At 38.6% G+C, this 65814-nt stretch overlaps 6 protein-coding genes across 15 annotated transcripts; 2 read left to right on the forward strand and 4 right to left on the reverse strand.

Moving 5' to 3' along the window:
- Positions 1 to 633: 633 nt before the first annotated feature.
- Positions 634 to 9190, reverse strand: hexa (hexosaminidase A (alpha polypeptide)). Its single transcript, XM_040025808.1, has 14 exons — positions 8868 to 9190; positions 8235 to 8339; positions 8046 to 8111; positions 7581 to 7627; positions 7355 to 7465; positions 7161 to 7262; positions 6796 to 6928; positions 6299 to 6479; positions 6072 to 6158; positions 5916 to 5988; positions 1848 to 2028; positions 1523 to 1613; positions 1308 to 1415; positions 634 to 1195 (listed from the first exon to the last, which is right to left on the reverse strand). The coding sequence occupies exons 1-14, from the start codon at positions 9127 to 9129 to the stop codon at positions 1132 to 1134; spliced, it is 1611 nt and encodes a 536-aa protein (XP_039881742.1). The 5' UTR covers positions 9130 to 9190; the 3' UTR covers positions 634 to 1131.
- Positions 9191 to 10132: 942 nt separating this feature from the next.
- arih1 (ariadne ubiquitin-conjugating enzyme E2 binding protein homolog 1 (Drosophila)) lies at positions 10133 to 23341 on the forward strand. Of its 2 annotated transcripts, none has more exons than XM_040025809.1 (14): positions 10133 to 10571; positions 15081 to 15148; positions 15260 to 15407; positions 16507 to 16599; positions 17443 to 17498; positions 18590 to 18656; positions 18860 to 18966; positions 19060 to 19102; positions 19235 to 19306; positions 19621 to 19751; positions 20098 to 20155; positions 20583 to 20843; positions 21232 to 21344; positions 21428 to 23341. In XM_040025809.1, exons 1-14 carry the CDS (start codon positions 10284 to 10286, stop codon positions 21510 to 21512), a joined length of 1590 nt encoding a protein of 529 aa, XP_039881743.1. In that variant the 5' UTR covers positions 10133 to 10283; the 3' UTR covers positions 21513 to 23341. The 2 variants fall into 2 exon arrangements, with proteins under 2 accessions (XP_039881743.1, XP_039881744.1); XM_040025810.1 differs by lacking the exon at positions 10133 to 10571 and adding an exon at positions 10586 to 12762.
- A 2913-nt stretch (positions 23342 to 26254) lies between these two features.
- On the reverse strand, positions 26255 to 45658 carry cunh15orf39 (chromosome unknown C15orf39 homolog). 6 transcript variants are annotated; one of them, XM_040025815.1, is made up of 4 exons: positions 45654 to 45658; positions 33430 to 33436; positions 29790 to 32543; positions 26255 to 27569 (listed from the first exon to the last, which is right to left on the reverse strand). In XM_040025815.1, exons 3-4 carry the CDS (start codon positions 32488 to 32490, stop codon positions 26479 to 26481), a joined length of 3792 nt encoding a protein of 1263 aa, XP_039881749.1. In that variant the 5' UTR covers positions 32491 to 32543; positions 33430 to 33436; positions 45654 to 45658; the 3' UTR covers positions 26255 to 26478. The 6 variants fall into 6 exon arrangements, with proteins under 6 accessions (XP_039881749.1, XP_039881747.1, XP_039881746.1 ...); XM_040025817.1 differs by lacking the exons at positions 33430 to 33436; positions 45654 to 45658 and adding exons at positions 29159 to 29193; positions 36157 to 36576 and having other exon boundaries at positions 27452 to 27569; positions 29790 to 33066; XM_040025813.1 differs by lacking the exons at positions 33430 to 33436; positions 45654 to 45658 and adding an exon at positions 36591 to 36706 and having other exon boundaries at positions 29790 to 33066.
- On the reverse strand, positions 40854 to 48579 carry ppcdc (phosphopantothenoylcysteine decarboxylase). 2 transcript variants are annotated; one of them, XM_040025822.1, is made up of 5 exons: positions 48375 to 48572; positions 46228 to 46323; positions 45755 to 45883; positions 45491 to 45659; positions 40854 to 42699 (listed from the first exon to the last, which is right to left on the reverse strand). In XM_040025822.1, exons 1-5 carry the CDS (start codon positions 48498 to 48500, stop codon positions 42611 to 42613), a joined length of 609 nt encoding a protein of 202 aa, XP_039881756.1. In that variant the 5' UTR covers positions 48501 to 48572; the 3' UTR covers positions 40854 to 42610. The 2 variants fall into 2 exon arrangements, with proteins under 2 accessions (XP_039881756.1, XP_039881757.1); XM_040025823.1 differs by lacking the exon at positions 45755 to 45883 and having other exon boundaries at positions 48375 to 48579.
- A 68-nt stretch (positions 48580 to 48647) lies between these two features.
- hacd3 (3-hydroxyacyl-CoA dehydratase 3) lies at positions 48648 to 52232 on the forward strand. Of its 2 annotated transcripts, none has more exons than XM_040025820.1 (11): positions 48648 to 48860; positions 49643 to 49685; positions 49783 to 49856; positions 49994 to 50158; positions 50291 to 50336; positions 50439 to 50549; positions 50641 to 50768; positions 50853 to 50965; positions 51240 to 51346; positions 51447 to 51578; positions 51680 to 52232. In XM_040025820.1, the coding sequence occupies exons 1-11, from the start codon at positions 48783 to 48785 to the stop codon at positions 51754 to 51756; spliced, it is 1074 nt and encodes a 357-aa protein (XP_039881754.1). In that variant the 5' UTR covers positions 48648 to 48782; the 3' UTR covers positions 51757 to 52232. The 2 variants fall into 2 exon arrangements, with proteins under 2 accessions (XP_039881754.1, XP_039881755.1); XM_040025821.1 differs by having other exon boundaries at positions 50291 to 50331; positions 50437 to 50549.
- Positions 51793 to 59052, reverse strand: ints14 (integrator complex subunit 14). Of its 2 annotated transcripts, XM_040025819.1 has the most exons (12): positions 58978 to 59038; positions 58415 to 58734; positions 58197 to 58304; positions 57886 to 58041; positions 56783 to 56901; positions 56537 to 56679; positions 55826 to 55918; positions 55155 to 55299; positions 54911 to 55044; positions 54418 to 54536; positions 52931 to 52996; positions 51793 to 52833 (listed from the first exon to the last, which is right to left on the reverse strand). In XM_040025819.1, the coding sequence occupies exons 2-12, from the start codon at positions 58634 to 58636 to the stop codon at positions 52600 to 52602; spliced, it is 1539 nt and encodes a 512-aa protein (XP_039881753.1). In that variant the 5' UTR covers positions 58637 to 58734; positions 58978 to 59038; the 3' UTR covers positions 51793 to 52599. The 2 variants fall into 2 exon arrangements, with proteins under 2 accessions (XP_039881753.1, XP_039881752.1); XM_040025818.1 differs by having other exon boundaries at positions 58415 to 59052.
- Positions 59053 to 65814: the final 6762 nt, after the last annotated feature.

Genomic DNA, 65814 nt, shown 5'->3' on the forward strand with positions numbered 1-65814 from the left:
CCTTTGTGTCTCCCACCTCTGTACCTTTGTGCTTACATATCTGTGGTTTCTGGCCCAACAGCCTCCCAAGAGTCTATTCATCACTGCACACTTCTTTTCACTCTGCTCTCTTCACTTCCAATCAACCTTTACAGACAGACGGCCACCCATCTGGATAAGACGGCCACCCATTTGGAATAAGCACTTAGTCACCGTTAGGTGGCTAAGTGTTTATTCCAGGATGGTCGGCAAACCTAGGAAAAGGGTTGCTGTTTTAATAATTCCTCCAAATAAACCCGAGATTATTTTCATTGGCTAGTAAACGGTGGTGGTTTTTCTGTTTATTTTTTAAATAAACAGTGATATTATGTGCAGGGGTCTGTGTCCAATATCAGCAAGTTTTGGAGGAAACTCTTCCTTCCACAGCATTTTGTCTTCTTTTGTTTGGGTTGCTTCCTGAGGGTGGTGTGCAGTTAGTTTCATTTGTAACATTAATCTAGTTATAAAATAGGGTTCTAAGTTTAAATCAGTTGCCTAGGATGAGACGATCGTGTGTTCTATACCTGAGACAAACTGTTGTCTCTGGTATTATTCTAATAATAATTAAAAAACCATCTTGATGCTCAATCATCCAGGTATAGAAATCCCACAAAGTTGATTCTGTTCACCTGGACGTAGCGTTTTTCAGACAAAACGTTTCTCCCACTGAAAATGCTACATCCAGATGGATTTTAATTTTGATAAAAGTCTACACAGCAATGTGACTTTATCATAATTGTATTACATTTGAATGGAAAAGACAGCAAGCTACATCATACTGGCGTGTGCCTTTTAAACTCAAACACAACTGATTTGTATATTTTGTAATCATCTCATATAATGTAGGTAAACTTTCACATTTATTAAATATGATCACTACATGAGATAAATGTATCAAATCAAATGTAAAATTAAAAAACAGCAGTTGCAATACAAAGAGGAAAATCCCTGAGAAAACACAAGTGTAAATTGGACTTAAAAGCAGAGAAAAATTTCTTTTTGAAGAATTTACACCTCTTGAAATTCCATTCCATTTTTTAAAAAATTACTTCCAGTTACACCTCAGAAGTTAATCGATTCAAATGCTCAAAAATGCCACACGGTCCATTATAATCAAACACCTTGGTACTCGTGTTTGCAGTGTCCAACAAAAAGAGGCTCTGCCTGGATACCCCGCCTGCAAACGAAGTGAAACAGAAGCATCGGTGTATATTAAGCAGACCTCATAAAAAAAGAGTGCGGTGATGTGTTGAGGTATGCCATGTGCGTTATCAGAAAAGCTAAAGTACCTCAGGAGTTCGCAACGAAAGTCCTGCAATCGAGGAAATGCCTTGTCCACGTCAGAGGTCTGCTTCTCATCGCTCCACAGTCTCTCTGCGGCAGCACTTGCCCTTGGCCTGTGATTTTGGATTCATCCGGTCATTATTTTGATTAATCTCATGGGCTGCACATTCTACTTAGGTTCTCTAGTTTGATCATTTCAGGGATCTTTTCAATCTCTTACCAAAGACGTGGGGTCAGATTAGTAGCATCTACATATTCCCCCCACATGCAAACTTCACCCCCTATCACCAGCTTCTTCTGTTCCTCGGTACCTGTGAAAAAGATGTGGATTTTTTTTCTTGAATAACATGTTATACTTTAGAATTGGCTATTTACAGTTCAATGTTATCACACCACTTCAAGTCAAACTTGTCAAGTCAGAGTTTTAATGGGTCTTACTAATAAGAAATCTTTACTGATAGCTCCCACCACCAGAGAAGCACCATGGACAGCACATAAGTGAGCAAGGTTGTATTATTTTGTTATATTACTTGGCCAACACACACCAGAAAAGTTCAGAGGCTGCACGGTATAGTAGTTGCGCCAGTCCTGGCCATAGGAAATGTGGTTGATGTACCAAGGTGCAGCGAGCAGGACCCTGTAGCCAGCTTTGGTGATAGCGCTGAGTTCTGCCGCATAAGAAGCGGGGAGGCCCTTCCAGATGTGCAGCACTGTGTCCTTAGGAATCTGAGAAGGGTAACAACAACAACTGTCTTGCTCCTTGTGTGTTATATTGCCCAAGTTTTTTTTTGTATGTTGAATCCAGTTGATTAGTATGTTTGTATTAAATACTTTATCATTCAGAAAAGTCACATATTAAAAAAAAGCCACAGTTCAAAGAATTTCTAATCCTCAGAGCACAAGCCAGAGCACAAAGTTACTCATCTAGTGCACATTCATGTCTGGAAAAATGCCCAGTCTGGACAATCCCCATGTAGCCAACATTTGGCAGCCAGGGTTGAACTTTCCTTGAGCCATTATTCCTAAGCATGGGCACAAGATGAAAGTGAAAGACGTTGGCAAGAATTTTCTTTTCTTTCTGGGAAAGCATCAAGCTCAACTTCTGCAGAATCCCAAAACTGCCTCTGATGACAAAGCATACAGTCTAGGCTGTTAAACTAATTATCTCACCAGCATATTATCCTCACATTACTACTAACAAACGGTGCTCAATACAGCCTCTGTCTACGGAGAATTGTTAAACTGAACTGCTGCATTTATTCTTTTTAACATGTTATCTCCCTTGACATTATTTGAAAAACCTCAACAACATCTGTATAATGTTTTTACAATTTCCCATCTTTCTCAGTACTTGCAAAGATACATTTATCTTTGCTTTTATACCCTAAAATTAAGACAAAGTCTGTTAACTTGCTCATCCTGTCCCTTAAAGAGTTTTTTCATATATTTATATAATGACAATAAAGAAAACTGTGCTGAATTGAGTGACCATTATGACCATGGCCCCTTAGAAAATTATAAAAAAAAACGTTTGTGAGGAATTTAGGTGTGATTTTTTATAGTAATTTAACATTCGATAAACAGATAAATAATGTGATCAAGACCAGCTTCTTTCACCTCCGCTTACTTGCAAAGGTGAAGCCATTTCTCTGCTTCAGAGACTTTGAGTAAGCAACTTATTGGCCGACTACAGCTGGTTCAAAATGCCGCGGCAAGGCTACTGACTGGCAAGCAGAAGCGAGAGCACATATCCCCTATACTCACCTCGCTACACTGGATGCCAGTAAGTTTTCGAATTGATTTTAAGATCTTGACACTTGTTTTTAAAACATTGCACGAACTAGCTCCTATATATCTTTCTGATCTTTTAAATTGCTATACTCCAGTGAGATCTTTGAGGTCTGCGGACCAAATGCTTCTAGTTGTCCCTAGGTCTAGATTAAAACACAGAGGAGATCGGGCTTTTGCTGTGACTGCTCCGAAACTGTGGAATAAACTGCCTTTACATATCAGGACCTCTCCAACACTGGATACTTTTAAAACTCATTTAAAGACCCATTTTTACTCTTTGGCTTTTAATTCTGTATGAGTCTGTCATTCTTTTATTCTTATTATTGTCTTATCTTTTATTTTACTTTCCTTTTAAATGTTATCTGATTATTTTATTGTACAATACTTTGGTCAACAGTTGTTGTTTTTAAAAGTGCTATATAAATAAAATTGATTTGATTTGAATTCGAATTTCCAGCAGTTTTGTGTATAAAAACAATGGTTTTTAAATGGCTTGGAGAACCAAACATAAACAGTATCTGTAATTTTCTTCTGCTAAGCTTGTCTGATGGAAGCAGCTGTGGAATCTCTAATGGGCTACCAGCAGATTAGGTCAGGAGCAAGCATGTGGTTATGCTTTCAAGACCTTTTTTTAAAAAATAAAAAAAATCTGGAATATTTAGTAAGACACCATTATGCATATGCTTAACTCTTTGATTATCTCCCAGATAAACAAAGAGTCAATTGCTGGGTTTTTGCTTTGGCAAAGCAGCTGGCAGTAGCAGGACTTTTATATGTGTGTTCAGCAGTAAGCAGCATCACAACAATCACATCTCTCTGTAGCTGTGTCCAAGTTCTTTACACACCAAGTTATATTATTATTATTTGTTCATACCTGAAAAAAAATGATTTCAGGTACAGTCTTGGGACACAGAACAGCCTTAGTAACACTGATGTATAAACTGGTATAAACACTTTGTACACCATGTAAATAGTCCCCAAATTGTAGCTATCCATAGATATATATTTTACGTAAAACCACGTTTTATCTGTTGATTAATATCAGACAAACAAACACACACACACAGCAGCTTGAAAATCTTTAACTCTGCACAGCACACAGTTTTCATATTCTGACCCTTGAAGGCGAGGGGCCACACAGTGTAGTAGCGGGCCCAGTTGTGTGTAGGTCCGGGCTGGTCCAGATACCATGGAGAGGCTAGAATTACCCTGAGCCCTGCTTTAACCACCCTGCGTACTTCACACAGGTAACAGCCCTCTCTCCATACCTCCACCACTGATAGAGAAGTGTGCTGTAACACAAGGCTTTGGGCTCTCAGACAGATAAACAGAAAGCATGATATACATAGACTGTATATAAATAATGGACACAGCTAGGTGTCTTTACTGTTGCACTCTTGCTGTTTTAACGAGTATCACGTTGGGCATCAGTAAGGCTTAAAACTGGCAACTGAAACTAAACACAAGCTTTCTTTTTGCACTCAAGTGACTCGCCCCCTTCAAGACACTAGAAAGAATGCCGATTTCAGGCACTGTGCATTGGCTGTGTTTTTTCAGACCTCTCACGTCCATTGTTTGCATACAGTCCATGGTGAAAGATCAGATCAGAACAGAACAGATGGATGTTGTCAACAAACTGTTTTAAACTGCTGGTTAGTTGGCTCAAACCACTAAACCTGCAGAGTGTAAAATTACATTTGTATCAAATGTATCTGAAGAACTTCTTAATAGAGGATTTTATTTTTTCCACAATTAGCCAGTTCTGTTTTAATGTGACAATTTCCATCCTGTACTCATCTGCAGAGCTAATAGCAACTGAGCCAACAGTGTCACAACAAGTACAAAAATAACTGGTGCATTTTTATAGAATATGCATGGATCCTGTAGATACTTGAACACACTCTAAAATATCTATAATTAATAATCCAAGAACAAAACTGTAAAGACAAAGGACTATGCAAAAATGTTGAGCCACTCCTCATTCCTTCATATTTTGCTTCCAAGGAGCAATACTTTGTTGTAATTTTTCAGGGGTTGTCTTGTACAATAGTTCTCCAGGCTGTTTTTTCTTTGGGCATTGGCTGCTTTAGCACTCGATTTCAGTCCAATCCTTGTACCCAAAGATTTCTTTTAGGCCATTTAACACTTACCAATGAATTATTCATGCATAGAAACACACCCAAGGGATGAACCAGCAAAGAATTTTACATTGTATCTTTAGACACTTTGTCATTAGCAGCAAGATTAGCAAGAATTTTGATCCAGCATGCAATACCATCTGTAAAGCGTCTGATTGGCAACAGCTTCATTTTTTAGCTTGACAATGACCACAAACACTGCCAATGCGGGACAACAAAAATGAAGAGCTTTGAATGTCCTTCAAATCTGGAGAACTATTCCTGAAGACTACTTAAAGAAATTACCAGAAAGCTTGCCTAAGTGCAGGAACATTTATATACAGAACTGCACTTATTTCTTATCTTCTTAGCAGAATATAAATAAATTATGGGTGGCTTTTGCACAGTACTGCCCTGGTAAAATATTATAAAATTCATTGAAATTCACTTTTTTTTTTAATTTCAAATTTGTACTTGTTAAATTTGTGTGAATGTGTGTGTGAATGGGTGAATGACTGAATGTAGTGTGAAGCACTTTGGGGTCCTTAGGGACTAGAAAAGCGCCATACAAATGCAGGCCGTTTACCGTTTACCGTTTAAAATCAACATCATGCACTTCCAACCACATCCTCTAAAAACCACAAACGCAGGAAATGTAAATTTTTTATATCATGAAATATAAGTGTTTCGGTTGGGCGTACTTACTCGTTCATGATAGTCAAAAACATCCTGCCACACAATGGATGTTCTGTTGAGAGCTACAGTGATGTTCACAATGCTAAAAAAAGATAAGCACATGAATGCATCAGTTGGTGTATTTTACAGAACCTTCTACATTGTATTTTCCCTTTTACAACCTACTTCTCCATGTAGTAAGCTTCCAGTTTGGTGAAGTCTGCTCCAAATCCCATTTTCAGCATGAATGCTCGGACATCAGGGTTGGATTTCCTACAGAAAAAATAATGTGTTCAATGTTTATGTAAAATTTTCATAAACTCTCTTTTATTTAATTATCAAAAATCAGAAAAACTTATTTGAAATTGTTAACAATCAGCCGACGTGTAAATGATAGTTACATTTTAACCTACCAGCAGGAAAAGTTAACCTCATCTCCTCCTAAGTGGATATAGGAATCAGGAAACACCGAAGACACTTCCTTAAATAGTGTTGCCATGAACTTGTAAGTGGAGGGCAATATTGGATTAACAGGACCAAAAGTACCAGAAGGGCTGCTCCCACTGTAGCAGGGAGTCAACAGGTCAGACTGCCCTGAGAAATAATTGTAAATAATTAATTTGACTCAGTCATATCCTTCAAATACATTTTTTTTGCATTTTCTATCGAGAGCAGACAATTTGTTCCACTGATGTAACCACATAAGCAGTAAGTCAGCCTTCACTACATATTATATTGCCATTTATAGTCTTGACTTGCAGATTTGGCAGAAATTATTCCTACTGAGCCTTAACTAGACATCATGCCAAGTACTTTTTCTTCTATAGATCAAAATGCTGAAATCATTTGGACTAAACTGTTTATTGTTAATGTCACTTACTGGATGTTGGGAGTTTAACTGAATTTTTACCTTTTCCCCAAGACTGAGTGTGGCCTGGTGAATCAAACTCAGGAAGGACTCTTATTCCCCGCATTCTGGCAAATGAGATCACCCTTCTTACATCTGACTGCGTGTAGATGTGAGTCATCGGATGGAAAGCCCCCTGAATAAGAGCCAGAAGTCGCTGTTCAGAGTGGATGCTATTTTTCAGCCATTTCCTATCTCATGAGTCTATATGCATTAAACCTACTTAGATTTCTGGGATAAAATAGCCAAGAACACCTTAGAAAATTAGGATATTTTTTGCAAGGCAAATTGTAATGAATGTGCATAGTTACAGTGAAGATCATATGATAGGACTTACGTAAGTGCCTCAAGGAAGAATATCAACAAACCTTAGCAGACAGGTCCGGAAAGGTGCGGCTCTGATAAGGGAAGGAGGGGTCATCGACAATGTGCCAATGAAACACATTGAACTTACTGAAGGCCATCGCATCCTAACAGAAAACATGTATGTCAATACAGCTTATAATAAATACAGTGACTCAAACAGAAGGCTGAAGTTTCGATTGTGTCATCTGATTATTACCAGGGTTTTTAAAATGGCCTGCAGTGGTAAATAATGACGTGAAGTGTCCAATAAAATCCCTCTGAACTGAAAGCGGGGGAAGTCTTTAATCTCAGTCTTGTTCACATAATACTAAATTAAAAACAAACAGAAAAAAGGGAAAAATATTAATTATGCACATATTTGAAACGTGATTACTCCAGAGGCCTTGTTGTTAGTTTGTGCATTTGGAAAAACTGGGACTTACTGAGCCAAAATCCTCTTGATAAACCAACTGACTGAAGGTTTCCAGACCTGTGCTTAAACAGAGGGTGTACAGTACATAATCAGCAATTTGTTATACATGATAGATGAGGTTGACAAAATGTTGGAATTTCCCTACTTTATAAATCCACATGCAGTAGGCCTACTTGAAATTCTACTGAGTAAAACTATAAAGAAGGTGTCTGTGTGTGTGCCACATGAAGTGTTGCATCAGTTGAGTCACATGAGTTAAAAAAAACTGGAAATACATAGCACAACCTGACAGGCTACTTACTGAATATGTAGTAGGACAAGAAATCTGCTACACCTCATCAAACATTGACATACTTTGCCAGCTTAAGAATCAGAATCAGAACACTTTATTAATCCCGAAGGAAATTAGGGATGGTTAACATGTTTGTTTAATTACCAATGCTCTTCAGATATATTTTACATATGCTATAATCACCTCTTAGAGCACCCCACACAGTTTCTGCCTTCAGAGATGCTTGTCCAGCAGAGACGCTCAGAGTGTCTGGAACACAAACAGGAGAAATTATGATATTTTGTCAATCTCTATATAGTATTATGGTGGTTAAATTCATTACAAAACAGTGTTACTTGCTCTAATCAATGGGCATCAGCGGGTTGTACTTACATTGCTCAGAAGAGTCTTCATCTGGGTAGCTGTCGCAATCATCGCGGCCGACACTTACTTGGACAGTAAATGGTTTATCCACACTGAATCGCAGAAAACCGTAACCTGGTGGTGATAAATATTAAACCATTACCACAGTATTTGCAGAAGTGAACTTGCACTTTAAGCACATTACACACTGATTTTTGTTCCCTAGGAGCTGTGGTTCTTGTGTTTGTTTCTGAAAAGACAAAAACGAAGCTGTGCTACTCTCGTCCATTGTTATTGTGAGGTTATTTTCAGTTGGTATGCCCGTGCTGGCTGACTGATGACCTGTTGTCTGTACAATGACCATTGATCTGTTTTAAAAGCCAGCATGACAAACAACATTGAAGCCACGTGAGCACTTTGCTCTGTTTATTGTGCGTTTACAATCATGTTTTAAACGTGTTATAATGCCAAACCATCTACTAATAGTGTCCAGATTAGACTTTCACAAAAAGTTAGTTTTTATAGGCTATTTCATATCCTTAGTGATTTTCGAATATATATCTAAACAGTCTGAATGAACAACTACAACGTTCAAGTTCAGCAAGACTTTAAATCTTACTTCGTTTTTGCATTTTAAGAATTTCACCTCACTATAAAACCTACCAGATGAGTAGTCTGGAAAAACAAGAGAAAAGTATCTCTTAAATGCTTCATCCAGAACAGAGCAGCCCTCCTGTGCAGCTGATTGACTTCCGTAAGTAAAGTAGAAAGCCTGGGGATTCAGAGGGTATCGCTCCGGTGAGGAGGTAATAGATTGCGGTAAAGGCCATACTCCCTCAACTGAGTGCAGCCCAAGCTGGAGGAAAATAAAAAACACCAAATTACAGTTGGGAAAAGTGTATCGTCCAGACGTTACTACAGACATGACTTCCCTCGCTCTTCACTAGCGCGAACTGCACCGTCAAAACGATACCTGTCATGTGCTTAGATGAATGCAATCACATGACTGCGGCAGCGAGTTAATAAGTCAAGTTCGTCTTCCGGAAAATATAAGTAAACATTATTTTTATTTAAACATTATTTCATTTGGTAAGACCTGGACCAAGGTCGCTGTAGTTTAAATAAATTTTAAATTTACAGGAAATGCTTTCAGTTTTAGTTGATATATGTATATATATATATATATATATGTATATATATATATATATATATAAGACTGGTTTAAGGCAGCATGTACAGTGGGACGTACTAATACTCACACAACTGACTTAACAAAGTGTTTGCAAATGTGTCATGCAATGTGCTGCCTGAACCGCAGAATCTGACCCGGATATATATAAGCATCCCTTTAAAATATAAGTAAGTTATTTTAAGTCATTGTATACTTTTATTAAGAAGTACTCTACTACTCGAATTAATTTTAGCGATTCATTTATTCAATTCAATTCAATTGTATTTATATAGCCAAATCAATTTATTAAATGAAATGTATTAAATGAAAAGTAAAGGGAAATGACCGAACTCACTCACGAAACTCATTCAACAGGTAATTCAACAGAATGTTAAAAATGATGATAATAAAAAAAAAAATACAGATTTTTTTTTAAAGACCGAACTATTATAACTTTGTTTTGGTATATAAAACACACACAAACACACACACACACGCAATCACTGCTTAAAATTATAAACAACTCACGTTATATCTTTTTTCTGTTACTAGCCTTCATTTATGAGAACGAAAGTATTTTCCGTTTGCATTTGATGTGACTCTTCAATTATAAATGAAAATTTTCCAAATTCGTACTTATTTGAATTAGTTGTTGTTGTTTTTTTTTTTATAAACACTTAGGTTAAAGAAAAAGTTTGTTATATTAAATGTTTTTACATCCGTTCTTGCCCTGCTTGTCTGACGTAAGGCAGTCGTCAGTTGGTGACGCTGTGTCTCTTTGTTGGCTTAGCAGCAGCGGCGACGTTTTGTTGTTATTTTCGCCGCAGCTGAAAAACGGGCTCGGATCAACGTTTCATACGCTATAGACCTTAAGGTGTGCTTGTCACTTGCTGATAACCGCGCTAGGAATGGACTCAGACGAGGGTTATAACTATGAATACGACGAAGACGAGGAGGAATGTAGCGAGGACAGCAATGAAGAGGAACCCGACGACGACACCCTGGAGCTCGGGGAGGTGGAGTTGGTCGATCCCGTGGTGGCCGGCGGGGAGCGAGATGAGTGCGGTGAGACTGGCGGAGGAGGCCACGGCCCGGGCGAGGAAGAGGAGGAAGACTACCGTTTCGAAGTTTTGACTGCCGAGCAGATCCTCCAGCATATGGTCGAGTGTATTAGGGAGGTCAACGAGGTCATCCAGGTAGGTATTTTGGTATGACAGCATCAGGAAAGATCGGGGTCCTAGCGTAAAAACAGGCCGTGGATATTAGCTAAACCATTAGCCTTCCAGTAGTATACTTGTTATAGTTGACAGTTTGAGAACAATGATGAGATTTATAGAAAACTAAACTTACATATATATAAGATAATTGCAATATGGAACTTGGTAGTTAAAATGAAGACATGAAAATTTTTCTTATATATGTGAAGGTAAAAAATTTCCATTAGGACTTTTCATCCAGGAAGTAGTCCCATCCCTAAGTTGGCAGCAACGCTTGCTAAGCTAATGTTAGCTCGCTGGCTACATAGCATCTTACAGCAAAAGCTCTAGACCAGGATGGTGTTAAGTGCCAGCTCCTGCTAGACGACAGATAGTGTGCGTTGAGATGTTAACTGAAACTTGGGTTTTCAGAAATTTTGCATTTCTAAAGCTAAACCTTGCGTTTAGTGTTATTTTAACGTTGGACCCAAAGGCTTGGCCAGCGATAAGTTAGCAAGTGGGATGCTAGCTTAGTTACGCTTATGTAAAAGAACGGGTTATGATAATTTCATTTTTTACCAATAACATAAAAAGTTAAATTTTGCGATAGCTTTCAATGAAATTTATGAAGAAACGGGGGGAAGCTCTTCGCTTTAAGCTAGCGTTAACCTGGGCCTCCATTTCCTTTCACAGAGCTTCACTTGAGCTCAGAATAAAATGGAAAATGATCCTGATAACTCAGCATCCAGTTTGGTATCTGAGAAAATGCGTTGGAGGTTTATGTTGATTTCTATATAAACAAGCCTAAAAACTAAAATTGGCCAATAATGATACATATTATTTTTCTACCCTACGGCCGCATGGCAGTTTCTTTTCTACAGCAAAAACGAGTAACACGGTGATTTTTATCCCCGTTAAATATTGTTTATGTTTAATTATTAAATTTTCAGGGTTTTGCAGCACCAACAAATGCCTTTAAAGTTAATCCATACATAGACCTTCTGATATGACGTTTTCGATGTAGAATATGCTTCAAAAAGCCAGTACTTTATTAACATGCATTGGCTTCATAGTGGTCAAGTTTACATCAACTTTAGTCATCGGTACTGAGAAGTACTACTAATCTTTTGACCAACCCATTCATATCAACGTGGTTAGATAAATCAGAAGAACAATTTGCAGTGGAACCACAAAGAATAACAGCTAAAGGAAGTGTAAAATTGAATCAGTGCCCTTCTCAAAGATACCATCATCATTGTTGTATGTTTTGCATATCTGTTTTAGGGTGTGTTAGTGTTAGCTAGGTGTACATAATACAGTCAGAACATACTAAATATGTTGTCAGTCCTTTCCAATGTTATGATTTTTGTTATCTCAAGGTGTATCCTGACTTTATTATTCCGCCAAGGTGAGCACCAAAGTAGAGATATACAAGCAGGGCTGTTTTTCTGGGCCAATGAACAGTCCATTACAGGGTTAGGTGGGATTTGGTACAAACCTGGACCACTTTCTTTGAAATTGTAAAATGGGCATTGGGCTAGGGAGACAATACACTAATTTTTGTTCACTTCTTTATATTTGACAAGTGAGATGCCACATATGTGCAACATATACATGTGGTCTCCTAAATCTCACAGATATTTTCCAAACAACTAATTATTATGTGTTATATGGGTAGTTTGAGGGTATAGCTTTCCCCATTTCTAAAGAGCAGTTTGTAACTTGGGTTAAACACTAATTTAGTACCTTACAGTAATTTCACATTATCACTAAAGACATAGTCGAAAATTAAGTATTATTGTGTCTTAGAATACAGAGTTATTCTAATCCCTGAACTATAGTAAATGGAGTATAATAAGAAATATTTGTATTAACAGGTACATGGAGAGAGGTTCCTCATCATCCCTAGTGCTTTCCCTAAACTGTACAGCCTTGGCACTGGACATAGTCCATTTTATGCTACTGTTACACCATCATCCACATTTTCAGATAGTTTGTGAGATACCTGTTACACATTTAGAATACAACAAACAAACTATGTGTATACTACCTGTTTCTGAACCTGACACGCTTTATAATTCCAAAGTATTTTCAGAATGATGGTGTAAGCCAGTGGTTTTCCTGGTTCTGAAAGGCCTTTGTGGGGAGTGACATGGCCAAAAGCATGACTGGTCCATTTACCGACAAGGGTGTGAGTTAGCATTACTTTATTTGGAAGAAATGTAAAGTGTTTCTGAACAGCTCCTAAAAATGATATAGTTCTTGGGTGGGTAAGAACACATTTAGCAACATAATTCCATCAGATATGGAGGTGATTTTGCTTTGGCTCTGACTAGAGCTTCTTTCTGGTGGGTGAATCCTTGCATCCTTTCTTTACCCAACTTAAACCACTTTCCTATCAATGTGTAGGCTTCAGTAGCCTAGAAATTGTATTTTTATTTTATTTCCCCCCAGGCAAAAGATCTACAAAAACAGTACTTTTATAGGTGTTTATACATCTATGGCTCTCTAACTGCAATTTGGACGGAAAGTCCTTATATTAAGCCACAAATGGGACTGGGTATATATGATCAAGCATGATGATTAAATCCATTTTGTAGGGTATTTATTCGTTTGAGTCATCAGAAATCACAATTGTCACATCAGTGGGATGTAAGTGCCACGTTTGTCTTCATCCAGTGTAATATGCATACAGAGTTCTAAAGACTAAAACTTTTTGTTTATTTAAAAAATAAAAACTGTCTCAGTTGTGTCATCTTTAACAGCTACTGTGGTTATAAGAAAGGAATACGTGCCTGAGTGTGCTTCATTGAATAGCTGTAATGAATACAAACTTTTCTAAATATATTGTCTATTATTATGGCCTTAGATTGTGATGATTTAATTTTGTGATAACTTGTAAAGCTGTAGTTGCTTTGTGTTGTATTTAGTGTAATGGGCAGCTGTTTTTATGTCCATTCACTGATGTACATGGGTGAACAGCAAGATTAAATATGAGAACTTGCTAGGGCTGCTCAATTAATCGAATTTTAATCACGATTACGATCTGGGCTTTCAACGATCATTAAAAATGACTGAGCCGATTATTAGCCCCTCCCTCATTTATCCGCGACACCTTAAAGGTCGGTCCGTGAAAATATTGCCGGGCATAAACCGGTCCGTGGCGCAAAAAAGGTTGGAGACCGCTGATTAAGAGGACCCGAGGGAAGCTCGGAAAGCTAAGCAGAAGTTATTTGGAAAAGAGAGGTAAAAAAAAACTTCAGTGGTGTTGCACACTATTTTATATTATTTTTTAAAGTCATTGTTAACCCTTTAAAGCCGGTCAGAGCAGCACGCTCCGTTTTGTGTAACTATTTTTAAATCCCTGTAGAACCGGAACTGTGTAAGCTAGCGCAATAAACCGGAGGAGTTGTACTTACATCTGATGCCATCAGCTTGTCCTTGGTCACGGTTTCCTTCCACATAAAGCTTTGCAAAAACTGCATAAAAAGCGCTTGCAGCAACAAAAACACAATATTCCAGAAACACCCTTTGCCGATCCGATCAGCTGTTCGTAACACTTCCCACAGTTAAACAGATGTCAGCGCGAACTGTCACATGTCCGCCATTTCCTGCCCGAAACCGGAAGTGACGTCATTTTCGCGGAAATTGTAGTTTTTTTTACTTGTAGGCCTTAAAAGCCTATACTGGTCATGTTTGACTTTTCTGAATAGTTTCTGGGATGCTTAGAACTCGAATTGCACTGCTGGAAATAGTTTATTTTGATGCACCTGCTGTTTTCTTTGCAAATTTGCATCATAGGATTGTTTTTTCGTTTTTCCTGCAGTGTATATAAAAATTGATGTATCTCCAAAATAAAACTATGAAGACACTCAAAATAAATTTCCTGTTGTTGTAAACTATTTTTTGCAACTTTTATGTATTTAAAGTTTTGAGGGATAAACCTCTTAAATTTCTCAAAGTAGAAATATATGTAAAAAAAACCAAAAACGATTTTCAATTTTTTTTTGTAGTTTATTGCACTTTTTTGCAATTAATGTAGTTACTACGGACTTAATGCATACATATTATTAAAATATGAGCTATAACAGTTGTATAGCAACTTGAAATGCTCCCACAAATGGCACTACAACATGTAAAAAATATAATATAAGCTCTGGCGGACTTGGTTCTATAGTAGGTCTTAAAGGTTAAATAAATATCGTCAAATAATCGAGATCTCAATTTCAGTGAAAATAATCGTGATTATCATTTTTGCCATAATCGAGCAGCCCTAGAACTTGCTTATGTTTTCTAACCCTATTTCTAATGTGCAAAATAGTTTAATGTCCTGCCATAGAATATATTACCTTTACCTTCCTAATTCAATACTTATCTTTAATCAGGCTTTAAAAGCTGAAAAGGCCTGAAAGCCATTACAACCGTTGGATCCTCTAGCTCATTGAAACTAGTAGAAGTTGCAAGTAAAAATCAAAAATGTTTCTCACAAACTATTTCTTGTTCCTTTAGAATCCTGCAACAATAACACGCATTCTTCTCAGTCACTTCAACTGGGATAAAGAAAAGCTCATGGAAAGGTAAGAAATTCTGAATTACATTCTTGGCCATTTTTAACTTCCTGACAAGTGCCAACCAAAAGGTTCATAGCAGAGCGTATCTAAAAGCTTATTTTATTTCAATCTATTCAGGTATTTTGATGGTAATCTGGACAAGCTTTTCTCTGAGTGTCATGTCATTAACCCGAGTAAGAAGCCCCGAATACGTCCTCCAATCAACACTAGATCATCGGCACAGGACATGCCATGTCAGATCTGCTATCTGAACTTCCCCAACTCTGTGAGTCACATAATGGCACTAACATGGAGCTCCACTATCTTAATGTGTTGTCAGGCAATTTAATGCACACTTTAACTTTTGTAATGCAAGTGGAGAAACAACAGGAGAGCATCATCAGAGGCAGGGACATTGTAATCCTGTTTTGTTACAAATGGGGAAACCTGTTTTATTTTTTATATTTTAAAGACTAGTTAAAAGCTTTGCTAAAAGTCATTTAACATAACAAAAGGTGGTTACAACAGCTAAGAAAATAAATTGATGGATTTCGGTTTCTTATACATGTTATAAGATCTTTATAAACAGATACAAACTTATCCCCCCCATACAATAGCATTTTTTTTTTTTTCAGCCACATTTATTCAGTAATAGCTCCTCCCCATGAACAACCTTGGATTTGGTGACTCTGTCATCAGGCCAGAGTGACATTAAAAATACAAGGGGGGAAAAACAAATTACATTTTTACATCTCTCTGATCAAAGCTATACATAAGGACTCAGTAGCTGTTTTATAAAAACTGTCCTCCAATAACAATATTAATAAAAGAATTGTTCTTTGAATATAAAGCTGTTCAATAACATAAATGTCACTTGTCTATTACATTTCTTTTGTTGAATGGATTCTAAAAAAATTCCCAACAACATATTGTATGCCAAATTTATTTTATACCAGTTATGCCAGGCACTGCTTTATTTAATGCAGTGCACATTGCAGTCTTCTCAAAACAGAGGTGGTTGGTGTTTTAAAAAATTGGTAAAGGAACCTCCTGGGTGGAAAGGGTTTAATGTTAAGGTGAAAATGGATCTGTAAATAAAAGGCACACATCATCATGTTTAGTTCTTCAGTTAAGATGATGTGATGTCAGAACTATGGATTACCATAACTGTCTGAATTTAGAATATTATCATTTGGAGCACACATTTCAGTGTTATTTTAATCAGGTTGTTAAAACAGTGTAAAATCCAGGTGATGTTTTTCTTAGAATGGTTTTCACTGGCCTCTGAAGGCTTTTCCTACCTGGTTACTAATTTTTTCATACCTTGTGTGTTTCATTCCAAATTATAAACTATCTGCTTTTTGTTGATACTGTTTGTTTAACAGTATTTTACAGGCCTGGAGTGTGGACACAAGTTCTGCATGCAGTGTTGGGGAGATTATCTGACGACCAAAATAATTGAAGAAGGAATGGGACAGGTATCTACTTCAAAATTTTAAGATTTATTTAGAATAGAACTTGTGACTTTTATGCAACAAGTGGCAATGTCCGTTTTCTCTTAATCAACAGTAAGAGGGCACCAAGAGTCCTCAGCAGTTCTCGTCTACCTTCTCGCTTACCAGCCTATGTGCAGACACAGATACTAGTAGCCACTATCCAACCAGTATAATTTACAGATCAACTCATTTGATATTAGGATTGGATATCAGTGTAATCCTAACTCAAAAAGCTGAACTGTGTATCCATGACAGTGGGATAGTGTGTTCAGTTCAACGCTGTTGTTCTCTGTTTGTTACACCATGCGTCAGCACCTCTGCTTGGAAGTATTTCATGTCTGCAACATCAACATTTCTTTCTTTGTATCTTTGCAATAATTTGAATTGTTCATGTTAGTTTAAGAATTTCAGACGCTCCCATGATGAGTCGTTTGGTCTTCTTGCTCTTTTGCAAATTTTCAGTACTTTGAAAAATTGTGACGAGTTCTACGTTAGCTATTCTATTCAGTCATTGACACGCATCCATACACTCCTTTTAATTTATACATTTAGCGCATTTAACTTGCAGATAGACCTTCAAAGAATGACACAGTGGCTGTAATTTTGGGGGTTTCATTGTCTTCACTTGACATTTAGACAGAGTTTGTGTTCTTGTAACTGTCACAGGGCAAGCCTAAAGAAGTTAAATCAGAAAGGGCAGCTGCTCTTCCTCTTCTTTACCACTGTGATCCACCAAAAACAATTGCAGAGGGTGCTATTTGATACCGCCTTTACTATTTCAAAAGGTGGTTCTCTAATTATCTACCTTCTGTGTTTCCTTTACAGACCATTTCTTGCCCTGCTCATAGCTGTGACATTTTGGTTGATGACAACACAGTCATGTGAGTATCTGTGCATATATTTTTTATGTTGTTACATATTGGGCATTGTTCAATGAATAGCATAAGAAGTAAAATATATGCCAGAAGAATTTAAAATAAATAAAAGACGGGAAACAACATTACTGGTCATAGACTGCATATAGAGGTGAAACGTAATCGCCATAACATCATCGAAGTCCCATTGTGAAGCTGAGTGTATTCACCATCATTATCTTAGCTTTTTGAAACCAGATGTCACCAGGGTTGGTTAAGGGGCATTGTATGCTCATGCTGTAGCGGTTTGTTAGTCATATGGGAAAGCGTATCCTTCTTTGTTGCCCTTGTGGACACTAATTAAGACCATAATTAACAAAAAAATATATATATATTTTTGATATAATTTGAAATTGTCATTAGAACTCATGAAAAAAAGGATTTACTGTGGTCAGAGCAAGGGAGTGTTTCCCATAGTCCTCTTCATGCAATCAGAGAACTTCCCCTTTTCACAGCTACTGTAGTCCTTTTTTTTTTTCATGTAATACATTCTGTTTAATTTTGCAGTTGTAGCCAGAAGCTTGTAAAAGTTATAAATACACACATTTCAGTCATATAGTTAAATCCATATAGACATCCTTTATTGATTCCTTTTTATTTTTAACATATTGGTATGAATAGAAACCATATGTTAAAAGGATTTCTTCCCGTTTTGCCTTGTAAAAGAAACCTATCAGTACAAGACTTTGAAGTTGACCCTTTTTGTGCTTTGTTCACGTTCAGTGTAAAGTCCAAAGAAATATACCTGAATAAGCACGGACGCTAATCTCTTGTACCAGCTCTTAAGCTGACAGTAATTGTCTTAACCTACATTCTGATATTACCAGCTACCAAGAGACCTTACTGTATTTTCAGTAATCAGTTTAGGCCATGCATTCAAATAGAGTTTGCATATGAACTTGTACTTTTCTATTTCGGAATGTTGCTTCATAATGAAATAATATTCACATGTCAGCTTACAGTAATACTTAGCATATTTTCTTGAGCAACGCTATCTTTTGATGATCTCACCCATGTTTTGTAATGATGGCTAATATATTATTTGACTGCTTCCACAGGCGCCTCATAACAGATTCAAAAGTGAAGTTGAAGTACCAGCATTTAATTACAAATAGTTTTGTAGAGGTAAGAGATCTTTTTTTCTTCTTCTTGACAGTATTTCGAGATTGAATATCAAACTTTGATCCGTAATGTGAGCTGCTGGGTTGTCTCTTAATTGCCCCTTGGGGATACATAAAGTCTTGTGAATCTGAATATGTGTACTACTTTGAAAAGCAAAAATCTTATTTCTGCCCTCTGAGTCAAATTTGTCTCATTACTCATTTTAGTGCAATCGACTGTTAAAGTGGTGCCCTGCACCAGACTGCCATCATGTTGTCAAAGTCCAGTACCCAGATGCCAAGCCAGTGAGGTGCAAGTGTGGACGCCAGTTCTGGTAAGAGAGAATTTTTTATTATTTTAAAACCTTTTTTGTAAATTTATTTGCAGTTTTTGAATAATGTGTTTGATATTGCTCCCTTTGTTTCAGCTTCAACTGTGGAGAAAATTGGCATGATCCTGTGAAGTGTAAGGTGTGCGAAATGGAGATTATTTTCTTACCTTAGAGAAAAATTATGCTTTGGATTCAGCTTCTACTTAAGAAAAATATTAAGATTAGCATTCAATACATGAATCCATTTCCTTCTATTTTAACGTGTTTGCAGTGGCTGAGAAAATGGATTAAAAAATGTGATGATGACAGTGAAACTTCAAACTGGATTGCAGCAAATACCAAGGTGTGGATTCTGAGGGTTTTTTTCTCTCATGTTATGTATTAAGTTTAAATAGGATTACACAATGTTGAAGTCCCTATATTTTTGTCACGTATTTGTGTGCTCATAACCTGTCATAAAGTGTGCACACCTTACAGACCTGACAGTTGTTGACAATTAATGTTTACAATCATCAGTGCATATCTATGAATTATAGTTTTACAGGGCCTTGCCCATTGTTGCTTCATTTGTTTCTGCAGCCTTTTTCTCAGTCTATAGCATGAATCATTTCCTTGAATTACTGTTTTTAAATAAAATTAATGTAATTTCATTCACAGGAATGTCCAAAATGCCACGTGACCATTGAGAAAGATGGTGGCTGCAATCATATGGTTTGTCGAAACCAGAACTGCAAAGCTGAGTTCTGCTGGGTCTGTCTGGGTCCATGGGAACCACACGGCTCAGCCTGGTGAGAATCACTAGCTCACATGCTTGTTATGTAGAGTCTTTTGTTTTAGTGTCTGCTGGAAATGTCAGAACAGGGGATGACTTTTTCCACTTTTTTTTTTTTTTTTGTTGTTGCTGTTGTTTTTCGCTACACTTAAATGACAGCTCAGGTTTCTTACTTCCTCCATCATCACTTGTTTGGGTTTTTTCTTTAATGGCCCTAAAAGATGTAGAGATTAAAATTCTGATTTTCTGTGTTAGAGTACCATATGAATGTGAATTTGACCACCTTAAACACACATAGTATAGCTTATCAGAGAGAAGAACATTACTCTTTTCATCTCAGTTATATATTTTTAATATTTCAGGTACAACTGCAACCGCTACAATGAAGATGATGCCAAGGCAGCCAGAGATGCTCAAGAGGTAATCAGTTATATTGAAGCTTCAAAATTTTTGTACGTTATTCTATTTGCCAGATGTATAAACTCAAGTAGCCTCATCTGTTGTACCAAGCATGGTTTATGCTCCAGTTAACGCTTACATCTAAAAATGAATTACATTTATTCTTGAAGGGGAAAAACCATGATTAAATAAATAACATGACATTTCTATAGTTTACAATAACTGCAACTAAAATATATCTGTATACTGGATATCGTTTTATAAAGAATTGTACAGCAAGCTGATAATTACATGATGATTCAGACCTGACAAACAGTTGAGACATTTCAGTATATGTCTCTGATATTCCAGTGCCCAGCGAGAAAGTAGAGTGACAGTCTATTATAAGTAAAGATGAGCGTGCTCACAATAAAGGAAGTCCATGCTGTGTGTGTATGTGTGTGTGCAGCGCTCCAGGGCAGCCTTGCAGAGGTACCTGTTCTACTGCAACCGCTACATGAACCACATGCAGAGTCTGCGCTTTGAGCACAAGCTCTATGCTCAGGTCAAGCAGAAGATGGAGGAAATGCAGCAGCACAACATGTCCTGGATTGAGGTGCAGTTTCTGAAGAAGGCTGTGGATGTGCTGTGCCAGTGCCGCTCCACACTCATGTTCACTTATGTCTTCGCCTTCTACCTCAAGAAGAACAACCAGTCCATTATTTTTGAGGTAGGGCAGTTTTTGGCTCAGATACACTAGTGTGATTGTACCTTTTTTTTTTTATATGAGATATTTACTATCGTGCTGGAAAATTTTGGTAGCATTATTTGCAACGGGCATGAATGAATCCAACATGGCATACGAACGAAACTGGACACCTCACCAACCCCAGATGTAACACCTTTTAGCTTTCGACTTTTGTGGAAGCTGTGTTCGTCTCTCCCCCTCTTTCATTCACACAGTTTTGATCTTCAGGGATGAACTAAGTGCTGAAGAGCTGTTTTTTGTTTTTTAATTACTTTATTAGAAATTCTCATAGATTAGACATTTGTTCCTTTAACTCTATTGTATAGTGGAACGTTGCTTATCTGATTATAATGCAATTATCACTCATCAGAACAACCAGGCAGACCTGGAAAATGCCACCGAGGTGCTGTCAGGCTACCTAGAGAGGGACATCTCCCAGGATTCCTTGCAGGACATCAAGCAAAAAGTACAAGACAAGTACAGGTCAGTGAAGGAAGAACTGTACTGGTGCATGCCATGGCTGACTTTGTGTGTTTTGGAGCTTAAAATTTGTCCTGTGTCTGTAGATACTGTGAGAGCAGGCGAAGAGTGCTGCTACAGCACGTGCATGAAGGCTATGAGAAGGACCTGTGGGAGTACATTGAGGATTGAGAACACGTCCCAATGCAACGGACTCTTGAGTATCTTGACAAACTAGAGCGCTGATGCAATTTAACAGGGCAGCACAGGCCTTCTGCCGCCTCTCCTTTGGCAAACCAACCACTTTTGCATCATTTTTTTTCTGGATTTGTTTAACAAAATCTTCAAAGTAAATTATATTTAAATAAAGGGTAGAGTAATAAAAAAAAGTGTACTACAGTATTGTTAGCAACAGAGTGGAGGGTTGAACAAGCAGAAGATCCATATTAAACAAATACATCCTTTTGGCTTGTATTGTAATACCTCCCCTGAACTTGTTTTCCTCATGTTGTTTTTTGTTTTTTTTTTTTTTTTTTGCTTGTGAATCTTTTACTCTGTTTTGATTTTGACTTTTGTTTTCCCATCAGTGTGAAAATGTTTTCAACACAGCTTTAATTGTCCTGGCCATGTCTGCAATATGTGGTAAAGATCCTTGTCTGAGTGGCTGAATGTTGATAGGCTGATTGCAAAGGGGCAAAGACATTTCAGGGGGGGGAAAAAGGAAGAAAAAAAACATAAAAAGAACAAAATAGCGAGTCTGTATTTTTCAATTTGTAAATAGTCCATATGCATGGAAGTTCAAGAGCAAGAGTGGCACGTGTTTGCATAATTTTCAAATATTTATTCTTTACCGTGCTTTTGCCATGTAGGTTGAGTCTGTCTACTCTCCACAGACTGTTGATGTTTGGAGGTCTTTGGCAATAAGATATTCGTCCTGTCATCTGCAGTCCCTTCAGAGCAGTCATAAGTTATACCTAACCAGTAACTCAACATGGAGACTGACAGAATTGGCTTTAGTTTCCAGGTAATCACATAAAGGACTCAGTGAAAGTGCACAGAGGAGCAGGATAAAGTTTTACAGGTCAGAGGTGAGGTAGAATGCACCGGCCCAGTGTCTCTCTATGCTAACCTTTTGTTGTACCCCCCTAGTTGTTTTTAGAGGTGTTTAACATTTAAGAACATTACTAATTATTTGCAAGAGCCAAACTGAGTGACATTCACTCCTTTTTTCTTTTTTTTTTCTTTTCTTTTTTTTTCCCCCTCTTTCCTGACGTGGCTTGAGGTAGCCCTTCTTAAAGCTCAGCTTGCACCTTGAGAATTGAAAGAGGGTAATGGAATGTACTGACAGCGCGGCGTTGCACTGCTGCTAATTGGGCTCGATCACTGTCAAACAGGGTCAGGCATCTGCATCACTCTTGCAGGGAATATTGGAATGGAGGTGGTAGTGGCATCATCTCCATTCAGGAGCTCTCTTGCCTTGCAGTGAGACTGAACATTGCTTTAATTGAGCTACACAGATGGACATGTGATCCTTAAGGAGCTGAGGGAGATGGGACAAACTTCTAAAGGTTGTAGGAGTGTTTTGTAAAGCTGTTATGCTTTTTCATTAAAGACTGCATTTTTTGTTGTGTTTTTTTTTTTTTTTTTTTTTTTTTTTTTTTCCCGCACGTGTGTTGAGGTTTTGGCATTGAAATGTCAGTTCCCCTCAAGATTTTGCATTGCTCTATGCGGTGGTTGCTCTGGTTGTCAAGCTCTCTGCTTGTAAATGCTTGTTCATCTGTTCTCTGAAATATGGCAGTCTTCAGAAAGACTGACTGGAGGGGACGCGATTATACAGGCAGTGATACGAGTCTGAAGATGACACCAAAGTGTCAGCCATCACTGAAACACATCCTTTGCCCCAGTTTCAGATCTTTGGGGAATTCTTTCCCAAATGCTTCTTATGTGTTCAAACGCATTATTTTATCCTAGCAAATTATAAACTGTATTGTTTATTTGAATAAATGTCATGACAAATCTAATTTTTTGGAGTACTGTGTGAGTCATTAGAGTAGGTTTTCTCTCATCTTAATTACCTTAACATCCATGAGTCACTAATTCCCCCCCCCCCCCCCCCCCTTTTTTTTTTTTTTTTTTTTTTTTTTTTTTTTTTTAAGCAGTGTTGTGTTCTGCAGACCTTGCCAGAGTGTCTTCCAAAATGACATGGAATTAATTTGATAACTTTTAAATAATAATTTAAACTTTTTTTAGTTTATTCAGAGTGTTATATAGCAATCAGGTGGTTTTGTTTTGTTTTTATGTCATTTTAATTCTCTCAATCCAAATCCCAAACTTATGATGACACAAGGTGAATGGATAAAAGATGGGCTGTTTTCTCCAAGCTGTCTTGCAGTAACACCAGCTGTAGCTTTGCTCATTAGGCTAATGTGCTCTCCAGGGTTTTCATTGTGTCTGCTAGTAGTTCATGAACATCTCAGCTTAACGGATGGAGTAACAGAAGCAGCTACTCACATTAAATTGACATCCAAAAGACTTTTAATAGTTTTATAAATATCTTCAATTTGCACTATTAAAGATGTCTTGGTAGTGTAAAAAATGTTTGGGGGTGGAGTTAGTTGTTTTACATGAAAATATTAAAGTGCAAAATGTTACAAACATATTTTTTTTTTTTTTTTTTTTTTTTTTTTGGGTGTTTGTTTTTTTTTTTTTGGGGGGGGATTATTTTTGCAGCACCACTCATTTAACTGTCTGAGGTGTTTTGAAAGTGTGTCATTATGAAGACTTCCACTGTTGTACTGTCACTGGTATAAACCAAGTCCATCCCTGGAATTGCATTTTTAAAATAAAGAGCATTTTTGACAGTATAGTGTGAATGTAAGAGTTACGTTTTCAGCCACATGATGGGGACAAAGACCAGTTCTGACAAACATGATTACTAATTGTGAGTTTCAACGTCGAATGCACGGTGTTAAAATGGAAGGTGTGACACAGAACACATTATTTTTGACAGCTTATCCATATTTAGCACCAAACAATAACATTTGTCTCAAGGTGCTTTGTACAAGTTAAAGATCCAACAGTAAGATATAGGAACCTTAACAATCAAACACCCCCTTTGAGCAAGCACTTGGAGATAGTGGGAAGGAAAAACTCCCTTTTAACAGGAAGAAACTCTGGGCAAAATCAGGTTTGGGGAAAAAGCAGTCATCTGACACAACTGGTTGGGGGTGAGGGGAGGAAGAGAGGACCCAAAATTCATAACTAGTGATTAAATGAAAATGGTGTATAAGGACAGAGTTAAGAAGAAATGCTCAGTGTGTCATGGGAAGCCCCCAGCAACTTTAAGCCTATTGCAAAGTAACTAAGCGTTGAAATTGTTTTTAGCAAAAAGGGAAGTTTTAAGCCTAATCATAAAAGCAGAGAGGGTGTCTGTCACCTGAATCTGAATTGGGAGCTGATTCGACAGAAGAGGAGTTTGAAAACTTAAGGCTCTGCCTCCCATTCTACTCTGGAATATTTTAGGAACCACAAGTAAACCAGCAGTCTGAGAGCAAAATGCTCTGTTGGCATGATATAGTACTATGAGTTCTTTAAGATAAGATGCTGCTTGACCTTGTATGTGAGGAGGATTTTAAATTCAATTCTGGATTTACCGGTCGAGCCAATGAAGAGAAGCCAATATGGCAGAAATATGCACGCTCTCACTGCAGCATTTTGGATGAACTGAAGGCTTTTCATTGAGTTTTTAGGAGAGCCTGATAATAATGAATTATAATAGTCCAGCCTAGAAGTAATAAATACACAAACTAGCTTTTCAGCATCACTCTGGGTGTATGGTTGATTAATAAGCTGATGTGGAAGATTGCTTCCGCTCGTTCTCCTTGGCCTGTTCTTTGAGGATTCTAACAGTATGACTCAACCTAACATAATCATCCTGCTTTAATCAGGTTTCAATTCATTCGTTTAGGAACACATTATAGTTTTACAAGAAGTCTAAACATTGTTTTTTTCCCTTCTCTTGAATATTTAGAGTTGAGAAGTGACAAAACACGATGGTGAGACAAATGTTTTAATTCAGTCTGCAGAAGTAGGAAAATCATACAAAATGAAACCACGATTTGAGGTTCAGTCACAAGTTTCACACTGACTGTATACAGCACACTCGGCTTGTGTTTTTAAAACCTGAGCAGTTTCAACACAAAAACTACAAAGGGTTGAAAAATTAAAGGAGCTTCCTCTACTGAAGGGACTGGACCAAGCTTCTCAAAGTTATTCAGTGTTTTGACTTTAGTGCTTTCACTCATTTGGTATTTTCCTGATGGTAGTTGAGGGAACATCCAAGAGCGCATCCATAGGTGTCCAGCTGGTTACGTCAACCATAGTATATATTATTTACATCATTCTCATCAGCCACTCAGTGAAACCCTTGTTCCCTGTGTACAGGGGCACTGTCATCTTGAAAGAGACCATTTCCATCTGAACAGAAATGGGTAAAGGTGGCGGCTCAGAGCAACTTTGCATTGATTTGCAGTGTAAATTTGCGTCACTATAAGGGTCAAAGTTTTTCCATTTAATTCATCACCGGTCTTTACATTACTTACATTAAGGCAACCACCATCATCAGGGTCAAGATCAGTTTTCTGCATTAATGCTATATGTGACTGGCACTGCATTACGGTACAGTACGGTGCTTGAAAGTAATGCTCATTCAAACTACGCCAAGCCACTAATTTCCCTCTGCTGCACTGTTTCAAAAGAAAGGTCAGGATGACTTAAAAAAAAAATACTCCACTGATGCTCGCAGTTTATAAAAGTAAAGGGGCACAGTGAGGCAGTGATTTCTTTCATGTCATCAAAATTTAATTTATTAAAATAAAGTTACCGCATAAATGATAAGAATGTAAAAAAAAAGAAAGAAAAAAAAGAGCTAAACACTGAACATAGCCCATCACTAAAGAAAGCACAACTTTGTGCTTACATAACAGGCAATTTTTAGGTGACTTCATTATTTTATATAAAAGAAGAAGTAGAAAAAAAAAAAAGAATCCAGTTCACCTTCATTCTCGAGGAACCTTCGTAAGTGAGTTAAGAAAAAAAAATGCTCAGCTGTCGTTGCGCTCACAGAGGTGTCATAGCATTGTGTGTACGTGCCTGGAAACTAGTCTTCAATTTTGAGCCAGCCTTTTTTATAGTCTATGAGAAGCTCGAGGTAGTACTTCCACTCTGGCTCGCTGTCATACCTGACCTCAAATATGGTCTTAAGGGGGTTGGGGTGAGCCTCGTGGATGCGCAGCACCTCCCCTCTGTACCACACCTCTGATTTGTCAACTTCCTCGTACAGATGGCGGATCCTCTTTCCCACCAACTCGGGGTAACAGAACCTCATGGCCCTCTGAGCCCTCTGCACAGCTGAACGCAGGACCCATCGCCTCCTGTGTTCGGCGCTGTGACAGGCAGACAAGTAGGGACAGTATTTGATCTTCAAAAGTGATCTATGTTTTCTTTTAGAAGAGCTGCCAAGGGGTCTTAACGCATGAGAGAAGCTTCCTGTTCTCTCCCACCTGTGCTTTGTTTTGGGTGTCCTCCTGTGAACGTCAGCCTCACCAATCACACTCTCCCCGTCATCAGTCTGTGAGATGGAAGCATCAGCAGATGTCTCCGACTCTGACACTGCTTGGTATCGAGTTTTTTTTCTCTTTAGATCTTCACTAAGTATCTTCCTCAGTTTAACAATGACTCCTGAACAATTCTTAGAGTTTTCCTTAGATTTGACTGATGGTGAGGACTGACCAACGTGCCACCTGCTGGAAGATCCCTCAGTTTCTGCGTCGCTCGGGAATGGGGATAGCTCGTCCAGTGTTAAAGGACACATCCATGAAATATATGGATTCTGCTCTGAAACCATATAATCAGTCCCTTTATTATCACTCTCCTGGGGCTCATGGGCACTGCAGTTTTTCTTTGCAGTTGTGTTGACAGTGCTTTCAGCTACAACCTTGTCCGTATCCCCTCTCTCTTCCTCATCTGACAACCTGTTTTCTAGAAACGTACGCCTCGAACTGCTCTTTACTCTTCTTTTAGTTTTATTCCTGTTCAATTGTGTTTCCTCATCCTCTGAACATCTCTGTGGTTGCAACTCTGAGTGCGAGGCTGCGGAGGCAGTGGTGTCAGAAAATACAGGAATTCTCCCGCTGTTAGACGCTTCACAGCTTCCATCTTGTTCCTTGTGATCGGAGTCCATATCTAATCCTGCAACACAGGGAAAATGGCAAAAGGAGAGCTCAAAACAAATACTGAAATATCGCAGATAAATATAGGATTCTGCTTCCTCACAAAGTGGGAAGATTAGAGGCAAAGGAATTTATGCAGTGATCAGGGAAACAGTTACAAGTGATCAGCAAGTCAGAAACAGACTTTCAGGATTTCTGACAAGGAAATATAAAATACTTGGTTTCCTAAAGAGCTTATTTCACACCTAAACCTAAGGATTTCGGCTTTTGCACATCATGATCCTCCACCACGAAACACCCTTACAGCAAAGATGGCTATGAGAAGAGAAGGCTATGGGAATAAACACAAAGGCTGGGAAAAAGTCAGCTGCTGCGAGGGGTGCTATCAGTCACGGATAAAACAGCAGTGAGGCAAGAGGAGGGCAACAGAAATGTTCAGACACTAGAGTCAAGTGCTCCAAAACCATGTGAACCTATGTCAGCAGTGAACAGCAGTTCAATTAGGCCAAGTTCAGTAGGCTCAGGAAGCAAATACAATCGAAGCTGTTGACAGACAAAATAAAAGGCAACAATAATTTTTTTTTTTTAAAAAGGACAACTCTATTGATATTCTATGATCTTTGTATTTTCAACTAACTACATAAAAACTCAAAATATTTAATTCAAATAAAGTTGATTAACTTAGTTAATGTATGTAACATTTTTTTCCCCACCTATAATGAGAGAGCACTGTTATTATTTAGTATGTGCAACATTTCATGAATACTTGAGTGTGATGACGATGAAGTTTGAAAGTATACACTAATCAGCCACAGCATTAAAACGACTGGGAAAGGGATTTAAGTTTGTATTAGTATTTGGATTTTTTTTTTTTTAACCCAGATATGTTAACCCAGTCTCAACACCTACCCTGCAATCTAGATAACCCAGAATAATCCCAGAAACTGTAAGACACCCGCAGATGGAATGGGTCAGAACTGTTCAGGGAGCACCTGTTCGATATTTGGAACTTGGTTTTAAGGGTGTGTCTGATCAGTTTATATTTGTGACAAGATTGAAGCATTCTTATCAGAAATGCAGAGGGTGGAGAACACAGCCAGGCAGGTGAGGAAGGAAGAAGTTGTTTTTTTTTCATGAGATTTGACTGGTGTTATACTATTGTCCTGTTCTTTGGACATTACACACTCATATTCTCAGAAACTGCCTAATGCAACTTGTATGCAGTGTAGATGTGGGTTAGTTAGAGATGGTACAACAAAGGATGAAGTCACCATCTTCTGAAAAGACCTCTGACCTAAAAAAAAAAAAAAAAAAAAAAAGTGCCACACTTAATCCCTCTTGTGTGTAGCGGCCTCTCACTTCCTTCCCCTCATAATGTCATCCACCAGCCTGCCTTACGCCGTTTCAGCTACAGTGCTGTAAGTAGGCAACAAATTCATATGTCCCCAAGCAGCCCAGCTTAGCGCCTTTCCCCCTCAACCCACCCACAGTGTAATCATGCAGCTTCTTGTGATTTGTTACTGAAGGTTAGAAGAAAAATTTCCTGCTTTCTAAATCAGGAAAAAAGCAAAAGAGCAGTGAGATTGAGGGACAACAGGAAAAAAATACCTGGACTCTCTTTTGGACGTCAGATGAGGTTGATTCTGTAAAAAATAAATGGATTTTATATTGAATAGTTCTTCTGTTTTGATTGGTTACTTACAAAAAGGGCCAATTAATGCAGAAAATATGCTTTGAAGGAAATATGATGCTTTATAATGATATCTAAAAGTTCAGTTCACATCGTGTACTGAAAGAGATCTCCTAGAATGCTATCAAAGTTATACTAAGGAAACAGGGATTTTCATAAAACCAAGCAAAATGAATCATCATAATTAATAATAAGAAATTACAAATCTTTTTACAAGTAGGAACATAGTTTGCACTAATCACTGAGATGATATAATATATTTTGTATGAATACTTTAGATTTTTTTGTTTCTTAGCTAATTCACTTAAATATTAGCTTATATGTAGTATTAAATTACTTGTAAAATATTTTTAAAGCCATTGGCCTTATAGACATTTCTTCACACAGTTGTGTCCGGTGCTGCGGGGAAATTAGCACATGGAGGACTCACTGCAAAACCTGTGGGGGGGGGGGGGGGGGGGGGTGTTAATGGTTTAAAGGGCTACAGTGTTGTAACTGTAGCAACCATGGTGGTTTGTCTCGGTATGTCTGTGTTGAATGTACACTCACCCAGCTGTTTGCAGACGCAGACATAATACAGAAGGTTGACCGCGTCGGCGTAGACGTCAGGCAGGTGTTTGAGGGACATCAGTCTCCTGAGTCTGGAGGAGCAGGCTCGTTTATGAAGCTGGATGAGGATCTTCTCTTCAGAGAGCGTGGTGGGTCGCAGCTCGACTTTGTGCTCCTGCAGGACCTGGTCAATGAAGCTGCCGTGGACCATAGGAAACAGCAGCTCCTTGACCACCAGCATGGGGAGAAACACTGCTCCCGTCCGCATGACGTGCGGAAAAGGACAGCGTTCCTGGATCGAGTACTCTCTTAACCTGTCGAGGACCGTGTCAAGTGCCGATTTCATCTCCTCGTTGAGCCAAGCCTCTCTGGCTTTTACCCCCAGCAGGCAGGAAACTTTCTGGACTTTGGTCACGTGAGACACCGATTCGGTTATTTTCAGTTGGGACAACCACTTTTTAAGGTCCTGCTCTGAAGAAGTCGACACAGATTTGGACACAAGCTTACAGAATGACTGGTGCAGCTCAAAGAAATGCTTGCGGGCGGGCGTTTGGATATCTTGGTTTGGTATGAACTCAGCTGCTGGCTGTGCAGTCGGCTTCTGTGGTGGTGGAACAGGGAAATAATTCTTGCCGTTAGGGATAATAATCTTATAGGTGGAAAGTTTAAGACACTGAGGGGGAATGTTTTTGAAATTTAGTCTGCTCCCAGGCAGTGGAGTCGTGGGTTTGGGGGGAAGGATGAGCTCCTGTTTGTGTTGTGTTGCTTTTGTGTCACCTTCAGAAGTCGAGTTTGTCTGTGCAGTCATCTCAGCAGGTTTGGACTCATCTGAAGTCTTATTTTCAGCTGCTCTAGATGGCTTTGTTTCATGTTCTTCAGGTTCAATTGTCTTTTTTAAGAAAATAGGTCCATCATCAGGTGAAGCAGTCTCTGTGGGCTCTTTTTTGACTTCCATTTTGCTGCTGTGGTTGGGACAAATGCTGTCATCTGTAGAGCTGCTGATATCTGATTTATCTAGGTTTTCTACTTTAATATTTTTGGGTTCAACAGCTTCTGCAGCACTTTTCTCTTTTGGAGTATTAGTACGAGTTTCTTTAAAAACTAGACACACAACAGGCTCCTGTTTAGCTTGATCTTGTTTCTTTTCTTTGTCTGGCTTGGATTTAACTTCATGCTGCTCAGAGGACTGACAGGCTTTCCCTGATGCTCCAGCTCCAGAGATCCCACCCGAGGTCTGCAGATATCCTTGGTAAGGTGCCAAACTGAAAACAGTGTCAATAACTGGCATAGGGGGAGAGTCATTCTTATTTCCTTCTCGGATAATCTCAGTTTTCAACTTTTGTCTCTTCCTGGTCCATTCCACTTCATATAAATCCTTATCCTCCTCTTTTATTTTGACAGGTGAAGATGAATGGGAAATGCTCCTCTTTAGACACTGTTTATTAACAGCGGTTTCTGGACTGGACACAGAGCTTTTATGTTTGCTTCTTGTTTCGACAGCAGGAGAATCGATACTTTTGTGGACATTTGCACTCTTAGGCACGTCTGTGTGGATCCGATTTGAACTCCGATTCGGTGACTGAGGTCGCCACACGGCTGGGGACACTGGAACGTTTTTTGGCTGAGTCGGGCAAGGGACTTGAGATTCACAGGAGGAATAGTCCACTGCTCTGTCCACATTCAAGCCAAGTAGTGGAAGGATGGGTGGGTCCATATGCAGGCGGTTGACAGGGGGGAAGAATCCTCTCATTTCCATAACTGATGGTGAGACACCTGGCTTGCTCACACGTCTGGCAGGGCTGGTTTGAGTCACAGGTAGGAACGGTGAGGAAATGGGTAGGTGGTCAACATGAAGGCCGGGGTGCTTGGGTTTGTCCTTTTGTAAACTGCTGGCGGACACCATGGGGTGATCCATATGTTGGCTGGATGGCGAAACATTTTTGTGGCTAGGATGAAAAGTAGGTGATGCATGTTGCCTTTTTAGGGGGGCTCTGATTTGGCTTGGATTTAAATGAAGTCTTGGAACAGCATAGCATGGATAGTTCAAACCCCGCATAAAGGAATGATTTGGCAACATTTCAGTGCTAGACAAAGGCAAAGGAATTTCAGCATGAAGCGACTGAGGCACTATGTAATGCTCCCGAGGGTTTGAGCTTGAGTGTTTATGAATAACAGCAACATCTTCTCTCTGCTTACTGCCACTATCTTTACACTGGGTTCTGTTTTCTACCTCCACATTTGCCTGGGGGTAGTAAAACACTTGGTGCTGCGCTAGTTGGCCATATTTGGACATGGGAGAATGTTCCTGATAAACCTCTGAGGTCATATGCTCATATGTAGGGTGGGAGGGGTAAAGGCTGGGGTAGCCTCTGGGGGAAGTCTGTAAAGGCTGGCTATGCTCACTTAAAGAACCAAACAGTGGACGAGTCGGGGTGCAGGGGTAACTGCTGTAGTGCGGCTCAATCACAGCAGGCAAAGTTCTTCCTCTAACAGGGCTGTATGAGTCCACAGTCAGCCTCTTCAGTGTATCTGTGCTGTGTTCAAACTGTAAGACTCTCTGTTGAAGCCCCATTTCTTGTCCTTTCCTTTCAACAGATGGTTTTTCAGCGTAGTGAGCATCAGTTTGCATCCAGTCACGCTCATATACAGTGTTTGGTATCCTTGGAGAGCTATGTTCCACACTGTAGCGTTGTCCTAACATGCAACCCAGTTCATTACAGCAGGGATTATGTCCGTAAACCGGCCTGGGAATCGCTAAGTAAACAGAGTTTTCAGATGGGGGTGATGAAGTCTCACCTCCAGTTTTTTGTTTTCTAATAGGTAACGACGCTGCAGCTGTAGGACTGCTGATCTCAGGACTTTTCTTGTACCTCATAAAGCCCTGTTTTACCGGGGTGTGACGCGTAGCAGAAGACTGAGTTTCCTCTGAAGAATTGCTGTCGTGTCTGTAAATCAGATTGTTTCCCTCCATGCCAGAGAGGTGACTCATAGTACTCCGGTCGTTCAGCAGAGATGTCTTTGAGTTCCTCCAAGGAGAAGTGAATCCCGCTCCCTCTTTTCCTCTCGGGTCATAAGCAAAGAAGGCCCCATGGCACGGCAGCGTCTGCTTGCCCAGGAAACCAGACATATTTTGTGGTTTTGACAGTCCTGCAGATGCTATCGTCCGGTCAAATAATGGCATCTTGGCTCGTAACACTGCATCAGTGAGGGTTTGCATTGACTGGTTGCTCATCATGTAGTAGCCTTGTTATGATGATTCATCAATATTGCTCCGGACCTGCCAAAAAAACAAAAACAATTAGATCGTGGCATTTCTCACTGAAAAACTATCAAAAGTTTGTTTAACACTGGAATCAATCCGACTATGTTGACATCAGATATAGCAGCGAAGTGTGTTACAGAAAAATAAATGCTTAGCAGCAGAATCATGAGATAAGAACCGAAGTGACTTTAAAAAAAAAAAATTGAGGTTTATCTCACATATCACACTCACGCACATAAATGGTGGAATAAGAGTCCTGCATGTGAAAAATAAGTTACTATCTGAGGAATGTGTGGGGATCACGTGGAAGAGAAAATCCCCACCCAGGCCAGACGGCCTCAGACCATCACCACACAGGTCACTGGTGTAAATAAACACGAAGAGTCTTCAGGGTTTATTGTAAAAAGGCTTCAGTAATTCATATGCGAGCACAACATGTAGATACTTAATAATCTTTGGTGTACATTCATCGCTATTTCATCACGTCTTCCTACTGCAGCCCTAAACATAGTTTCCATGCCACTCCTTCACATTACACATAATTGCATAACCACATAAAATCACAGTTTTAAGACAAATAATAACTGGACCAAATTATTTGTAAGTCATTCCTTTTGACCTTGTAAAGTAAAAAAAGCACACACGGCTAATAAATGGTTCCTACAATGAGTTACAATTTAATTCTTGTACAAGGAGAAATCTCAGGTTTGAGAAAGGTTTTCCACAAACTGCCAAAGAGATAGTTGACACATGATGCGCCAAACTGACTGGCTCTCCCTGTACTACCTCCACTCCAACTGTTACTTGTGGTAACATAATATCCAGGTGTGACCGAGAGCAGTCTCGACTTCAAGGCCATCTGTAAAAATGAGAACTACACTGTAGCACAACTGTTGTCATTTCTGTGAGTCACATATAATGTGTTATGGTTTTACCATGGCTTACTTCAAATGTCAATGTGTCACTGTGATCGTATCAAAAAGGCTAGGTTCGCTTTTGTCGAAGTAGGACTTATCGCCTGATCTGGCATGCACTTCTCATCTCGTGTTTACATTCTCAGACAAAACAAGTGAAGTTGTTGCTGTTCTGCATTTTATTACCACAGCCCTCTGGTCATACCGTAGGTACTTCTTTGTTATACTTCTTCAGTGCTGTTTTGCATCTGACTCCTATTTATGGGAATTTGCTGATTAGCTTTTAATGACTAAAAACTCTTTTTGGTAACGCCTGACACTGAAACTAGTCAGCTAACAGTTCCTCCTATCAGCTTTTTTAAATGAAAGTTAAGAGTAACATCCAAACAAGACTTTGGGGCTCAGCAGGTAAATGAACAGTGAAAAATGATCTGCAATGACAGATGTGTAATCCACAAAGTGATAAACACTAGCCACTGTGACCACAGTGCAGTATCAGAATCCCCCCCCCCCCCCCACACACACCTTTTTTTCCTAAGAAAAAAGTATTTTTGCACATTCTTGATGTTTTCACTTCACTGTCTTTTAGTAAGTGTAAAGCTGAGCGTAAGAAGTACAGCACATTTTCGCCAAGTAAGGTTCTGCAAGTGTAAAAATTGGAAAGCAGAACAGAAAGCCCGCCTCCAGTTTGGAAGTAAATGATCGAGAGTTTTTTTTTTTTTTTTGGGGGGGGGGGGGGGGGAGTGTGTCTGTTTAAATGTGGAATACAAAACCTTCACTTGAGTAAGATGCTAGATGCATCCCATCCCATTTTTAAGATACAGACATATATAACAGATACATAGCAACGTGTGGATCGCAACGCAGTCTGGCTTCTTGGAGCAGATGAAAAGAAGATATAACGTCGTCACGTGATCTGCCATGCAAGCATTTGCAGGCACCGATGAGGTCATAGAGGAGATAAATTATAAATTATACCAAGGTTTATTTGCACTTGCTTGCCGACTACGCGTGGAAATTTGGCTCAACAGTTAAAGTGTAGAGGTTTAGCAAACACAACATCTGCCAGCACAATCTGTAAATGCAAAAAAAAAAAAATGATAAGACGTTCTGAGAATAACTGAAACTCTTGGTGAGGTTTAGAGAAGTAAACGACTTTTTTTTTTTCTTTAATCCCACACAGTGACCCTCTCCAGTCTAATGACAGCACAGCACTGAGATCTTATCTTCTCATCCTGTTGACACCTTTCACACAAGTGGTGTGACGGCTTATCTGTATATGGCGAGGATAAACGCGGTATATGTGCATGGAGGAAACTGCGCAGAGCTGTTTTCAACGGACTAAAAACCGCACTCTAAAATTTGTGTCTGCCTGTGTGCATGCGCCTTTGTGTGTCCTCCCACTCCCATGATCTGTAGGGCAAGGGTGATGGAGAGCGTAACTTTCGAAAACAAAACGCCCGTGGCTTAAAACCACGCGAGAGAAGAGTGAAAAGGTAAAAGCTTACTTCAGTCCAGTCTAGCAATCATTAATCATTTATCTGATCACCAATTAGTCTCTCGGGTTAGGATATGTTGAAAGATCTCCGCAAGTTCGTGTGACATAAAAAAAAAATCTATTTCCTCCAATATGTCTTAGACTTAACCAATGAAAGCGGCTCACGTCCAAACATTAAAAAACGGAACTTGAACGAGGAGAAAAAAAAGTTTCTTCTCAGCTTCTCTTGACATCCTCGTGAGCTGTAGCTTACGATGCACATATATTTGCTTCTCAGCCAAAATGTGAAAGTACGAGACCTGCCGAGAAGAGCAGCCTGCCAAATTCAATAGGACGCAAATAATATGAAAATAAGACGGGCGTAAGAGCTTGACTTTCGCTCACAGAGCGAGTCATTTCCATACAGCCGCGAAAGCCTCGTAAACCACGGCAAAACTAAAACCAAACTAAGTTCCAAACACACACACACACACACACACACACACACACACACACACACACACACACACACACACACACACACACAATCAGAGGATGCATAAATCGATCTCGACTGTATGAAATAGTTCCACCTTTTTTGACGCACTCTGACAGCTTTACAAAAAGGTTCACCGATCCTGCTTTTCTGAGTTTACGCACTTCTGCATCACAATCAGTCGTCAGTTACTTTAAACTGCGAACAACTCTCCTTACCTCACCCGTGTAATCAATGATTTCCACAAAGACTCCATGAAACTTCTAAGAAAAGAGTGGGCAAATCTCTCCGCCGCCCGTGGAGTGGGTCAGTCCAGATGCGTCAATCCCACCAAATGAAGCGACAGCACAGCCTACTAAAAAAAACTGCTGCGCTGCTGGCCCGAAGTCCACGAGGCTTTTAGAGAAGTTAACAAACTGAAGAAAAGACAAAAGGAAGGAGGATGGTCTTTGATCAATAGGCGGAGTCACACCCTCCCTCTATCCACGGCTTGTTTTCTTCACATGTCATGTTTTCTCGCTTTCAGTGACTTTTTGTCCGGCTGCCAACTGTCTGCTGCTACCGCCGAAATTAATTTAAGAGTCGGGGTTTTTTTTGCCCCTTTTCACTCCCTGTCAGATAACACACGTTTGTCAGGTTGACTCTTTCTCACCTTCGCGCCTTTGCCCGGTTCCCATGCCTGAGTGTCAGAATCGGACATGCCAGTCTCGGAGCAATAAAGGAAATCACGTGTTTATAATTCCCCGTTCTTTATCTTTGTGTTGACTTGTATGCAAGTCATTATCCCACAGCACCTCTACGGTTACGTGAACTAGTCACTGCATACTCAACCGTGTAGTGGCACAGAAGACGCCTAAGGTTGGGAACATACATATTTAAATATATCTGCAACAATAAAACTGGTTTAAAGACATCCCACTGATGTCAAAATAAACTGTTCTCCGATTAGACTTATTATGGCAGGATGCATGTATTCTCAGAAATTAAAATAAATAAATATATGACTTGACACAAAGAGAATCCAATATATGTAAATAGCTGCATCTAAAAGAAGCGTTTATGGCAGAGGATTGCATGTGTCGATCTTATCCTAATAAAGTTAATGGTTTACTATAATTGACCAAAGTTAAATTCAGGTCAGCCATTACCCCGGGCAGACTTTTTTTTTTTTAAATTTCTTGTCATTACTCATGACTGGCATTTCACCTTTCAATCTAATCAAATGTTTTATAATATAATAAATGTCTATTATATATTGCACACCTAAATTCTTACACTCTCCACTGATTTGACATCTGGATGAGTACATGTCTTGTTGCACTTGCATCATGTCCCTCCTCACCTGTGAGCCAAAGTCTAATTTATGTGTCCCATGGGGGTGCCACAGTTTAGTCTAGACAAGTTGGTTGCTTCCACAAGTCCAAGGGGGGTTTCACAGGTACAAAGATGCTCATCAAGGAGCATCTTTATACCTGATGTGAGGAATGATCCCCCCCCCCCATGGATAATTCCTCAGATCTTCCCATGTCCTGTTACTATGGCATTACAGCTCTGGGGTAACCAACACAAGCCATCAAGGCAACTCACACATTATCAAACATCCAACGCAACAAAAAACGGAATATTAAACATATACAGTACATAGCTTTGGGACGAGACATGTGATAGACATGTAAAGCTAGACATGACAAGCATGTTTATAAATAGGTCAGAAATAACTTAGACACTTTTAGAACAACTGCTGGGAGCCAAGTCTGTAAATGATTGCACAGGATGAAAAGATACTGATTGATTTGATCATGTTTTTATTTAAAGAGGCCCAAACGGCTGCCCCTTTATAACGGATAGCTCCGCACAAATTAACTCGCAATGGAATCTGCAGTTTTGCATTTGTAGTGGGCATTTCCCTGTGTGAGACCTCCCTGTTTTAAATATGCATACATATACAGATATGAATGTTTTAAGATAGAGAATTTCAGTGAAGGCTTTACCAACATGGGTGACATTTTCTTTACAAAAGGGTTGTATCCCAGATGAGAGAAGGCATACAAAGAAAGCAAAAAATGCATCAGCAGTGCGTGGTTGACTCAAATCCAGAAGCGTGTGGGAAATGCTGACTAATTCTTAACTAGTCCAAGTCAGATTATATACACAGATTACAGCCTTTCCAGGTTTGTGGTCTGTAAGAGAGCTTTTAGAGTAAATTCTAAAGCCACCACACACTGTGATTGACATAAGATGTACATCTATAAATTTATCTGTGTGTAAAGTGTAGGAAAGTGTGCATAAATAATACAAAATATTATTTATGCACATAAAACACACTCCTGAGTGAATGTGCATGGTGTTTACCACTTTTAAGCATCTCAGAGTGGGCAAAGCAAGCTGTGGTGACACAGGGAGCAGAGCAGGTGATCTCTCAGGATGCAGTTTCTGATGAAACACGCTTAAACATTCCCAGAGGTCACAAACACACACTGAGCCTAGAGACTGCTTGGGTTGCATCAGACACTCGTGTCAGATGTGTTAGTGAAAGTGCATACATATTGACACACAGCCTCACCCTATAGTGTGTTGACAGGAAATTTGTTGCAGGAGTCATATGATGTTCAAATGATATTTTTTCTCCTAATGAGACAGTTAACCTGTATAATTCTGATACATCACAGCAAAGACAACACTCAGCTTTCAGTAGACAACTACAAAAATGAATCCACATTTTAATAGCTATAGTAACAGGATTAAAGTAACTGAAGTTATGATTGTGTCTACAGTTAATATAACTGTGGTAAAGTTAAATGTTTAAGGTTATGCTTAAACATGTCCCACATATACACTCCCAGCAAGAAATTTAAATATGGCTTAGGTACATTGGACCTTTTAAACTCAATGAACTGCAAATGTATTTTTACAGCCCCAGGACATTTTAAAACCTCACTATCTGATGTTTTGAAATCGCTCCCGTTTCTGATCCTTCTGGTTTTAAGATTTGCGGACTTGCTATTCTTGCATGCTAGTTTGTCTACTTTTGTCTCGTGTTTGTCTATCTGAATAAATATGGCTGCTATTATATGAAGGGAAGTACTGATTCATTTTAAAAGGTTTGAGCTTGCTTTGAACTAAAATTGTACTAATACCAGTTAGTTGACTAATCTTTTAAGTAACTGATACAGCTAGATACTGTTCATCACTGCTGAAATATGACAACACACTGTCATGTGATGAGCCGGTATGTTGCAGAGTCACTTTCTTGCTGACGGTATCGTGTGTACTTACAGAAACTCCTCGGTTTCAGACGGTGAATTCTTGCAAATAACACAATAGGTTCAATTGATTGTGATATTTGGGAGCTATCTTTAGTTAAGCATGTGTTAAACTGGCAGCTGGGAAAAAAATTGTTTTTGCAAGTGCAACTTTGGCCATTTCATATCACCTATCTGAAGTTTTCATGATATGCACCCAGTTCTTAGAACACACTGTTCATTCCCATTAAGCACACCTGCAAGCTGCATGCTCTCCCACAGTAATATCAAGGCCAGGATGACACTCCCCTTGTCAGAATGGCTGATGTAATATTTCTCTAGCCTCATTAACAGAATCAGCCAGCAGCCAATAGCAGCAGGACAGGTTATGGCTCAGGGAAGGATGCTTTTCATTTGGGGAGCCATTCACATCGCTCCATGTGCTGCAACCTCGACAGCTCAACAGTAACAATCCCCTCAGTTATTTGCAAGCCAAATTTCTCTCCAGTCCAACTGGATTTGGAGGAAGCAGGAAAAAAGTACGATAAAATATTACCCTCTACACAGCCTAGAAAAGTTTAAATAAACAGAACAAAAATGCACACACACAAAACATGCAGCATGCAGCTGCAAATTAGAAGACAGGGTTTCTCTTCAGTAGAGATGGGAGGTATTAATGCTAAAGAGACAAGTTCAGTTTGATGACAAGGAAATAAAGAGACTTCCTAGTGCTGTGTGACCAGGAAAATTTGAGCAGTTCAAAATAACACCATAGATCCCTATCATAGGGGGGGGGGACAAAACATAAAATGATAAACATAATGTACAGCATGACGTGGCTGACTTAGATTGCAATACAAAGTATCCTGATCTCTTAAATGGGGGGTAGGCCTACTTGTCCCAACATAACACTACTCCAGACAACTGCCACCTGCCAGGTGCACTTTCAGTTTATTACAAGTAAGACAGTTGTGTACTGTCTGTTTTCTCTGGACACAATCCAGACCTGGATGTTTCACTTTGTTAGGAGATAGAGGGCTTTCGCAAAGATAAACATGTCTTACACTAATGCGATCCATGGGTTTCGTCACTCTTGCCCTTTGGACATCTTGTAAAAGCATTTGGGGAAGTTGTTCTAAAAAGCTCAAACCATCTTAAAGCAAACATAAAGAAAATTTCCAAAAATGCACAAACAAAATGAGGATGTATCGTTGTTACCAAGTCAAGGATTTCCGTATCATGACAGTTTTATTTTATGTGGTTCTGCAGTAAAACCAGTCTGTCAAACTGCCTGGTGGGAAAAGAGTTTCTGTTGCCTTGTGTCAGATAATTAATCCCAGAGGCACCAGGACAGCATCTATAGAATTAAATAAGAAGGATGTTGTTCACACTATAATGTATGACATGGCCAGAACATGGATTTAATGACTTTTTGTTTCATGCAATGCTTTTATACTCATTTGCAATTCTATATTTTTCCTTTTGTCATGGTTCCCCATATGACCATCTAAAGGATCTCTCACTAATATCATACAGAGCCCAGAACAGAAAAGTGCAGTCTGAATCAGCATTATATTTTATCATTTATTTTATATACACACACATATGAATAACCAAGCTTACATATACACACCATGGGCATGAATGTCATGGTAATTTTGGGCTTTTTATTATTTTAAAAATTCCCAGAGTGGAATGATTGTTCACCATTCATCTTCAGTGACTTTAAAAAACAAAAAAACAAGAATTCATTTTGGATTGTCTCTTATCCACACAGGGTCAAAATATAAATGCAGGCTCAAATATATACATGCACTTACTTACATTTTTTAATAATTGGTGCTGAAGGTTCTACAGTGTCTTAGGTCGACAAAGCCAAGGTCTAATAACTCGTCGTTAGCGACTGATTACAACTTTTAGTGACTGAGAGGGTGCCAACCAAGAAAGAAGCTCATCCTCCAAAAGCAACACCTTTAAGCTCGACTGAAATTTGCAGCTGTCCACATGTGAACAAGCCTTCTGGAAAAAAGTTTTATGGTCAAAGATGTGACAAAGATTGAGACAATAAAGAGGTATGTTTGGTGGCTTTCAAATGGACAAACACTGTAGCAACTGTCAAGCATGGTGGTGGTAGCAGCATGCTCTGGGGCTGTTTTGCTTCCAGCAATACTGGCAGAATATTAAAGGAGGAGGACTACCTCCAAATTCGTCAACTTTTTCTCAAATCAAGAGCTGGACAGGACAACAATCCAAAAACTAAACCTGGTTTTGGAATAGATAAAGCAAGCTTCAGGAATCACCTTCCCCGACCCTAATGAAAATGTGTGGACTATGCTTAAAAGGAAAACAACCAGAGTTAGAAATTCTCATGCACCCAATTCTTGTTGTTTTTTTTTTTTAAGTCATTAAAGGCACATCCTGTATGTCTGATATGATTGATTATGCTCAATAATCGATCCTGGAAAAAGGACACTTCAAAGAACTAATTAAAACCCATAGAAAACCCCAAATTACAACGGCTTTCATGAATCTGATGGGAATACATGACTGAAATTTTAACTTGTTGCACTTTTGTCTCTTTACCTTTGATGATGACAAAAATTTCAGTTCCTTTAGCAAATAAACAAAATGTATAATCACACATTTTACAGCTTGGAGTATAAATATGGCCTTTTTAACAGGTATATTATTAGATGTTCATTTAGGGTGGTACTTAGCAAACAGTAATGTGGCATGTCGCAGTTTTCATTATCCTTATATCTATATCTGAATACGTCAGCTAACATTAAACAAAAAGAATAAACAAAGGTAAATTCAGAGGAAAGCCTTTCCAGGAAAAACAAGTCGAGCACATCGTAAACAGGCTCAAACTGTCTGTTCAAGTCAGGAAAAAATGCATAATACAAAACGCACTTTCATGTCATCTCTGAGAGATGCAGCTGTTGCTACCTTATCTTTTATGTTACTTGGGATACCAAATAATGTGTTACTATCTAAACAAAATAAATATACAAAAAAAACAACACAAAACTGTTTAAAATGTACCTCAAAAAACTGATGGTGACAGCTAAAAATTAACGTCTCACACTACCAACTTTTTTGTTCTTAACCTCTGGGCTGATCAGGCTCCAGAGGTGATATGATGGGAATTAATGTTGAAAAAGGTCAATGCACGTCTTTGAAATGTAAAGCCGCTGTGCCCCAACAGGTTTAACAATACCAAAAGAGGATTTAGAGAGATGTCAGTCATGATGTTCTGGACACACCCACATATTCTAAGAAGTGAATTTATGAAGTAAAACAGGTGAAAGCAAGTAAATGAGTTTACCATGGGTGTGTTGGACCGTGGCAGTTGGACAAATCCAACAACAAGGCATAGTGTTTGTTTTGCTTTGGCCTTTGGTGTTTGCTTGGATGTACAATATGACGTTCATGCCTCCAAAGGTGACTCATCTGGTTTCTGAAGATACTCTTTGACAAGACTGACAATTGTCGATACTTCTGCCATGGCACCTTTACCTATGGAAAAACAAAGAATTATGAGCTATACAAATGTCTTCTGCAGAAAACTATAAATCAGTCAGTGCCTGAAGGAAAATACAAAGAAGACATGTACACGATTGCAATGCAAATGCTCATGCACATTTTTCACATTCATAAATACACTACACTACACTCAAGCTGTTTGCATATAAATCTGAGCCAAACCCCACCGATGAATCAAAAAGACAGCACTATTAGCAACAAAACTCATAGGCACAGCTCCACCATTTTATTTATTCTTTTATAACACTTTATGCAGCACATCTCCAAAATAGATGAATTGATTAGAATTTTGAGGCTTTAACTGTATCCATGTGTACATCTGCACATGTTTGTGCCAATAAAAATGATTAGTCATTAGATTAATGTACCAAGGTCAACTGTATGAATTGACATAGTATCAATCAATGTCTTAAACTGAGTTATACAATCTAGGTGACACTTCATTACTTTTCCACTACACAGAAAGTGGTTTACAGAGCCAAGACGTAAACATGACATTAAAAAGTCCAGTGTTAGATATCCTTGAATAACATTGTGAAGGGAAGTTGTTCCCACTGAATCTATTTCTAGCCTTTTGTCTTCTGTCCAACTTTCTTTGCACTTGCTATAAGACTAAGTCATTAAAATTAGTAATTTCAGTTCCTTATATTAGCACTTTCTATGCTTATTTATACTTTCCTGTACTCTTAGTGGATGTTAATAGGAAACTTCTTTTGACTTAGCTGAAAACACAGCTTAATAAACGGCAGCCTAGGGTAACTAGAAGCAGGATAATCAATACTTACCATGGACTATAGTTATATATATTAGGTTATATTAAAGGTGGACACTGCAGCTGTGGACAGTGTTTTTTCCAGAAATAATTTCTCAGAATAAAGTAGTCAACACACCTGCTACAGATATAGATTTAGCAGATGCAGCAGCCTCACACAGCATGTTAAATATGAATGCTAAGTATCAGCAGTGCTGTCAGCATTGGTATCCAGCCATCCAAGCATCTTAGGAGATAAGCTCCAGTTAGCAAAAAACAACAAATTGTATCAACGGGGAAGAAAAATGAAATGAACGGAAGTTGTGAAGAGTTAAGTAGATAAAATGGTAGCACCTTATACAAAAATAGACCATGCAACACAAGTTTTTGCATTTACAAATCGCACCATAAGTCTTAAAGCACATGAACTACAAGTATGTGATGCCAACTTTAGAACTTGTACGATCTATACATTTCACTTGGTTGCTATTTATGCTATAACAGTCTACTGCTTTAGAGTGCATGGTTGATCACAACGACACACGCAACACAAAAAGTAGCTTCTACCAGAGCCACAGAAAATGGTGTCAAATACGTGTAGCATTTTCCATCAAGGCCTATTCATTTTTATCTTGTGGTGAGTTTGAGTGCTGGGTTATTCTTGAAACTACCTGCGTTGTAAGACATGCCATGTCATCCTAGTAAGTCTAAACACTGGTAAGATGTTCACATAGTTTGTCCAAGTCTCTTAATACTTTGCTTAGCCACATGACAGAATGAAAAACAAGTCCTTGATACAAAAAAGGGAAGGAGGCAGTTTTAGATGTTCTTGGATAATCCCTTTGTACCACAGTTATCTCTTAAGTACAGTGTCTTTGGAAAGGAACTAAAATATGCCTCTCGTAGGTAACTTACTATGTCAAGTTATGTGACACAGTTTAACAGTGAGCACTAAGCAGGTTGATATGACCTCACACACAGCTGGCTACTGTGCCTGGTAATTAAGAGCAATTCACGAGCCACTTTAATCTAAAATCATCCTTGTCACCTTATCAGAAAAAAAGGAAGCATGTGGCATGTGATTTGGAATAAGGTCTGTTTACCCATAGCAGCTAATAGTCACAGTGTGCTGGTACATAGTGTACTTTTTACAGCCACGGGACACTGAAATCAACGCAACTGGTGAAGGAGAATTTGTGTTAAGGAAGAAGGTAGAAAAACTAGCCTTTGAAAGTATTTTTTAAAAGGTGAGATTTAACCTCTTGTTTTATCTGCCTATGATGCTGTGTGTCATCTGGTCTAATCACTGTTACATGCCACTCTCCTTATTCACCTTTGGACCCCTGATGTCATATGATTTACTCACTACTGTCACGTTTCTTGCCTGCGCAGTTCAAGTAGTGTTTGCTCCTGCTATATACTATATATAAAAGGAGGAGGTAACCCACATTCATCCTTAAAGAGGCATTTTTTTTAAACTGCCAGCAGGGGGGAATTTCCCCTGACTGCAAAAAGTAGTCCAAACATATAGACGTGCATGAGTTTTTATACTCCAGGTGAAGACACCTGGAATATAAAAAAAATATAATGGCAAATGTATGAGCTACAAATATAGTTACAGGTTTACAGTAATAATAAATAAATAAATAAATAAATAAAGACAAAGTCCAAGATGGGTGTAGTAAAATAAGTCACTGGCTCCATGGCATGTGTGAATATTAATCTCCAGCTATTTTAAAGCCATAATAATCATGTCAGTCTTTTTTTAAGGAAATTGTAAGATACTCACTTGAGTAAGGCTCACAAATGTGAGAATGTGATGTCTGCTGTTGCATAATTCTAAGTCTAATTTTGGGGGGGGGGGGGGGGGGGGGTCTATTAACCACATGTGTAATAAAATATGTAAATATTATTGTAAATTTCAACCCTTTTTCTATTTCCTACGATCTGAGAGTCTAAGTAAATATTAGCAAAGGTTAAATATATTTAGTTCCTCCTCATATTAAAACTCACCTTCATCTCCACACACTAGCTTTTTGGCAACGCAGGGGATTTCCACATATCCAAACTCTTTCAGTCTGGATACCTGCTGGGCTGTAATAGGATGCAGCCACATAGCTGTGTTCATTGCAGGGCAGAAGAGAAGAGGACGACTGGTATCCCAGGCTCTTACCACACACGTCTGAAATGACAAATACACATAAACCTGGAAATCATTTCACAGAAATTCTGCAATAAATGATTATTTGCAAAATCTTTAGTGTTTCATCTTCTTACCAGCAGATTATCACAAATACCACTAGCAATCTTTCCAAGACTGTTGGCATCAAGAGGGGCAATGACAAGTAGATCTGCCCAACGCCTTAGCTCAATGTGTAGCACAGGGTCAGATCTCTGTTTCCACAGCTAAATGAGAGACATGCTGTTTGAAATGCATCCAGTTACACAGTCACATCTTCACTTCTGTCTGGAATGCATAAGTTAAACCAGTGTTTTTATGTCTCAGAATTCTCACAAGTAACTCCAGTGTTTTCAAGTTAATAATGGGCAACTCATACCACATTTCATTTTGCTCAGTATGGCACTGTACAGTATTCCTTCACCTATTTTATTTGAAGAGCCCAAGCTGACCTTCATATTGATTATATATGTCATGTTAATTTGTCTTTTCTATATATATATATATAGCTATATATGTTTTCAGTGTAATAATGGCTACATTAGAATATCATACTCGAGTTAGTTATTACCTCCCATTCATCCTCGTCACTGTAGATTTTGACTGACACCTCAGCAGAATTATAGAAGTGCTTGGCATGCTCTGTAGTGACTACTCGTACATCCACCTACAGCATGACAACATAAATGACATAAATGACAGTGACATTGTACTACTGCAGAAGAGATAGATAGATAGATAGATAGATAGATAGATAGATAGATAGATAGATAGATAGATAGATAGATAGATAGATAGATAGATAGATAGATAGATAGATAGATAAGGGGAAAAGGGAGGGAGACACACATCAGTAGTATGAATTTCCTTTTCCACCACATCCCATTTAAAATTGAGATCTGATGACTGTGGATGCCTGAAAGCCACTTGTGTACAATGGATTCACTGTCATGTTCACAAACCAGTTTAACATGATTTGACCTTTATGGCATGTTATCCTGCAGGAAGCAGCCATCAGAAGATGAGTACTCTGTGGTCATAAATGATAGACATATTCATAAAATATTCTCAGGTAGGCTGTAATATTTAAATGATGACTTAAGTGTACTAAGAGGCCTGGAGTGTGCCAAGACAATATCCCCCACGACATAACACCACCTTCAGCCTGAACAATTGAGACATGGCAGGATGGATCCATGTTTTATGATCTTTATACCAATTTCCCACCCTACCATTTGAACATTTTTCCAAACTTCTTCTGTCCAATTTTGGTGAGTCTGTATGAACTGTAGCCTCATTTTTCAATGTCTAGCTGACAGGCATGGCACAGGGTGGGGTTTTGGCTAAGGTTCGATGAGTTGTGCATTGAGAGATACTCTTCTAGTACCATGGTTGTAACATGAGGATTTTGAATTACTCTCCTCTAACCCTGGACGTCACAAAGGCATTTTCACCCAGAAAGCTGCCATTCACTGGACATTTTCTTTTTTTTGGGCTATTCTCTGTAAACCCTAGAGATGATTGAGTGGGAAAATACCAGTAGATCAGCAGTTCCTGAAATACTCAGAACAACCTGTTTGCAGCCCACAAACATGCCACGTTCAAAGTCACTTAAATCACCTTTCATTGCCATTCGGATGTTCAGATGAAGTTAAGCAGGTAATCTTGACCATGTCTACATGCCTAAATGCTTGAGTTGCTGCCATGGGATTGGCTAAATAGATATTTGCATTAAAAAGCAGCTTAATTGGTGTACCTAACAAAGTAGCAAGTGAGTGCAGATAGAGTCTACATAGGTATGAATTTCTGTTTACTCTAAGTTTTTACATTATTATAGAGTATTTTTAAACAACTGTAGGCATTTGATTGCCTTTACCACTAGTATGCTTGAATTAATTCATCAATTGTTTTATAATTAGCAGGGCTTGAGCAGGTGAAGTGTTCATTCTTTCTCAAGTAAATAAATACGTCATACTAGTTGTTACAGAGAAGATTTTCCTACAACTGACTGTTTAATTAAAAAAAGAATGATGTTTACAAGACATTACTGCTTCCAGTGACATCCGTGATCCCACATCATTTTGTTGGAAATTAAATTGACTGATTGGGGCATTATGTCTCTCTGCTCCATGGGATGTGCATCCATGCATATTCTCGCATGTTAAACTCAAATGAAGCAATTATTCTTAGTTTGACAGGCCAAATATTTCTCTCTACAGGTATTAGCTATTACACATACAATTTAAAACTATTTGCATTGCTATGCAAACGCATAGCTTCATCACCCTGTTTACTACAAAGTCCTAACACACTTTATTTAGTATATTGCAAAACCTTTCCCACACTAATACAACACTGTCATATATTATCCCCGTTTAACATTTACGTCTTCAAATGTCGTTTTCTCTATTTTCATGGACGACCGTTGTGGTTTTTAATTAACAGGCAGATATTGCTGGCTCAGATTTGCTCTGTTTATCAGTCTAAGACTTTTTTTTCTGCGACTGGATAAAAGAGCTATAATAACTAGAATATACTGCGTTTGTAGCGATGCTGCCTAACATCCCCATCTTGCGGTAAAGGTGAGCTTATGCGTATTATGCCACTTAGATAAACAATAAATGTATATAGATGCTTGTGCTATTATTTGCTAACTATGTACGGGGAAAATAGAAACATTCATGATATGCAAACATTAATTAATATGAAGCAGCTCACCCCGGAGAGTTCAAGAAGCTGGGAGACCAAAAGAGGCAGTTTCAAGGCTGCAACGCTTCCTGTCACTCCAACAAGGACATTAAATGTCCCGGAAGTTTTCAACAAATCAGTTTTTAAACTTGACATGTGGTCGTCTTGCTGCCTGTCAGCATACTGCCAAAAGAAAAATTAGACAAGCTGTCGCGTTCCTGTGACACTTCCGTAAATATTCACTTAGCCAATCAAGGAGGAGCACGTCTAACGTTCGTGCCTCCTGCACGAGCGCGTCTCAGCACTGATCAGTGGAGAGCGCGCACGTTCGAAGAATATTCTGGGTAATTGCTAAAGTCCTTCCAGGGCAGCTAGCATGAAGCGTGGAGCGTTCATTCATTGTTTGCCCGATTAAAAAAACTGATCAAAAACGCAATAATGGCGCTCACACCTCTTGTTTATTGGGCTCAACGCCATGAAGACATTTACCTGCGAGTTGAGCTGACAGATGTTCAGGTGAGAGTACCTCCTGCAGTTGCTTGTCACGGGCAAAACGCTTTAGCATGGTTCTGACTTTTTTTTTTAATTTTTTAAATTTTTTTTTTAAAAAAAACATTGCTTTTGGGCCTCTGATGGTAAGTGGGAAGCAATGCAAATACAGACGAAAGGTTCCTGTAAACGTTATCCTGCTGGATAGCTGTACTATTTGCATACTGTATGAGAACTGAGATCTCTTATCTGATAACTGATCCATACAAAGCTCTCTGTTGAGGCCCTTCGTTCATTATGTGGTACGTCTAAAGCCACACAACCTGTTCGAACCTGTTTTTAAAACCTGTTGATTTTAAGAATATTCGTGTTAACAGTTAATCACATGGGTGAAAAGTCCTAAAAATACCTGTTGGAACTACTCGGAAGGCGGGGTGGGTGGGGGTGGTAGCATTGTTCACACGCGGCGCTCGTGGGGTTATGTGTGAGGGACAGGTGTTGTTACACCTGTAGATATCACATCATCGCATACTACATGCTACAGGAGGGCTTCTCAGCACTCGTTTTTTTCTTCTTTTGATTGCACTTAACTCTATTTCTGATCATGTAACAGAAGATTCAGGTTAGAGACTTTTTAACCACTTATTTTACCTGGTAATTAAATATCCTATGTGTTTTGCAATATAGTTTGTCACGGTAATATTGTAACATAAGATTAATATCTTTGTTGCGGGTTTCTGTTAACAGGAAGTAAAAAAATTCTTGATCTAGCGAGGAAGTATGCTTATTCTTTGCCTGTGTTTTTGCAGAATATTGACGTCCACGTGGATGAAAATGTCCTTCACTTTTCAGGTGACATGGATTCACGGATTTCATTTGCATTTGGTGATTAAAGACATATTTTTAAAAATATTTTTGTGGCATTTCAATTGTGATATCCTGTTTGTAGCCCAGGGGCATGGTGCAAAAGGACAAAATGAGTACAAGTTCAGCTTGGAGTTCCTCTTACCAGTAAAGCCACAGGTATGCTGAGTAATTCTATAATTTATCTTGTGGGATCAGAAATATATCTATAGACAGAATAACTTTAAGATTGCTCTTAAATCTTTTCCTTTCCTTTCTTTGGTTTTCCTGTTTGTGCTCATTGCGTGAACCTGTAGGTCAGCTACAAGTCCACACAGCGGCAGGTGAACATTACAGTGCACAAAATACAGCGAGGTTGGTGGGAAAGGCTGACTGTCCAGGAGCGTAAACCTGTCTTCCTGGCACCGGACTTTGATCGCTGGCTGGACGAGTCAGACGCTGAGATGGAAATCAGAGAAAAGGTAAGAGTACAACTTGGCATTTGACAGTTGTTACTAAATGACACTCGCAGATAAAGATTAAAAAATGTCAGTGTGACTAAAAGAATTGATTAAAGACTCTACTATTTTCATTTTTTAAAATACTTTTAAAAGGAGGAGAAAAAGAACAGGCTGAAGGCTTCAAGACAAAAAGAAGAAGGTGGGTGCAGATAATATATTGCACTTGAACATTCTGTTTTATCAGATGGCTTTGAAGGGAAAACTGCTGATACTATTTTCCAATTTCTTTGAAATATTTCAGGGTTCGTCAGCCTGAAAACTGTGTTCTTGATTGTGTACAACCTGGTCCAGTTTCTTGGTTTTTCATGGATCTTTGTCAACATGACAGTGCGCCTGTTTATCATTGGCATAGGTGTGAAAATATATTACACAGGAGAAGCTGAAAGTGTCACTTACTTCCCAGAAAACTGGTTAAAACATGTCCGTTCTAAAACTCTTTTCAGATTCCCTCTATGACACATTTCACACAATTTCGGATGTGATGTTCTTCTGCCAGATCCTGGCATCAGTAGAGGTCCTGAATGCTGCTTTTGGTGTAGTCAAGACAGGTGTTATACCAACTCTTATACAGGTATGGGATGTTTATTTTGCCCGAGTTCAAGTTTCCTAAAGTTACAGATTGAGCACCAATACACATCTTTTGTTTGTGCACTAGGTGGTCGGAAGGAATTTTATCCTCTTCATCATTTTTGGTAGTCTGGAGGAAATGCACCACAAGCCAATTGTGTTCTTTGTTTTCTATCTGTGGAGTGCTATTGAGATTTTTAGGCAAGTATGCATTTTCCTGTTGTTTACAGTAAACAGTCATCTAGTGATATATATAGTACAGCTTTAGCCAGTTGTATTTAAATAAAACTAAAATTGGATAAGATTTACAGTTTTTGTTAGATTTTATTCACATTTCAGCCTTGAAACAGGCAAGTAGCAGTCACATCTGAGCTATAATTTTATAAGAATGTGTAACTGTGGATGCAACTTTGTGTCATTTTATTTGGTGCATGACTTTTTTTTTTCCTTAACCAACATGCTCATCCTTTTTCAGGTATCCCTTTTACATGCTGGGCTGTTTCAATACAGAGTGGAAAACCCTCACTTGGCTGCGGTATACTGTCTGGATGCCACTGTATCCACTAGGTGTTTTAGCTGAAGGTAGGCTTTTTTTTTTTTTTATACAAAATTTGATATAAAAAACATGCAAACATGTTTATAGACTCTTTTATATATACTCTTATCTCTCAATCCCACGTAGCTCTTGCAGTGATCCAGTCCATCCCCATCTTTGATGAATCTAAACTCTTCAGCATTCCTCTGACTAAAGTGATTGGCACCTCTGTCAGCTTCTCTTACTTCCTGTACATTTATCTTGTTCTCATGTTTTTGGGTAAGTCCCCACATGAACTGTCTCTCACATGACACATATATTCTAACTTAACCACTGCTGCTCTGATATTAATCTTGGTTCCCCCTCCCCCCCCACCAAAGGACTTTTTATCAACTTTCGCCACCTTTACAAGCAGAGGAAGAGGCGCTTCCGGACCAAAAAGAGGAAAGCAAATTGAGACTCGACACCAACAGCATTCCTTGAACACCTTTGCTGCCTGCTTATTCCTCGACATTTGTTTTTAATAATCATCATCCTTATGTCAAATTTATTATCAACTCAATTTTTGACAGCCTGTCCATATAAAAACTAAAATGACTTCCTTTATGGCTATTAACACAATAGATGATGCAGTATTTCTGTACTCATTGCACGAGCAAACTTATTGGTGACCAAGTTTGCACACACATACGGTACATTTCCATAGCACCTGTGTGATATTCCCCCCCCTTTAGTCTTGTTTTTCTCCCACGCAGCGCTATTTTGAGAAGCACTGATAAGAAAACCCTGTTATCATTTCATATTCAGTCACTGCCATATGTATAAAGAAAACAAGTCATCATTCCACATGACAAGCTCTTGGTTATAATTTCACAATTCCAAGCCATTCCACAAAGCTCAGGGAAAAATAACCAGACTGCTTAAAAAAAAAAAGTGTCCATTGTGCTCAACAACAACCTTCAAGGAGCAATGTTAAATTGTAACAGGTTTTTTTCTGGCTGCTTTTTTATTATTTGCACTTGAATTACGAATGCCAACATTAATAGCCGTTTACTCTGTGTTCTGTAAATGTGGCAGTTATTTGACAATGAATAAAAATCTAATTTTAATGTGGTTATTGTGTCAAAAGATTCCTACAAAGGAACATTTATAAAAACAAAACAACACTGAATCCCAAAGATGACTTCGTAAAATAATCCCGTGAACGTCTTTACAGGGTGTACGCAACACTGCACCACATTGGTCCACGCAGGCTGAGCCTATGATATTTTGAGTTCATTCATACAAATTCGGATGCGGCTCAGCTTGAGAAATCCGTGTGCATGGGAACAATGTTGTGATCAAAAGCAGCATACTGGGAGTCACCAGTGCTGGCCAGTTTAAGCTGCTGTGCAGCGTGGGAGAGCTGGAAAGCAGCATCAGGATGTGCCGAGTCTGGCAGCATGGTGCACTCTCTCTCCAGCAGATCGGCAACTCCCTTCAGGAGCTCCCAGAAACCAAAAGCCAAAGCAGCCTTACGTAGACGGTTCAGCTCCTGTCAGAATCAAAATGAAAAAATAACATTTCATTTTTGGAAAAAAACAAACATAGCTTTAAAAATTATAGTTTAGAGCCACTCCAGCTAATCTTACCTTATAGAAGGTCTGAGTTTTATCTGGCAGTTTCCTGGCGTTCCTCAGGATCTTCTGGACATCAGTCTGTACAATGACAGCATAAAAAAAACGAGTCCATGAATCAAAAGGCCCCTTAAATGTTTTGACCAATGAAATGTTTTTATATTCATTTTAGTGATTACGGCTTGAAAACCTGAAATCCAGTATCTCAATTAGTAGAATATTTATTAGTTGATCTGTATTGGAAATTGTTGGTTCACCGTTTTGTTAAGTACAGAGTTAACAGCCATCTACAAGATGATTTTAGAGTACTCTATGCGCAGATCTTCTGATAAGCTTCAGTGAGATGCAGATTTCCTTTTTCAGCAGATTTCCCTTTTTCAGCAGGAGTAAGCACACATTGCTAAATCTATGAGCAAATGGTTTGCTGACAATGTTATTACTGTGCATGACTAGCTAGCCAACTAATCTGATCTAAATGCCAAAGAGAATCTGTGAGATAATGTCAGGAAGATGAGAAACACAGACAAGCTGCACTATCGGCCATCTATCTATCAAAGCAACCTGGGCTTCAGTGCAGATCACCTCCATGCCACGCCGCCTTGATAAATAATAAAAGCACTCAAACTAAGTGCTGAGTGTTTACATGAACTTCACAGTAGGTGGACATTTCTTTATTGTCAATCTTTTTTTTGATTAAAATTAGGAAGCATTTTAATAATCTGAGACACTGGATTTCCGCTTTTAAATGAGCTATAAACCACAAGCCTCAAGATTTATATCAAATAGTAAATATTTCCTCATATTTTTAGGAAATATTTCACTTCATGTGTAATGATTATCAGAATCAGAATCAGAAAGGGTTTTATTGCCAAATGTTGAGCGGGTTTACAACATTAGGAAATTGCTGCGGTGCTTGAATTGAATTGAATATTGAATAAACTACAAAAACGAAAAACCTTTTGATGACATTTTCCTTTTTTTTTTTTAAGATTCACTAATATAAGATTACATAGTTGGTCATGTAAAGATTACTCTGAATGACAGACTTGGACTGACCTGAAGAATCAATATTTGTTTGATGGCGACAATATTGATAAAATCAAATACCAGAAATTCCTGGAGTAATTATTAATCACAGGAACAAGAATTTCAATAAATATTAACCAAGCTCTGCTTAAGAGAGTTCAAACAAAGTAGAGGCTTGCTGAGCCCACTGTAGAGGCAGTGAACAGAGCAGCCTCTGAGAAGCCAAGTAACTCATTAGTCAATTGCAAGAAATTAATCTGAAGCTATTTTGACAATTTCGCAAATAAGCCTTTTTTTCTTCTTCTTACACAGAAATGTCAGAAATTAATCGCTTTCTGGGTTTTTTTAAACACAGAAAGCAGTTCATTAAAAGAATATAATTAGATAAATTTATCACTGACATAAATGTATGAAATGTTTGTCTTTTCTCCAAACTTTCAAGAGAAAAATACTCTCACGCAGTAATTTTACTTCACCTGTAGTCCACTGGCCTTAATCCACACGGTCACATTCTGGGCATAGCTACGTTTCACCTGTGGTTGTACAGGAAATGGACTTTTACTGTCATCCTCTCCGTAGGGATTATCAGCCGCTTCTGTGACATGAGAAAGGTCACGGGACAACATAGTGAGGTCAGTCAATACACTGCATCATGAGACACGTGAGAAACCCAGGTGAAGTATTAACTACTTGATCGTGTACACAGTCTGTTGTTCTTTAGGAATACTTGTGCATGGGTCATTGTGTCACATGTTAAATAAAACACAGAGTTTCAGAATATCCCTAAAATGGTTTCCGGATCAATTTAAGCCACTGGGGGAAAAAAGAAAAAGAAAAAAAGAATTTAAAGACAGTGCACTTAGAAACCCCATATAATCTTTTGTAAACACAGAACTCTTCATATTTGCTCATTTGACCCTCATCTGCAATGAAACTTGGCATGGTGGAGAGATTAAAAAAAAAAGTCACCTGAGATTGGTCCCAAATGTGATATCTTGCCCAGCCAGGGCAGAGGCTCTGGACCGGGATCAAAAAGAGACATCATCAAGTTTGATTTCTTCTTGCTGTCTGCCTGGGAGTACAACATGCCGTACCACTCTGGCCTGAGGGGCAAAAAAGCAAACTACATATACAATTTGTTCGCATAATATAGCAGTCTTTATGGTGCAGGTTAATATAAAAGAGTTTATATAACAGCTCTGCTGCATCTCACCCCAGCTGGACCAGCGCCACCATGCCTTCAACCTTCAGACTTCCATGTAGAAGTACACAAAAATTGGGACTTTTGCCTGCCATCTGACTGGCAGAAGGTTCCTCCTCAAGCTCATCTGTGGTTCCCGTACCAACTTCATCCACATCTAAAATCAAGTACACATAATAAACTAAATCATAAATATTTGCTATTCTTTATTAATCAGAAAAAAATACTTGTTTTCATTTCTGCTGTTAGACTGTGTTAGACAATTTAACTTACTTTTTTCTCATCTCTTCTATTAATGTTAGTTTTAATCTTTTATATTACAGTACGAGAGCAATTTTTTAAAGAAGTACTGAAATAAATTAGTGTGCATGACAAATAAAGGAAGCTCGAACCTCAAGGGATTTCCCAGCAGCTTTGCTCTTCCTTCCTATTTTGTTGGTTTCTTATAGTCTGAGGCATTTCCTGATTCGTTCGTTATCAACCTTATTTACTAAAATTGATTTGTTCTGCAACAGCAAACTCTAAAGTTCTTTTTTTCTTTCTTAAGTGAGTTAACATAAAGCTGCTTGAACATTTGGGTGTTTACATCTAAATACGAGGAGTTGTGCACAAGCTGCAAAGCTAATATGTCACCAATCAGCATTTCTCTATAACTGGAACATAGCAAAAGTATTAAAACCAACCTTTGTTTACAGCAATAGGTAATACCAAGTGTCTGGATATGACAGGAGGACTTGCAATGTCAGCAATTTCAATGAAACCCACAATCTCCAAATCTGAAAAGGCATATAAGAGAAAGATTTGTTTAAAAAAAAAAAAAGAAGAATTTAAAGAGGATACGAAACACTAAACATATAAAGGCCAGTTTACATCGTGGAGGTCTGCTCTCAAAAACCGACATAGATGTAACACTGTCTGTGAAAGAAGTGCTTAAAGTTTACTTAAATAAGAACAGTGTAGAGGACAGACTGTTTGAATCACCAGACCGACAGGATGAAGTCAGAAACTGATTTTTCCTCCTCTAACCAGCTGTACTGTGCGGCACAATCAGCTCATGCAATCAGCTAAGTTTCTTAGCCCAGCACAAAAATGATCCCCTTAAACGGATTTTCAGTTTTAGTGTCTTTATTTTCCTTAGAGTTATTGATTCTCTCACTAGTTAGCTAAAGTAAAATAATGTAAGTCTACTAGCTGCCACCAGCCAACCACATGACGTCACGGTCCGTACTGACAGAATAAAACTTCAGCACTTATTTCTTAAATCCTGCTTCACAGTTACATCTATGTCAGTTTTTTAAAGTAGGGTTCCATGATGTAAATTAGCTTTTATGCATGTAATGTTTCATGACCTCTTTAAATTAAACTAATCATAAAATCTGAAGCCAGCTGAGTACCTGTACTAACAGTCCGGGGCATGGGCTCCACCTCTTCATCCATCACGACAGGCTCAGGTCGAGGGAAGACCTGAACATCTGAGGATAGATTCCCACAGTGCAAAACCGCATGGAAGGGAGAGTATACAAGATCGATCAGCTTCCTGGGGACATGCAGATATAGAATATGACCAAAGATGCCCTTGCTAAACATATGAAAGAGGTTAAAATGTTTTTTGTGAATAATCTAAACAGTTACAGTAGTACCCAAACATGGTCTGTACACTCTTCATGCAAAGCGGTCCCTCCATAGTAAAGATTTGCCCATCCCCTCCACTAAGGCGAAGTAATTCCTCCAGGTTGTCCATGGCATCAGTCATCTGTAACTGAAATTACACAAGACAGTGGGTCTAATTTTTCAAAGCTGGGCTATTTAGCTAGATTAAGTTAAACTTTTACATATTTGCAATTTAATGGCAATTTCCACATTCTCAATTAGATTGATCATGCTTCCTGAAAGGTACTGACAGATGGAATAAATATAGATCTAGGGCTGAGACTGTGGTATGGGGAAGACTGGTGGTTGCTCCTGGGCCTCGCAGATTCCCAAGTATGAAAATGAGAACTAAGAACCTGAGTGAAGGAAGTAGCCATACAATAGTCATAGGACAGGGAGTGAATGAGGTGTGGTCCTCCTCCTAAAAAAATCTCCATGAGAAACTTCCCGGGCACTTGGGATACAATAGCACAAAAACTTTAACTGATAAGTGCTGTGAGGTTATCTATAGCAAATTTTTGTCTGTTGATTCTGAAATGCTGACAGAGAAATCATCTTAAACCTTTAATCAAAGGTCACCTCATCTACAAATTTCATGACGATAAACATTTCACTCACATGTACTGTACCAGTGTACCTGCACATGTGATGTGACAATAAAAGTGATTTGATGAATACCTGATATTTAATAACATGCAGGGTTTTTCCCCGACTCATAGTTGGTGACTATTTATAACCATGATTAGTGTGCATATAGTCAACACAAAAAGACTGTGCTATTTCACTTATACTTATAAGTTTATACATTTTATGTTATTTTTTTGCTATTTGAAAAATAAAATGTATTCAAATTTATTTTTTAAATAACAGCTTTGTGAAGTGACAGCCTCTTTGTTGGAAGCCAAAATGTTTTATGTGCTGGAAAATTATAGTTTGAGTCTCTGAAGGTAGAAAACAACTGTCATACTGCTGTCATCCTAAAATGTTCACAGAAATGTGTGATTTACAGGCGTCTAACACAGGCAATATGACCCTGGATTGTGTTTTTGATAGCTGCTTCTGGTATCGTGTAACTGTAAGGATGGCTCAATACCTCCTCTGCATTGGCAATACACATGATGAACAGTTTGGTAGGAAAAGGGAAAGGAAGAGGAAATTTCTTGTCATCCCCACGTTGTTTCAGTGTTTGGAGGGAGTGGCGTAAAGACCCCTTCCCAATACCAAGGGATCCATCAGTAACCAGCACCACCTACAGGACATATGGAAGAAGTACATAAACATAACTCAGTATATGCACATATGGTTCAGATCACTGCAGGAAAGCTATTCGACCAATAATAAGCAATAAATAAATCCAATAAATACAGAGGTGTGGCGATACTGAATAAAGTGTTAGCCAAATACCTGACAGGGGCAGGCACTACCCCACTCCTGCTGTACTACATTACTAACTCCATTTAGAGCTGCTTCAACACAAGTTTTGTCATAGTCTTCCAGGTTGCTCAGAGCCTCCTGTGCAGGAAAAAAAACAACATACGGTAATCCCAAAATCAGACCGCTTTTCAAGTAAACAAAATATACTTTGACTTTTCAGACAGATATGTCACATGAGCACACTTTACCTGCAATGCATTGTAGTCTCTGGTGAAAGGTACCAGGAGTTCCCACAGGGAAGAAAAGGCCATCAGCGACGTGAACTCCAAGCGGTAGTTTGAGGCCATGTGTTCAAACAACATATTGAGTCCGTGGACAGCCAGGTTCTTCCTCTGAAACTCTTCGATGCCATCCAATGACACTGGTCGTGTCATGGACAGAGACACGTCCATTAACACCACAGTAGGCATGGCTCACCGCTTACAGATCCCAAATATGAAAACAGAAGTCCGCTGCAATGCTCCCACTGACGGTTTCCACTGCGTTGTCGTCGCCGAGGCGTATTTAGCTAGAACAACCAAATACACAGGCGCCGTCAGTAAAGATAAAGAAGAAGGGACATATGGTAACATCCGAACTGTTAGCTAATGTTGGCTAGTTTTTCGGCTAATTTACATTAGCATTATGTAACGCTACGGCAAACGAATGAAATGTTCCAGCTGCCATTTAACCAAAATTACATTATAACTATCCAAAACCTAAGATACAAAGTAAAGAAGCGGTATCAGGAAAAAAAATTACTAAAACCTACGCGCCTTTCAGTTTTTACGCTAACTAAACAATGGTTATGGTGTACTGTGCACCAGCACTTCCGTCCGGGCTGACATTAGTGTACACATCAGCGGATAGTTCCCGGGAGATAAAAAAAAAACAAAAAAAAAAAACATAACAACAACAATAATAGTAATAATAATGATAGTGATGATGATAATAATGATCTGGCTGCAGACATAACTTTTTATCATCTAGAGATGCGGTCAGTCTTTTGGCGACTTGTTTTGCACAAAAGACGGGCCGATAAGCAACGCCCACTTTAAAGCCCTGACCAGTAAAGATTTGGTGGACGCGTTTCAAGGTATCTACCCACATTTTCAAAATACATTTTCACAGTTTAAATATTTTTAAATGTATTTTAGGCTTTCTGGACTCTGCTTTGATGATTAGTTTAAGATGAGACGCTACACATAATCCTATTAGCCGGACCTAAAGTAGGTTATAATGTTTACGGTGAAGACTTTTCCAGCGTCATATCCTATAACTTGAACATTCCTTAGATGTCTGCCACTATGATTAAAAATTATAATATTTGTTTTGATTATCTGAATAGAACAGAACCTCTGAAAATATCCTTATCTGGTGCTGTATTTGAGTTGTAATTGCAAAACAGTTCCTAAACTTTTTGAAGAACCTTTTTTTTTTAGGTTTTGAAGTGGAAGTGGGAAGTTGGGACTTTTTTTGATTGATTTTTCAAAGAGAAAAATGAATTGTACAAGAGGGAAACGACTGCGGCTGATAAAGCTTCATTTTTTTCTTTTTGGGACTCTCCTCTGTTCCCTCTGTCAGCTGACTGTCAGTGCCAGACCAGGTATGCCTCAGAACGGAGAGGATTTCAGGGGGAAATTAACAAAGATACTTGAGGTGGAATCTCTCACTGCAAAGCATGATTATGATTTCCAAGATCAGACGCATGTGGTCGATGATGTGGAAACAACCTCAGATTCCAACAGACCCACCACTACCGAGTCTCTATTACTGCCAGTCACAAAAGGGTTTATCTCTGCAGCCTCTAAGCTTCCAAAAAAAATATCTACAGCTGCTCCAGCTCCTCCTGCACCGACCATCCTTCATGCTCATTATCCTCTAAATATCTTTTGGCTGGGTGATCCTTCACCTCATTGGGATCATTTACATGTTTGTGCTGCTGGCGATCTTGTGTGATGAATTCTTTGTTCCTGCTCTCGGGGTAATCAGGGACAAGTTAGCCATCTCCTATGATGTGGTAGGAGCCACCTTCATGGCTGCTGGAATATCCACCCCAAAGCTTTTGGGTTTCTTAATAGGAGTCTTCATCACCCACGACAATAGGGATTTTGGCACAGTTGCGGGCTCAGCAGTTTTCACTGTCTCCTTTGTGATTGGATTGTGTGCTCTGTTTTCTCGGCAGGTTCTCCACCTGTCCTGGTGGCCTCTATTAAGAAATATGTCATTCTACATATTTGACCTCATCGTACTGATCATCTTCTTCCTGGACAATGTCATAATGTGGTGGGAGAGCATGATGCTGGTGGCTTGTTAAACTCTCTATGTCATTTTCATGAAGTTTAACGTGCATATAGAGCACAAACTCAAGACCAAACTCCACAAACACAAGAGCATTTTTAAAGCTATTGCTGCAGAGGAACCTGACAAGGTAAGCTCTCCTTTTCAGAGCTCTTATGTTGAATCAGACAAGAAATGAATCTACTGTTTGGTATTTATGTCATTTTCAAGAGCCTAAAATCTGTATTATCTTGTTTAAAACCCATTAATTTAATGATTTCAACCGTGCCCACAAAAATCCTTAACTGACAATATCATCATAAATGTAGTTTCACACATAAACCTCATTTATTGGTCACTGTTAACTGGTTTGTAATGACTGCTTTGATTTAAAAAACCATTTAACCCCAGATGGTATCTACACCAGTGATGTGATACAATTTTGGTGTATGATTGGGAACAAAACTACAGAGTGTAGTTCATTCAGATGTGTCTGTAAGTATGTTTTGCATCTATTTAAAGAATTAAAAGAATTAACACAAGGATAACATGAATGCCAGGCGTTCACAGAAAACATATTAAAAAGTTACCAGTTAGACACATATGTAGTTGCAACTATGTCAAAAATTGAAATTATACTGTCTGTAAAGTTGCAGCATTGTATAGTCTGTAGCATAAGATGATTAAAAACACGAGGAGAAGGATCAGTCAGTTGATAAGAAGATTGTCTCAAACAGTGGTCTAGTTGTTATTAAAAAAGACAGAAATCATGGTACATATTAGGTACTGTTGCCAGTCATGATTAATGAACTGCTTCCTAGGACGATCTGCCTGAAGGAAATGATGGCAACAAAGCCAGAGCTGATGAAAACAGAGTGGAGGAGGATCAAGACGAAAAAACAGAGGAGCCATTGTCTTTACAGTGGCCTGACTCAGAGTGGGAGCAAGCCATCTACCTGCTCAGGCTGCCCATAGTCCTCCCTCTGTGGCTCACACTTTCCGATGTTCGCAAAAAGGTGATAATCAGATTCTTCTTTTTGATTTATTGTTATTATTCTTATTCTTACAGATACTGTAAGTAATCTAGGTGTTTTCCTGGATAGTTCATTTAAGCTGGATAAACAGGTTTCCTCTGTGGTTAAATCTGGCTTTTGTGCCAATTGTGCCAAATTTCCAAGGTCAAACGTTTAATACCGTACAAAGATCTTGAAAAACGTATACATGCCTTTGCGACCTCCAGATTAGATTAATATAACTCTCTCTACTCTGGACTCCAACTCGCTCACCTCCAACGATTAGAGCTTGTTCAGAATGCTGCGGCTCGTCTCCTAACTGGAACTAGAAAGTTTGCCTCCATTACTCCAGTGCTCTCTGATTTACATTGGCTGCCAATTAAATTGCGTATTGATTTTAAAGTTCTGCTGCTTACTTTTAAATGCCTAAACAACCTTTCACCTGACTATCTCACCGACCTCCTCAGTCTCTATACTCCCAGCCGTTCTTTTTGATCATCTGGTCGGTTACTTCTGGCCCAGCCTAGGCACCGTTTGAAGACTAGGGATGATCGTGCCTTTGCCTCTGTAGCACCAAACATCTGGAATAGTCTTCCTGCTACCGTTCATGCCTCTGACTCCATTCAATCCTTTAAAGCACGCTTGAAAACTTACCAATTCAACCTGGCTTTTCCGACTCTCACCGCTCATTAATTGCTGTATCGTTACTCGTTTCTTTGGATTATCATGAATTCTCCCTATCTCTACTTACTAATGAGTTACAGTGTGTGACCATAGAAATGTTTTATTCATTGGACAAAACTATGCAGTTATCAAGCCTATAGACAGCCGTGTAAATAAAAAAAACTAAATAATCAGACATCCGCTCGGAAAATGTATAAATAGTCTTTTCTGAAAAAAAAAAAAAAACCCCAGTGATGGTGTGACTGTGACGTCAGGGGCCCTATATTACGCCCAACAAAATACAAAGGCCTTCTATCCTGCGCACTGACATCCTGTTTGTAAGCTTGTTTGTAAGTAGGCTTGTTGAAAGGGTTCATATACATTTCATAAAGTCAGTGACTTTAAAGAAACTAGAGAAGAAAGGCTTGATGCATGAAAGATGATTTCCTGAGAAAAATAACCACAAACCTGAAATTTAAAAAAAAGAACATTGAAAGCCAATGCAGTGTCCCCCTGACACTAATTAAAATTGTGAGGGTGTTATAAAAAAAGATCTTGATCTGTTTATTATTTACAATTTACACAAGTTGGGTTACGATAGTTGAGTCTATTTTAAAGGAGCAACAGAATAGCTGTTTTGGTCAGTGTAACTATTGTTTATGTGTATTATTGTGTATGTTTCACATAGATTCATATAGAGTATATAGATTGTGCCCACTTGTCTGTACTGAATATTGTTATGTGGTGTGTATGTTGTAACCTCTGCTGGTCTCTAGGCCATGTCTCTCTTGGAAAAGAGATTAAAATCTCAATTAGCATTTTACGAGGGTAAATAAAAGACTAAGACACAAATCATATAACTCACAGGAACACATGGGACTACACAGTTATTCTGAAAAAGGGTTTCTTTTAAATCCTTAGTGTTTAGGCATAAGCAATAGCTTCACATTGTTAGTTACAGAAACACAGATAATAAATAGTTTAAGCAAACTAAAAAACAGAAGCAAATAATCACAAAAACTGATCAGTACATAAGAAGCTTTTCACCTATGATGTTGATTTTATACCCATTAGTATGTTTTCCAGTTAGTTTAAATTTTGTGATGCATCTCTAACAGTATTTTAACAGAAGTTTATCAATGAAAAATCTGTCACTATAAATAATTAGGGCTACATTTTTGTTGTTGTTTTTTAAATCTCTACTCCAAAGAGCAGTTGTTGTATGATGTATGAGAAAGTATCGCATGGGTGAAGAAGTGGGGACTTTGTAGTTTCTACCCCTGTCTTGGCAGGTTTTCTGTTGCACCAAATTCATAAAATATACAATATGTGCAAAATAAAAGAAATAGAGTGTAACTATTAGTTCATGTAAAATATTTATGGTTTTATGTTGCAGTTAACCTTGTTGTACATCAGGGGTAGGCAACTCCTGGCCTCGAGTGCTGGAGTCCTGCAGGTTTTAGATATCACCCTTGGTCAACACACCTGAATCAAATGATTAGTTCATTACCAGGCCTCTGGAGAACGTCAAGACATGTTGAGGAGGTCATTTAACAATTTGAATTAGCTGTGTTGGATCAAGGACACATCTAAAACCTGCAGGACACCGGCCCTCGAGGCCTGGAGTTGCCTACCCCTGTTGGCAGGTACACAATCATACACCCCACAATAAACTATTTACCAAATTTCAGCACACATTTTAAAATGAAACCTAAAAACCAAAGTTTACTTTTACAAGAACATCTTTCCAAATACATATTTATTTGATCCAAGTGATACCTCCTCTTTTGCTGCAAGATAGATAGCAAGCATATAGTGCATATACGGTTAGAGTGGGACGTAAACAAAGGCTTCAGGTGCATTATATTATCAACCCACGATTAGGAAGCAGGTATGGGAGGAGTCAGTGCTAAAGCTGCGTTCACTCATGGAAATGCATTCACCTACACTAGGGGAGCATTAATCACACATACACGTGACATCACTGATCAAGTCACCACTGAAAGCTGCAAACAGTCTGAGTCTAATGGTTGGCTAGTTTTCAGAATATGGCATTCGCCCTTGCAACAGTGTTTTAAGATGCACTACTATTTCATATTCCTATGCTGGAAACACCGGAACAGCAATCCATCAAGGAACGCGTCACTTTATCAGTTATGCACATTGATATGGTACTTATATGTTTTAATATGAAGTTTAAAGGTAGACATACCAGTATAACACGTTTCACTATGTCATCAAAGTTGTTTTCTCTAAACACCGTGGTGTCAAAATACCATTAGACAAAACAAACACTTATTTTGCATTAAACTGAATATTACTAAGGTATACTCACAAGTGAGAGTGCGGTAACGCACATAATCCTCTTAGAAGACTTCAGGTATTAGGTATTATGCTGATCCATTGTGAAGAGTTGTTCTGTGTCCTACATACATAACACTGGCCACTGCAACAGTTTGTTTGTGCCACAATAGCTGACAGTGGAAACCTGTGTTTGGATATGCTTGCACTTATGATTTTGCAAGATGTTATTCTCTGGTAAGTCTGAACCTTTTTGTTCTCTTTGGATAAAGCAATTAGATTGGCTCCTTGCTTTAAATTTTGCATCACAACTCTAGTCTTTCATGTTGTGCAGAAACCAGCATTATGCAAAGAAAGTAACTGTAACACTTTATAAATGGATCTATGAATACAGTGGGGAAAATAATAATTTGATGATCTGCTGAATTTGTTCGTTTTCTCGTTTTCAAAGAAATAAACAGTCTCTGATATTTATGGTTGTTTTTTTTTTTCAATGGAGAGACACACAATATCAACAAAAACTCCAGAAAAAAATGACATAGAACAAATTAGCCACTCTTTAGTTGCCTTGTATGTTTTGGATCATTGTCATGCTGGAAAACCCATCCACAACCTCTCTTCAGTGTTCTAGCTGAGGCAAGGAAATTCTTGTCCAAGATTTTGTGGTACGCAGCCCCGTCCTTTTGTCCCTCAATGAGAGGATCTCTCCTGTACCCAAAACATAATGTTTCCACCACCGTGTTTGACTGTGGTGATGGTGTTCTTAGGGTCATACTCAAAATTTCTTTTCCTTCAAACAAGGTGAGTCGAGTTGAGGCCAAAGAGCTTGATGTTTATTTCCTCTGACCACAGCAATTTATCCCAAGCCTTCTTTAAATCGTTTAGATCTTTACTGGCAAACTTCACATGAGCCTATACATGTGGCTTCCTTATTAGAGTTACTTTGAAGCTCCACACAGAGGGTGATTGAGGGTCATTTTCTGTGTCTTACATTTCCTAATAGTCACATCAAGTGTTGTCACCTTCCCACCAAGCTTTTTGCTGATGGTCTTGTAGCCCGTCCCTGCCTTGTGCAGGTCTGTAATCTTGCTCCTGACATTCTTTGACAGCACTTTACTCTTTAGCCTGTGGGAATGCAGAGGTTGGAATGGAAGAAACTGATTATGTGGACGATTGTGCTTCATGCACATAACTATTTAAGAACAGAAGTATCAAATCTTTATTTCGCTCAGTGACTTGCAAATGACTTTATAACCTTTATGTAATGTGTTTTGTTTGACATTCTGTCTCTCTTTGTTAAACTAAAACTACCATAAAAAAACAGATTTAATTTTGTTGTAAGTGAGCAAACA

The sequence above is a fragment of the Simochromis diagramma genome, unplaced genomic scaffold, assembly GCF_900408965.1.
Source record: "Simochromis diagramma unplaced genomic scaffold, fSimDia1.1 OVJJ01000293.1, whole genome shotgun sequence".
In the NCBI taxonomy this organism is placed as follows: Eukaryota; Metazoa; Chordata; class Actinopteri; order Cichliformes; family Cichlidae; genus Simochromis; species Simochromis diagramma.

Excerpts from the sequence above, each read along its gene's own strand:
- arih1 (XM_040025809.1), top strand. The coding sequence starts at position 10,284 with ATGGACTCAGACGAGGGTTATAACTATGAATACGACGAAGACGAGGAG. Across the intron at positions 18,657-18,859 it reads TTACAAATAGTTTTGTAGAG|TGCAATCGACTGTTAAAGTG; the intron begins GTAAGAGATCTT and ends TACTCATTTTAG. Across the intron at positions 19,307-19,620 it reads GGATTGCAGCAAATACCAAG|GAATGTCCAAAATGCCACGT; the intron begins GTGTGGATTCTG and ends TTTCATTCACAG.
- cunh15orf39 (XM_040025813.1), bottom strand. The coding sequence starts at position 33,024 with ATGATGAGCAACCAGTCAATGCAAACCCTCACTGATGCAGTGTTACGA. Across the intron at positions 27,570-29,789 it reads CTGCGTCTGCAAACAGCTGG|GATTAGATATGGACTCCGAT; the intron begins GTGAGTGTACAT and ends CCTGTGTTGCAG.
- hexa (XM_040025808.1), bottom strand. The coding sequence starts at position 9,129 with ATGTCTGTAGTAACGTCTGGACGATACACTTTTCCCAACTGTAATTTG. Across the intron at positions 6,159-6,298 it reads GAGGTTAACTTTTCCTGCTG|GAAATCCAACCCTGATGTCC; the intron begins GTAGGTTAAAAT and ends TTTTTTCTGTAG. Across the intron at positions 1,614-1,847 it reads GCAGCCTCTGAACTTTTCTG|GTACCGAGGAACAGAAGAAG; the intron begins GTGTGTGTTGGC and ends TCTTTTTCACAG.
- ppcdc (XM_040025822.1), bottom strand. The coding sequence starts at position 48,500 with ATGTCAAGTTTAAAAACTGATTTGTTGAAAACTTCCGGGACATTTAAT. Across the intron at positions 45,884-46,227 it reads GTGACGAGGATGAATGGGAG|CTGTGGAAACAGAGATCTGA; the intron begins GTAATAACTAAC and ends TCTCTCATTTAG. Across the intron at positions 42,700-45,490 it reads GCTAGTGTGTGGAGATGAAG|GTAAAGGTGCCATGGCAGAA; the intron begins GTGAGTTTTAAT and ends GTTTTTCCATAG.
- ints14 (XM_040025818.1), bottom strand. The coding sequence starts at position 58,636 with ATGCCTACTGTGGTGTTAATGGACGTGTCTCTGTCCATGACACGACCA. Across the intron at positions 58,305-58,414 it reads GAGACTACAATGCATTGCAG|GAGGCTCTGAGCAACCTGGA; the intron begins GTAAAGTGTGCT and ends TTTCCTGCACAG. Across the intron at positions 52,834-52,930 it reads AAACTCAGACCTTCTATAAG|GAGCTGAACCGTCTACGTAA; the intron begins GTAAGATTAGCT and ends TGATTCTGACAG.
- hacd3 (XM_040025820.1), top strand. The coding sequence starts at position 48,783 with ATGGCGCTCACACCTCTTGTTTATTGGGCTCAACGCCATGAAGACATT. Across the intron at positions 51,347-51,446 it reads ACTAGGTGTTTTAGCTGAAG|CTCTTGCAGTGATCCAGTCC; the intron begins GTAGGCTTTTTT and ends AATCCCACGTAG. Across the intron at positions 51,579-51,679 it reads TCTTGTTCTCATGTTTTTGG|GACTTTTTATCAACTTTCGC; the intron begins GTAAGTCCCCAC and ends CCCCCACCAAAG.